General features: G+C 46.7%; 1 protein-coding gene across 1 annotated transcript; it reads left to right on the top strand.

Annotated features, from left to right (window-relative positions):
• Window positions 1-30850: 30850 nt before the first annotated feature.
• LOC137536243 (oocyte zinc finger protein XlCOF22-like) lies at window positions 30851-58964 on the top strand. Its single transcript, XM_068258367.1, has 3 exons — window positions 30851-30943; window positions 42191-42311; window positions 57438-58964. Exons 2-3 carry the CDS (start codon window positions 42200-42202, stop codon window positions 58553-58555), a joined length of 1230 nt encoding a protein of 409 aa, XP_068114468.1. The 5' UTR covers window positions 30851-30943; window positions 42191-42199; the 3' UTR covers window positions 58556-58964.
• The last annotated feature ends 13125 nt before the right edge of the window (window positions 58965-72089 follow it).

The following is a 72089-nucleotide window of genomic DNA, read 5'->3' on the forward strand; positions in this document are numbered from 1 at the left end:
ACACGGGGCAAATTAGGGCCTGATCAGATGGGTAGGTGTGCTAGGGGGTGACATGAGGTGATTGATGGGTGTCTCAAGGTGTGATTAGTGGGGGGAATAGATGCAAGTAATGCACTGGCGAGGTGATCAGGGCTGGGGTCTGAGGGTGTGGGCGGGTGATTGGGTGCCCTAGGGGCAGATAGGAGTCTAATCTGATGGGTAGCAGTGACAGGGGGTGATTGATGGGTAATTAGTGGGTGTTTAGAGGAGAGAACAGATGCAATGCACTTGGGAGGTGATCTGACTGCGGGTCTGCAGGCGATCGGATGGTGTGGGTGGGTGATCAGATTGCCCGCAAGGGGTAGGTTAGGGACTGATTGATGGGTGGCAGTGACAGGGGGTGATTGATGGGTGGCAGTGACAGGGGCTGATTGATGGGTGATAGGTGATTGGCAGGTGATTGACAGGTGATCAGTGGGTTATTACAGGGAAGAACAGATGTAATTAATGCACTGGTGAATTGATAAGGGGGGGTCAGAGGGCAATCTGAGCGTGTGGGCGGGTGATTGGGTGCCTGCAAGGGGCAGATTAGGGTCTGATCTGATAGGTAAAAGTGACAGGTGGTGATAGGGGGTGATTGATGGGTAATTAGTTGGTGTTTAGGGTAGAGAACAGATGTAAACACTGCACTTGGGAGGTGATCTGATGTCGGATCTGCGGGCGATCTATTGGTGTGGGTGGGTGATCAGATTGCCCGCAAGGGGCAGGTTAGGGGCTGATTGTTGGGTGGCAGTGACAGGGGGTGACAAGGGGGGGATTGATGGGTGATAGGTGATTGACAGGTGATCAGTGGGTTATTACAGGGAAGAACAGATGTAATTAATGCACTGGTGAATTGATAAGGGAGGGTCAGAGGGCAATATGAGCGTGTGGGCGGGTGATTGGGTGCCCGCAAGGGGCAGATTAGGGTCTGATCTGATAGGTAAAAGTGACAGGTGGTGATAGGGGGTGATTGATGGGTGATTGATGGGTAATTAGTGGGTGTTTAGAGGAGAGAATAGATGTAAACACTGCACTTGGGAGGTGAGCTGATGTCGGATCTGCGGGCGATCTATTGGTGTGGGTGGGTGATCAGATTGCCCGCAAGGGGTAGGTTAGGGGCTGATTGTTGGGTGGCAGTGACAGGGGGTGATTGATGGGTGACTGATGGGTGATTGACAGGTGATCAGGTGGGATAGATGCATACAGTACACAGGGGGGGGGGGTCTGGGGAGAATCTGAGGGGTGGGGGGTGATAAAAAAAAATAGCGTTGACAGATAGTGACAGGGAGTGATTGGTGGGTTATTAGGGGGGTGATTGGGTGCAAACAGTGGTCTGGGGGCTGGGCAGGGGGGGTCTGAGGGGTGCTGTGGGCGATCAGGGGGCAGGGGGGGGGCAGATCAGTGTGTTTGGGTGCAGACTAGGGTGGCTGCAGCCTGCCCTGGTGGTCCCTCGGACACTGGGACCACCAGGGCAGGAGGCAGCTTGTATAATACACTTTGTATACATTACAAAGTGTATTATACACTTTGTAGCGGCGATCACGGGGTTAACATCCCGCCGGCGCTTCCGTATGGCCGGCGGGGTGTTACGGCGGGTGGGTGGAGCCAGTTGCCGGGGGAAGCGCACGTCATCAATGACGCGATCGCTCCCCCGGCATGCGAAAAGGACGCACCACCCTTGGGCGTAGTGCGGTCCTTTAGGGATCCACTTTGCCGCCGCCCATGGGCTGTGGGTGGTCGGCAAGTGGTTAAAGAAAGAAAAAGCTTTCTGCTACTAAGCCTTCTTCTTGTATACTTGTTGTTGTTGTTGTTTGCTACTTACCTGTTCTCTGTTTTGTATTGGCTGCTGTGCAAATTCAGTCAGAAGTGCAGAATTACAGGGAGCATGAGTGGATGGAGCATGCTCTGCTTCTTTGTTGATTAAAGGGCAGAGCTGCACAATGGAAAATACCCCATTCAAATCAGTGGTTACTAGTAAGGTTTTTGGACAGTATGGTAAGGGGGGGGACGGGGGGGGGGGGGGGACTGGTGAGGCTGGTGACACCTGGCCTTGGGTGCTGGAAAGTACAAATTCGGCCCTGATAGTAAACTATAATATGAAATACTGTCGCTGAATAGTCGAGCAATCAATTGCTACTGAATGTCTAAGCAACCAATTGAGAGGGGCTGATGACATTGTTGATTGACACTGGGGCCAGTGAATGATGTTATTAGGAGTGAGCAACATTTTCTGGAGCAGCGGCTGATGCTGCTAGGTAATCACGCTTACGGGGGAGGAGATTTTAGTTTATATGGATGGTATGGTATGCATGCATGTCCCTGTGCCTCTGATAAGTACTGTGGTATGAAACGCATAGTGGGGGGAGGGAACTAATGTGTGAAGGAGGAGCTACGAGCAAGCCATGAATGAGAGTGTACAGCACACCACACCATGGGAGGTCTTGCTATCTACATGGAGCACTGATCTGAAGCAGTGTTCGGGGGAGAGCCCGGGCAAAACTCTAAGCTGTGAAACAAGCACCATACGAGTGTTTTTACCTTTTAAACGTTTTATTAAACTTAATTGCACTATGAGGGGCTGCATTATTTTAATTTGAGGAAACGGAACCTTGCAGCAGCACAGTGTTCCTCTGTAGTGGGGGAATACTCTAAGGTTGGAACCAGTAGCCGGATATCATCTGTACGGGGGACCCTTGTGGATGGGAGTGCCTGAGCAGCAGCTGAGAGCCACATAGCCTGGGAAGGGGGCTGAGACCCTGCAAAGACTGACTCCTGTAATTAAAGTGAACCTAAACCGAATCAAATAAAAAAAGTTTCACTTACCTGGTGCTTCTTCCAGCCCCCTGCAGCTGCCCTGTGCCTGCGCCGTCACTCAACCATCTTTTGGTCCTTCACCACGGTGCGCGCCCTTGTTCACACTCCTGTTGCCTAGAGCTTCCTGCACGTGCACAGTACTAAAAAATCTCATACTGCGCATGCACAGGAAGGTCCCGGTGATGGGAGCATGAATAAGGACGTGCATGGCCAAAGCAGCGCAGGCACACTGGCCATCCTCTGTAGAGATATCACGAACCTCCGATTTTCGGTTCGCGAACCGGGTTCGCGAACTTCCGCGGAAGGTTCGGTTCGCGGAAAAGTTTGCGAACCGCAATAGACTTCAATGGGGAGGCGAACTTTGAAAAATAGAAAAAATTATGCTGGCCACAAAAGTGATGGAAAAGATGTTTTAAGGGGTCTAACACCTGGAGGAGGGCATGGCGGAGTGGGATACATGCCAAAAGTCCCGGGGAAAAATCTGGATGTGACGCAAAACAGCGTTTTAAGGGCAGAAATCACATTTAATGCTAAATTGCAGGCTTAACGTGCTTTCAAACATCTTGCATGTGTATACATCAATCAGGGAGTGTAATTAGAGTTCTGCTTCACACTGACACACCAAACTCACTGTGTAACGCACCGCAAACAGCTGTTTGTGTAGTGACGGCCATGCTGGACTACTGCGCAACATGGCGAGATTGCTCTTCCTCACTCAGTGATGTCAGGTAATGTGTGACTTCCTTCTCAACTTTCCATGGCATTGTTAAAAAGCTTATGCTTTGTTTTTAAATTACATTTTCTACTTGCTGTGTACTTGTTCAGTACCGCTAGAATGAGAATCCTGTGGAGGCGGGCAAGTCTGCCATTGTGACCCCGGGTAATGGCCGGGGAATGAGGGGTTTGAATCCGGTGTGGAGCCTGAACAACGGCTACCACTGCACATCCAAGGAGGGCAGCAGGCAGGCATGCAATACAGGACTTTGAGGCCCTAATTGTAATGAATCAACTTTAAATCCTTTTAACGGGAATCCCTTATGGAGGGCAAGTCTGCCATTGTCACCGCGGGGAATGAAGGTTGTATTCCGGCCCGAAGTGGGAGCCTGCTGAGACCCATGCTGTAGCTGCCCTGACCGTGCTTTGCAGACCAGGCATCTGTGGTCAGATGGACCCTTGACCCAGCGGAAGACAAACCAAGTCGAAAGGCCACATCTGGAATATGGAATTCAGTTCTGGGCACCACATTACAAAAAAAGATATTGCAGTTTTACAGCAGGTGCAGAGACGAGCTACAAAATTGATACGTGGGATGGAAGGTCTCGCTTACCAAGAAAGGTTAGATAAACTGGGTTTATTTAGTCTAGAGAAAAGACGCCTTAGAGGAGATCTAATTAACATGTATAAATACATCAGAGGGCAACATAATAGCTTGGCGGATGAGCTTTTTGTCCCTAGGCCTTCTCAAAGGACTAGAGGACATGAGCTGCGCATGGAGGAAAAACGTTTTAGCCATTTATTTAGGAAAGGGTTCTTTACAGTAAGAGTGATTAAGATGTGGAATGCATTGCCACAGGAAGTCGTTATGGCAAACTCTATACCTGCATTTAAAGGGGACTTAGATGCTATCCTTGCGTTGAAAGACATCCATGGCTACAATTACTAGGTTATGCCTAATGATGTTGATCCAGGGATTTTATCTGATTGCCATCTGGAGTCAGGAAGGAATTTTTCCCTTTTTGGGGCTAATTGGACCATGCCTTGTGGGTTTTTTTTCGCCTTCCTCTGGATCAACAGGGGTATGTGGGGGACGGGCTGGAGTTGTACTTTGTACTGGTTGAACTCGATGGACGTATGTCTTTTTTCAACCAAAATAACTATGTAACTATGAAAGCATTTTCCAAGAATGTTTTACGGAGGGCAAGTTTTTTTGCCTTTTTTTTAATTGTTTGAAAATGATAGATGGTTGTATTTTTAAATTGTTTGAAAGTTTAGATGGTTGTATTTTTAAATTGTTTGAAAGTTTAGATGGTTGTATTTTTAAATTGTTTAAAAGTGTATCCATTCAAGTGCAAGTTATGCACTGACTGCCAGGTATAATGTGCAGTCACAGATGCAGTGAAAGGTATACAGTGACTGCAAACAGCCGTTTGTGTAGTGACGGCCGTGCTGGACTGGTGCGCACCATGACGAGAGTGCAGGTGATGGTGGCTTTTCAGCCCATATGCTCGCCCGGCTGATGTAGCTGAATGACAGAACAGTGACTGTCTAGCTGATCAAATTTGGTCTGACCACAATGAAGCAACGACCTTATTATCTTTTGTGTGCCACCCCCACCCGAGACACTCAAATAGCCGGTGGTCATTGCTTCATTGTGATGCGCAAGCCCCTTCACCGCGGCAAGGTAATGATCACGAAGGGGGATGGGCACATGTACACGCACCAGAAAAATTAGTATAGCGGCCGCTGCTAACAGCGGCCTTAAAAATTCAGGAATCCGCCTAGAGTCCTGGACCCTGTTGGTGGTGGCGGAGAAGGCAGTCAAGCGACCTGCAGGCAGAGATGCTGTGTGTGGGGACTGACTTAGTCTTCGGTCGTGCAGTAGCCCTCCGTGATCCATTCCTCATTCATTTTGATAAAGGTCAGGTACTGAACACTGTCGTGACTTAGGCGACTTCTCTTCTCAGTAACTATGCCTCCAGCTGCACTGAAGGTCCTTTCTGACAGGACGCTCGCGGCAGGGCAAGAGAGAAGTTGTATGGCAAATTGGGACAGCTCTGGCCACAGGTCAAGCCTGCGCAACCAGTAGTCCAAGGGTTCATCGTCGCTTTTCGCAGAGTCTACATCCACACTCAAGGCCAGGTAGTCGGCTACCTGCCGCTCCAGGCGTTGTTGGAGGGTGGATCCGGAAGGATTATGGCGAGGAGTTGGACTAAAGAACGTCCGCATGTCCGACATCACCCTGAGATCGCTGGAGCATCCTGTCCTTGCCTGCATGGACTTGGGAGGAGGAGGGTTACTGCCAGTGGTACCTTGATTGCGTTTTGCAGCCACATCACCCTTAAATGCATTGTAAAGCATCATCGACAGCTTGTTCTGCAAGTGCTGCATCCTTTCCGGCTTTTGTTGAGTTAGTAACAGGTCCGCCACTTTGTGCCTGTACCGACGGTCTAGTATCGTGGCCACCCAGTACAGGTCATTCGTCTTGAGTTTTTTGATACGGGGGTCCCTCAACAGGCTGGACAACATGAAAGAGGACATCTGCACAAAGCTGGATGCAGATGTACTCTCCATCTCCTCTTGCTCTTCCTCAGTGATGGGACGCAACTCCTCTTCCTCCCCCCAGCCACGAACAATACCACGGGAACGTGGAGCAGCAGAAGCCCCCTGTGATGGCTGCCGCGGTTGTTCTCCTTCCGCCGCCTCTTCCTCCTCCACACCATCATCAGAGTCTGACTTCTCTCCTTCCCCACATGACTCCTTTTCTTCCTCCTCCTCCCCCTTCTGTGCTGCCGCCTGTGTTGTGGAAACATCGGGTTCGGGTGTAAATGGCTCCCACGACTCCTGCTGCCGTAACTCTTCTTGTTCACGCTCCTCCACAGCTGTATCCACCACTTTACGCACGGCACGCTCCAGGAAGTAGGCGTAGGGGATCAAGTCGCTGATGGTGCCCTCATCGCGACTCACCAGTTTGGTCACCTCCTCAAGGGGCTCCATGACCCTGCATGCATTTCGCATCAGTGTCCAGTTGTTGGGCCACAACATCCCCATCCTTCCAGATTGTGTCCTTGTACTGTAATTATACAGGTACTGGGTGATGGCTGTTTCCTGGTCTAGCAGGCGAGAGAACATCAGCAGGGTGGAATTCCAGCGAGTCGGGCTATCGCAAATCAGGCGTCTCACCGGCAAGTTCATTCTACGCTGAATCTCCGCAAAGCGTGCCATGGCTGTGAGGAAACGTGGAGAAACAGCCGCCTCTACTCAGCGTGAGGCGGCTGTTTCCATGAAGGGCATGGCGGAACGCGGAGAAACCGCCGCGTCGGATGCAGCGGTTAGCGCGCATGGCCCTGTTGCGGACACGTTTAACCCAGCACGGGGAGGCCGCCGCCTGCGCTGATGGCAGTGCGACCAACCCCGCGCATGGGTCAGCAGAAACATTGCAAGACAGTACTGGTGTGGCTGGGACTGATAGTCCACCAAGGTTCAGAATGACACGCGTGCGCGCGGAGAGGCAGAACTTATATGGCAGCCAGAAAAGGGTCAGCTGACCAAGCTGATCAGCTGACAACTTTGCTCCTTCTCATTGGTCCAGCACTTAGGGAGGGGCTGGAGAGTGTTTTAGTATATATACTGCTGGCTGTTTAGTTGCTGGTTGCCTGGCGTTGCGATCACTACGTGGTAGCACTCAGACCTGAGTCAGATCCTAAAGTGTGCCGGGACCAGCAGGAGCTGTAATCCTACACTTAGCTAGATTCTGTTGATAGTCTAAAGTACTAGTTTGATTGTGATTATCTGTTATGACCTTCTGCTTGCCTGACTATTCTTCTGAACTCTGATCCTGTACCTTGCTATTCTGATACTCTGTTGCCGAACCCCGGCTCGCCCTTAGACTCTGCATCTGCCTCCTGATTCTGTACCTCGATATTTCTGATACCCTGTTGCCGAACCCTGCTTGTTTATTAAACCCCGCATCTGCCTCCTGAATCTGTACTTTATCTGTCTGTGTGGTAACGACCTGGCTTGTCCGACCTCGAGAACCGACCTTACTGTTAGAGGTGGTTCCCAGTCCTGGTAGTGACACTCCCTCCTGAGTGTCACTCTCGTTTTGTCCTTCCTACTCTCAGCCTGACTCCTCCCCCCGGGAGAGTCCAGGTCTTCGGAAGGAATTTGTGCAGTACTCCTTACTGCTCTGAGGCTTAGTCCTCTACGTATTACTGTTGCACCAATCACTCTTACTCTACTCGGGTGTCCAGAGGTTAGCAAATATATCGGATTATCGGTGATACTGCAGATCATCAATAATCTGGTATATATCTGTATTCCCAGTGATACTGCAGATCACCGGTAATCAGATCCTCTCTGTGTTACACCGATCGTTACAATGGCCTTGTCCACACAACTTCCTGGCCTGCTTCAGGACGTCCTCTAAGCCTGGGTACTTGGACACAAATCTTTGCACGACCAGATTAAGCACATGTGCCATGCAGGGTATGTGTGTCAGCTTTCCCAAATTCAACGCAGCAATGAGATTGCTGTCGTTGTCACACACCACGTTGCCGATCTCAAGCTTGTGCGGGGTCAGCCATTGCTCCACCTGTTTGTTAAGAGCAGGCAGGAGAGCTGCTCCAGTGTGACTCTCCGCTTTCAGGCAAGACATGTCTAACACTGCTTGACACCGTCGCACCTGGCATGCAGCATAGGCCCTGGGGTGCTGGGGCTGTGTAGCTGGAGAGGAGATGGCGGCACCAGCCAAGGAGGAGGAGGATGACAACAGCGAAGCGGTGATAGCAGGTGGAGAGGAGGTGGCTGGAGGCCTGCCTGCAAGCCGTGGAGGTGTGACAAGTTGGTCCTCTGCGCAGCCACGTACTCCCTGCTTGCTGCCATCGGTCACCAGGTTGACCCAATGGGCTGTGTATGTAATGTAGTGGCCCTGCCCGTGCTTGGCAGACCAGGCATCCGTGGTCAGGTGGACCCTTGACCCAACGCTGTGTGCCAGAGATGACACCACTTGCCTCTCAACTGCACGGTAGAGTTTGGGTATGGCCTTTTGTGAAAAATAATTGCGGCCTGGTATCTTCCACTGCGGTGTACCAATGGCCACAAACTTACGGAAAGCCTCCGACTCCACAAGCTTGTATGGTAATAGCTGGCGAGCTAATAGTTCCGCCACACCAGCTGTCAGAAGCCGGGCAAGAGGGTGACTGGCAGACATTTGCTTCTTCCGCTCAAATACTTACTTCACGGACAGCTGGGTACTGCTGTGGGCAGAGGAGAAGGAACCGCTGAAGGGAAGAGGCGGTGTGGAGGAGGGTGGCTGTGAAGGTACAAGAGAGAAAGTGGATGAAGACGATGCACCTGAAGGAGGAAGAGGAGGAGGGTGGCTTGTCTTTTGAGGAGTGCTGCTTTTCCTCAGGTGTTCTTGCCATAGCTGTTTGTGCCTTCTCTCCAGGTGCCTTCGTGAGGCACTTGTCCCTACGTGAGAGTTGGCCTTTCCACGGCTCAATTTTTGCTGGCAGAGACAACAGATGGCTTTGCTCCGATCGGAGACACACACGTTAAAAAATTTCCAAACCGCTGAGCCCCCCTGGGCTGATGGCGCTACGGTGGCATCAGCAGCTGACGTTGAAGGGCATGTTGGCTGTCTGGCCATAGCTGGCGATACATGGCGCTGGACACTGCCCCCAGCTGTTTCTGAGGACGAGCTCTCTCTGCTTCTATCATGGAGTCGTCTCCTCCTAGTCCTCTCTGACTCCTCCTCTGAACTGTCCCCCTGGTCATCTCCTCTACCGGGAACATATGTGGTATCCGTATAATCGTCATCATAATCCTCCTGGTCAACTGCGCTTTCCTCAGAAACCTCCTCAACTGCACCAACTTCAGGTGGTCCATCATCCAAATCCACACACGCTACGTCCATACTATCGCCACCTAACTCAGACGTAGGAGGTGGTGTACCTGCGCCTTCTTCTTGTTATTGCAGTAGTGGCTGTGAATCGGTGATTTCACCACCACAACCACCAAATAACTCCTGCGAAGTGTCAAATGCAGCGGATGTGGTGCTTGTTGTAGCGCTGGTGGCTGCGGGAGATGAGGTGTTCTGTGTTAAATACTCAATCACCTCCTCACGATTTTGGGAAGTGATGGCACGTGCCTTCTTCTGAGCACTGTATTTAGGGGCAGGTCCGCACGAAATCACAGCAACACCACCTCGCACAGACCTGCCAGTGCCTGGGTCTGCCTCTACCTCTTCCTCTACCTGGTTTGTCCATTTTGTCCATCTCGGGGGGATGCTAGGTATATGCAGTGAGCTGGGTTCACTGAACAGTAAAGGTACTAGGATGCAGTGAGGTGGGTTTACTCAACACAACAGGTAGTAGGATGCAGTGAGCTGGGTTCACTGAACAGTAAAGGTACTTGGATGCAGTGAGGTGGGTTCACTCAACACAACAGGTAGTAGGTATATGCAGTGAGCTGGGTTCACTCAACACAACAGGTAGTAGGTATATGCAGTGAGCTGGGTTCACTCAACACAACAGGTAGTAGGTATATGCAGTGAGCTGGGTTTACTCAACACAACAGGTAGTTATGTGCAGTGATGAAGTGGGTTAAGTAAACACAACAGGTTGTGGGTATATGCAGTGAGCTGGGTTCACTCAACACAACAGGTAGTAGGTATATGCAGTGAGCTGGGTTCACTCAACACAAAGCTAGGTATATGCAGTGATGAGGTGGGTTAAGTAAACACAACAGGTAGTAGGTATATGCAGTGAGCTGGGTTCACTCAACACAACAGGTAGTAGGTATATGCAGTGAGCTGGGTTCACTCAACACAACAGCTAGTAGGTATATGCAGTGAGCTGGGTTCACTCAACACTACAGGTAGTTATGCGCAGTGATGAGGTGGGTTAAGTAAACACAACAGGTAGTAGGTATATGCAGTGAGCTGGGTTCACTCAACACAAAGCTAGGTATATGCAGTGATGAGGTGGGTTAAGTAAACACAACAGGTAGTAGGTATATGCAGTGAGCTGGGTTCACTCAACACAACAGGTAGTAGGTATATGCAGTGAGCTGGGTTCACTCAACACAACAGGTAGTAGGTATATGCAGTGAGCTGGGTTCACTCAACACAACAGGTAGTAGGTATATGCAGTGAGCTGGGTTCACTCAATACTACAGGTAGTTATGTGCAGTGATGAGGTGGGTTAAGTAAACACAACAGGTAGTAGGTATATGCAGTGAGCTGGGTTCACTCAACACAACAGGTAGTAGGTATATGCAGTGAGCTGGGTTCACTCAACACAACAGGTAGTAGGTATATGCAGTGAGCTGGGTTCACTCAACACAACAGGTAGTAGGTATATGCAGTGAGCTGGGTTTACTCAACACTACAGGTAGTTATGTGCAGTGATGAGGTGGGTTAAGTAAACACAACAGGTAGTAGGTATATGCAGTGAGCTGGGTTCACTCAACACAACAGGTAGTAGGTATATGCAGTGAGCTGGGTTCACTCAACACAACAGGTAGTAGGTATATGCAGTGAGCTGGGTTTACTCAACACTACAGGTAGTTATGTGCAGTGATGAGGTGGGTTAAGTAAACACAACAGGTAGTAGGTATATGCAGTGAGCTGGGTTCACTCAACACTACAGGTAGTTATGTGCAGTGATGAGGTGGGTTAAGTAAACACAACAGGTAGTAGTAGGATGCAGTGAGCTGGGTTCACTCAACACAAAGCTAGGTATATGCAGTGATGAGGTGGGTTAAGTAAACACAACAGGTACTGGGTATATGCAGTACTGGGTAGTACAATGTGCAGCTCCCTGTCACACACACAGGTAGTCAGTCACTGAATGTGCTGGCCCTGGGCTGCTGGCAGTGGCACACACACACTATCAATTAGCAAGGCTGTGCATGCAACAAAAGTGTCAGTTTGACACACAGTAAAAAAAAAAAAAGTACAGGATGAGCTCTGAAAAGAGCTAGGGTGCTATAAAAGCAATAACAATCAGCCAGGAGCAAACTAAGCAGCCAAGAACCTAACTAATCTGTCCCTAGAAGAACAAGTCTGCAGCAGCTGTCCCTTTCCTCACTCTAGCAGGCACACGAGTGAGTGTAATGGCCGCCGGACCCTGCCTTATATAAGGGGGGGTGGGGCTCCAGGGCTTACTGTAGCCTGAATGGCTACAATGTGCCTGCTGACTGTGATGCAGAGGGTCAAAGTTGACACTCATAGTGCATTATGGGGCGAATCGAACTTCCGGAAAAGTTCGCCTGGCGCAGGCGAACGCGAACCCCCAATGTTCGCCTGCGAACCGTTCGCTACATCTCTAATCCTCTGGCCGGTCGCTCTGAAACTGAACTGAGCCATGGCGGGGGAGCGGAGAATTGTTGAGTGACGGCGCGTGCACAGGGCAGCAGCAGGGGGCTGATAGAAGCCCCAGGAAAGTGAAACTTTTTTTATTTGATTTTGTTTAGGTTCACTTTAAGAGACAGAGGAGCTGGTGAGTTTGTTGCCTTATCATTTATATCAGAAGCAACCAACAGTTAGGCCTCTTTCACAGTGGGGGTTGCGGTTTGATGGGACGTTAACCAGTTCACCCCCAAGGGTTTTTACTCTAACGAACCAGAGCAATTTTCACTTGTCAGTGCTCCTCCCTTTTATTCCCTAATAACTTTATTACTACTTATCACAAAAAAATGATCTATACCTCGTTTTTTTCGCCACCAATTAGGCTTTCTGTGGGTAGTACATTTTGCTAAGAATTTTTTTATCCTAAATGCGTTTTAATGGGAAAAAAACAAAAAAAATGGAAAAAAATAATTATTTCTCCGTTTTCAGCCATTATAGTTTTAAAATTAAACATTCTCGTGTGGTTAAAACAAACACCGTTTATTTGCCCAGTTGTCCCGATTATTAAACCGTTTAAATTATGTCCCTATCACAATGTATGGCGACAATATATTATTTTGAATTATAGGTGTTATTTTTCTGTTTTGTTTTTTTTGTTCTGGCCATAATTACCAGCCCCTATATAATAAATTAAAATTAATTTTCACCCATAAAATATAGATTAAAAAAAGCTGAGTCCCTAAGGCAACTATTTATTTATTTATTTTAAGCTGATTTTTATTTACAAGTGTTTTTTTTTTGGGGGGGGGGGGGGGGTTGGAAGTGTTATTTTACCCGCTGTTTGCGGTCGCGTCCATTCACTCCAGGCAGTGCGATTGGGTAGAGGACCGCTCGGTCCTCTTTCCCAATCACTCAGCACGGGATCCCGACGGTAATGGCGGCGGTAGCGGCGCGCACACGTGCGGAGCGGCGGCGGGAACGCGCGACGCATTAAAACGTCATGTTGCCATTAACAGGCAAAAGCATGACGTTTTAATACGATACATTGCCATTAAATGGTTAAACGCAAACTAACAACACAACGTCCCAAAAATGTCACAACGCAACTCTATGCCCAGTTATCGTCGCATACAGTAGGCATACAGGCAATGAAAAGTATGCTTTCAGGTCATTACTGAGCATGTGCAAACAGTCCAACGCAGCTAATAACTAGTGTTGGGCGAACAGTGTTCGCCACTGTTCGGGTTCTGCAGAACATCACCCTGTTCGGGTGATGTTCGAGTTCGGCCGAACACCTGATGGTGCTCGGCCAAACCGTTCGGCCACATGGCCGAACTAAAAGCGCATGGCCGAACGTTCGGCTAGCGCTGTGATTGGCCGAACGGGTCACGTGGTTCGGACCCTGAACGCGCTCTGATTGGCCGAACGGGTCACGTGGTTCGGCCCGAACGCGCTCTGATTGGCCGAACGGTCACGTGGTTCGGGTAAATAAATACCCGAACCACGTCATATCTCCGCCATTTGTCTGTGGGTTTAGCTTTGGGTATGCAGGCAGGGTAGTTCGCGCTCCAGCCACGCTAGCCAGGGTCCCCCCAGTCATTGTGTGTCGCTGCTGGGAACAGTAGTACACCGCTCGCTCAGCCACACTATATAGCATTGTGTGTACTGCCACTGTGTACCTCGCTCAGCCACGCTATATATAGCATTGTTTACTGCCACTGTGTGTACACGGCTCAGCCAGACTATATAGCATTGTGTGTACTGCCACTCTGTGGACACCGCTCAGCCAGACTATATAGCATTGTTTACTGCCACTCTGTGTACACCGCTCAGCCAGACTATATAGCATTGTTTACTGCCACTCTGTGTACACCGCTCAGCCAGACTATATAGCATTGTTTACTGGCACTGCCACTGTGTGTACACGGCTCAGCCAGACTATATAGCATTGTTTACTGCCACTCTGTGTACACCGCTCAGCCAGACTATATAGCATTGTGTGTACTGCCACTTTGTGTACACCGCTCAGCCAGACTATATAGCATTGTTTACTGCCACTCTGTGTACACCGCTCAGCCAGACTATATAGCATTGTGTGTACTGCCACTCTGTGTACACCGCTCAGCCAGACTATATAGCATTGTTTACTGCCACTGTGTGTACACGGCTCAGCCAGACTATATAGCATTGTTTACTGCCACTGTGTGTACACGGCTCAGCCAGACTATATAGCATTGTGTGTACTGCCACTCTGTGTACACCGCTCAGCCAGACTATATAGCATTGTGTGTACTGCCACTGTGTGTACACCGCTCAGCCAGACTATATAGCATTGTTTACTGCTACTCTGTGTACACGGCTCAGCCAGACTATATAGCATTGTGTGTACTGCCACTCTGTGTACACCGCTCAGCCAGACTATATAGCATTGTTTACTGCCACTCTGTGTACACCGCTCAGCCAGACTATATAGCATTGTGTGTACTGCCACTCTGTGTACACCGCTCAGCCAGACTATATAGCATTGTGTGTACACCGCTCAGCCAGACTATATAGCATTGTGTGTACTGCCACTGTGTGTACACCGCTCAGCCAGACTATATAGCATTGTTTACTGCCACTCTGTGTACACCGCTCAGCCAGACTATATAGCATTGTGTGTACTGCCACTGTGTGTACACCGCTCAGCCAGACTATATAGCATTGTGTGTACTGCCACTGTGTGTACACTGCTCAGCCAGACTATATAGCATTGTTTACTGCCACTGTGTGTACACGGCTCAGCCAGACTATATAGCATTGTTTACTGCCACTGTGTGTACACGGCTCAGCCAGACAATATAGCATTGTGTGTACTGCCACTCTGTGTACACCGCTCAGCCAGACTATATAGCATTGTTTACTGCCACTGTGTGTACACGGCTCAGCCACACTATATAGCATTGTGTTTACTGCCACTCTGTGTCTGCTGGGAACAGTAGTACACCGCTTACCCGCCACTGTATAGCATTGTGCTCTGTTTCGCTGCTGGCAATAGTGGTACACCGCTCACCCACCACTGTATAGCATTTCTGTACTGCCACTGTACTGCTGCCAGTCAGCGTGTACTTTAAGGATAAGTGAAATGAGGAAGAAATCCGGTGAAAGAGGGAGGGGCAAGGGAAGAGGTGTTTCCCCTGACGGTTCACGTACAGGCCACAGGGGAGCACCCAAGAAAACCCACTCAATACTGCCCATGTTGTCCAGGACAACAACCCTCACAGATCCAAAAGAACAGGACCAGATAATTACTTGGATGACCTCTCAAGCGTCCAGCAGTGGGTTAAGCAGCACCAGCACATCACGCACGAGGTCCGAGTCCTCAGCCAGTTACAAGGAGCCAGTGGGCACAAAGCTGACACAACCGGCAGCGACACCACGCACACAACTGCCAGATAACCAGTCCGATGAATTACCTCAGGACACAATGGGGTATTCGCAGGAGCTATTCCCAGGCCAACAAACTTCCACCTTTGAAAGGTCAATGGAGGAACAGCCAGAAATATTGTGCCCGGATTCACAACCATTAACTGTGGGAAATGCACCGGGCACTGAAATACATCAAGGCGAGTCCGAGGACTTTGAAACCCAAATCCCAGAGCAAGTTGGGCAGGAGGGGTTGCAATTGCAGGAGGTCGGCCGAGAAGCTCTGGAAGACGACGTTGGAGTGAGCTGCGCAGAGGTTGTTCTGGGGAGCTCTACTCCACGGCGGCGGCCCCCCACAATGACATATGACGAGTTTGAGGAGATGGAAGAGGAGGGTATGGACAATGTGGACAGAGACCCAGATTTTGTTTGTGAACGAGAACATCGCCGTCGTAGCAGCAGTACAGATGAGTCTGTTGAAGAACCCACTGCTGCACGAGTTCGCCTTGTGCCACAAGGTAGGCGGCGCGAAATTTCAGGCACCACAAGCGTGGAAGTTCCTTTGAGAGGCAAAAGAGGCGCAAACAGAAATCGCCAGCAAGGCAGGTGCTCCAAAGTCTGGGCTTTCTTTGAAGACTGCACTGAGGATGTTACCATGGCGATTTGCAAGGTGTGCAAGACCCGCCTGAGCAGGGGGAAAAGTATTAACAACCTCTCCACCACCAGCATGAGCCGCCACATGCTATCCAAACATCCCACTCTGTGGGCAAACTCGACAGGACAGGGTACCAGCAACACTGCCTCCCTTGGGTTCACCAGACTCAGCACCAGACCCGCCTCAGCAGCAGCAGTAGCCCAGCCATTGCGTGGTTCACAACATTCACAAACATCAGACGACGCTGACACTGTCACTTTCCGGAGTAGTGCTCTTGAGGTCTCCCAGTCTTCATCAAACACAACAACCAACAGCCCTTCAGTGTGAAGCCCTACGGTTCAGTTGTCTGTCTCGGAGATGTTTGAGCGCAAGAGAAAATTGCCAGCAAATGACCCCCGGGCCGTGGCAGTAACAGCCAGCATAGCCAAGCTTCTGGCCTGCGAAATGCTGCCATATCGAGTGGTGGAGACAAACAGCTTCAAGGGCATGATGTCAGTGGCCATCCCACGTTACGTGGTTCCCAGCCGCTACCACTTTGCGCGCTCTGCAGTGCCTGAGTTGCATGAGCATGTGGTCAGCAAAATAACCCGAAGCTTGAAGAATGCCGTTGCCTGCAAGGTTCACCTCACCACTGACACCTGGGCGAGTGCGTTCGGCCAGGGTCGATACATCTCCCTTACCACGCACTGGGTGAACCTTGTGGAGCCTGGCAGCGATTCCTCACCTGCTACGGCGCGGGTGTTGCCCACGCCGCAAACAGCTGCACCGCCGTCCCTCCCACTGGATAACAACAGCAGCAGCTACCTCTCTGACTCCTTCTCCTCCAACGCATCTCAAAGCTGTACCTCATCCGGAAACGCGAACCCAGCACCAGCAGCAGTAGGATCATGGAAGCAGTGCAGCACAGCTGTTGGCATGCGTCAGCAAGCGTTGCTGAAGCTGATCTGCCTTGGGGATAAGCAGCACACAGGGGAGGAAATTTGGAGGGGAATAAAGGAACAGACGGATTTGTGGCTGGCACCGCTGGACCTGAAACCGGGCATGGTTGTGTGTGATAATGGGAGTAATCTCATTTGCGCTTTAAGGTTGGCTAAGCTGACACACATCCCTTGCCTGGCGCACGTGATGAACCTAGTAGTTCAGCGGTTCCTGAAGACATACCCAGGCGTGGCCGATCTTCTGTTGAAGGTGCGACGAGTGGCCAAACATTGTAGAAATTCAAGTACTGCTTCGGGGGCACTCGCCAAGATGCAGGAGCGCTTCAATCTCCCCCACCATCGCTTGCTGTGTGATGTCCCTACACGCTGGAATTCTACGCTGCACATGCTAGCCCGCTTTTGCGAGCAGAAGAGTGCAGTGGTCCAGTACATGACGGCGCAGTACCGAGGCGCATCCGGCCAGCTGCCAAGCTTCTGTGGATCCGATTGGGCCAACATGTTGGACCTCTGCCAAGTCCTCCAAAATTTTGAGCAATCCACGTTGCTTGTGAGCAGTGACAACTCTTCAGTCAGCATTACCATACCACTGCTGTGTTTACTGAAGAGGTCAATGTTGAAAATCAAGGAAACAGCTGTCATGATGCAACTGGGGGAATCTGAAGGAGAAAACGATCAGCGTGATGGTACCAACATCAGGCCATCCGCCTCAGGAAACGCTGGCCCCAGCAGCTATGACGAAGAAGAGGAGGAGGAACAGCTGGAGTTGGAGTAGGAATTTCCTGCCACCACTGACGAGGGCTAGAGCGGTGCACGTTGGACTTCCACAATTCAGCGCGAATGGTCAGCAGAAGCAGACCAGGAAGAAGGTGACGACTATGATGCATCACAACAACTATCACAACGCTCACAAGAGGATGATGAGGATTCTGGTAGGACTCTGGCACACATGGCTCAATTCATGCTAGACTGCATTAAACGCGACAGACGCATTGTGCGCATTCTGGACAACACCAATTACTGGGTTTATACCCTTCTGGATCCACGGTACAAACACAATGTTCCAAAACTGCTTGAAGAAAGAGTCAGACAGGTCAAAATGGAAGAATACCAGCAGGCCCTTGTGGAGACTTTAGAGAGGAGATTGACATCCTCCCCCTCCTCTAGCCAGTTGTACGCCGACAGACTGACTTCCGCAAACCCAGGACGACCAGGAGGGCAGCAAACAACACAAGCCGCAGCTAGTGCCCAAAAGGAAATGGTATCGGCAGTGTCCTTGGAGTGGGAAACATTTTTGACACCCATGCAGCAGCAGCCCACTGAACAGCAAGCGTGCAGATCCACCTCCAACACCGATCGCCTGGAGAAGATGGTCAAGGACTACATGTCAGATGGCGTAGCTGTGTCTAACAATCCATCTGCACCCTTCAACTATTGGGTATCTAAGCTAGACACCTGGCACGAACTGGCAATGTACGCAATAGAGGTTCTGGCTTGCCCGGCAGCCAGCGTTATGTCGGAACGCTGTTTCAGTGCTGCCGGAGGCATCGTCACAGATCGGCGTATCCGCCTCTCCACAGAAAATGCAGACCGTCTGACTCAAATTAAAATGAATCAATCCTGGATTGGAAACGACTACGCAACACTCCAGGACCCCAACCAAGTAACATGACCAATGAACATCTGGGATGGTTTAGCGTTTCCGGTCCCTGTTTATTGAACCTCTCATCTGTATTACATTTATGACTGCATGGCGGCAAAAAGCATTGCTGCTATATCCGCACGCTTTTTGTCCTCATGCAAGGCCTGGGTTGTTGTGTCTCAAAAAGCATGGCCTTCTCCTCCTGCGCCTGCTCCTGTTCCATCACGTGTGCTGCTGCTGCTGGGTTAGCGTTACCGGTCCCTGTTTATGGAACCTCTTCTCTTTATTACATTTATGACTGCATGGCGGTAAAAAGCATGCTATCCGCACGCTTCTTGTCCTCATGCAAGGCCTGGGTTGTTGTGTCTCAAAGCGTGGCCTTCTCCTCCTGCGCCTCCTCCTGTTCCATCACGTGTGCTGCTGCTGCTGCTGGGTTAGCGTTACCGGTCCCTGTTTATGGAACCTCTTCTCTTTATTTCATTTATGACTGCAGGGCGGTAAAAAGCATGCTATCCGCACGCTTCTTGTCCTCATGCAAGGCCTGGGTTGTTGTGTCTCAAAAAGCGTGGCCTTCTCCTCCTGCGCCTCCTCCTGTTCCATCACGTGTGCTGCTGCTGCTGCTGGGTTAGCGTTACCGGTCCCTGTTTATGGAACCTCTTCTCTTTATTACATTTATGACTGCATGGCGGTAAAAAGCATGCTATCCGCACGCTTCTTGTCCTCATGCAAGGCCTGGGTTGTTGTGTCTCAAGAGGCGTGGCCTTCTCCTCCTGCGCCTCCTCCTGTTCCATCACGTGTGCTGCTGCTGCTGCTGGGTTAGCGTTACCGGTCCCTGTTTATGGAACCTCTTCTCTTTATTACATTTATGACTGCATGGCGGTAAAAAGCATGCTATCCGCACGCTTCTTGTCCTCATGCAAGGCCTGGGTTGTTGTGTCTCAAAAAGCGTGGCCTTCTCCTCCTGCGCCTCCTCCTGTTCCATCACGTGTGCTGCTGCTGCTGCTGGGTTAGCGTTACCGGTCCCTGTTTATGGAACCTCTTCTCTTTATTACATTTATGACTGCATGGCGGTAAAAAGCATGCTATCCGCACGCTTCTTGTCCTCATGCAAGGCCTGGGTTGTTGTGTCTCAAAAAGCGTGGCCTTCTCCTCCTGCGCCTCCTCCTGTTCCATCACGTGTGCTGCTGCTGCTGCTGGGTTAGCGTTACCGGTCCCTGTTTATGGAACCTCTTCTCTTTATTACATTTATGACTGCATGGCGGTAAAAAGCATGTTACCTGTGCAAAGAAACATGACATTTTCAGCATTTAAAAGACAGTTTTTCCTTTGAAACTTTACAATCAATTTTCTCAAAAACTATAAGCTCTTTTTCAAATATTTTTTTTCCTCTTGTACCCAATCCCAAGGTGCACATACCCTGCTAATTTGGGGTATGTAGCATGTAAGGAAGCTTTACAAAGCACGAAAGTTCGGGTCCCCATTGACTTCCATTATGTTCGGAGTTCGGCGCGAACACCCGAACATCGCGGCGATGTTCGGCGAACGTTCTCGAACCCGAACACACTACTAATAATGTGTATAACGCACAGCATGCAGCACTTTCTAATAATGCTACACGTTACACACAAATGCAACGTGTGCACTGTGAATGTCGCACACACTTAGGCCTCGATTCATAAAGCATTACCTCATGCGGTAATGCTGAAAACAGCAGACTTTACCGACCACTTAGCAAAATGTCAATTCATAAAGGCTGTTACCGCATGAAAAGCTGACATTACCGACGAGGGAGCTAAATTACCGACTTGGCTGCAGTTACCGACAACACATGTCAGTAAATTGTCAGCAAATGTCAATTCATAAAGCCTGCAACATGCGGTAAGCCTGGCGGTAGTTACCGACACCTCTGGTGAGGTCTTAACAAGTTACCGACAGCTCTGACAGCTCTGATTAATGCAAAGTGCAGAGATCCGAAAGTCTGTTTGATTCATCTGTGGAGAGAGCCGGAGAGACGTCTGTGTGAATCATTTCAGCAGGCAGGGAAAGACTGTGTGACTCATCTGTCTGAGTCATCAGTGGAAAGAGTCGGCTGTGTGAGTCATTTCTGCAGGCAGGGAAAGAGTCATTTCTGCAGGCAGGGAAAGACTGTGTGACTCATCTGTCTGAGTCATCAGTGGGAGAGCCAGAGAGAGCCGTCTGTGTGATTCATTTCTGCAGGGCAAAGAGGGAATCGGCACACTGCTCTACTCTACCGCTCAATGGGCTGCGGTAATTTACCGACCTCCAAGGGCAGCTGGGGAAATGTTTATGAATTAGCACACAGACCGGGAAAATACCGAGTGCGGTATTTTCCCGACAAGATTTTTGTTATCGCACTGCTGTTTATGAATCGAGGCCTTAGTATTGCTGTGCGTTAGTACACGGTAAAACTTTTTCTAATGTGTGACTTTAACGTCGCACTGTGAAAGAGGCCTTATGGCCCATACTCACGAGGGACTTTTGTCGCCTCAACACGCGGCGCGCGCGTGTTGCGGCGACAGGTCGCCCGTGAGTATGGGCCGTCGCACACGCGCGCACCCCGAACTGTCGCCCGCCGCTCATGTCGCCATGCGATTGAAACTTTCAATCGCATGGCGACAGTCGCCGCTGCCCCCCCGCCGCAACTGTCGCTAGTCCGCGTGAGTACGCGGACTAGCAACAGCAACCTCCATGTAGGTACATGGAGCTTCCGGCGGGGGGAGGAGGAACGTCAGCGACAGCTTCCGCCTTGCCGCTGGTCCCTCTTCCGCGTGTGTACGCGGAGGGACCTGGCGAGAAGCTGTCGCCAGCCTGTCGCCCACACGCTCACGTGTGCTGGCGACAGGCCACATTTCTCGCCCGTGAGTATGGGCCATTACAGTACAGTGGAGATACTGAGAACAGCTGATTGTGAATTGAGAACTGTGGGCGGACTTAGGTTATTTGAGACTCTCTTGTGGGTGCATATTGGCAGTGAGCGCTGTTGTAACTATTTTCCAACATACAGACAGCCTGTTTCGAACTGTTTGTCCTCCTCGGTGCATGGCAGGGATTCTGGTGGTAATGCTACCATATTACGAATGATTCTGGAGGTAACACCGTAATATTAAGTGTGGTTTTGGTGGTAATGTTGCAATATTATATGTGGTTCTGGAAGTAACGCAGCAATATTACGCGTGGTTCTAGAGGTAACGCTGCAATATTATGTGTGGGTCTGGAGGTAATGCTGCAATATTACATGTGGTTCTGGAGGTAATGCTGCAATATTACATATGGTTCTGGTGGTAACGCTGCAATATTACGTGTGGTTTTGGTGATAACGCTGCAATATTAGGTGTGGTTCTGGAGGTAACGCTGCAATATTATGTGTAGTTGTGGTGGTAACGCTGCAATATTATGTGTAGTTGTGGTGGTAATGCTTCAATATTATGTGTAGTTGTGGTGGTAACGCTTCAATATTATGTGTGGTTCTGCAGGTACCGCTGTAATATTATGTGTGGTTCTGGAGGTAATGCTGCAATATTATGTGTGGTTCTGGAGGTAACGCTGCAATATTATGTGTGGTTCTGGAGGTAACGCTGCAATATTACATGTAGTTCTGGAGGTAACGTTGCAATATTACGTGTGGTTCTGGAGGTAACGCTGCAATATTACGTATGGTTCTGGAGGTAACGCTGCAATATTATGTGTGGTTCTGGAGGTACCGTTGTAATATTACGTGTAGTTCTAGTGGTAACACTGCAATATTACTTGTGGTTCTGGAGGTAACGCTGCAATATTACATGTGGTTCTGGAGGTAATGCTGGAACACTACGTGTGGTTCTGGAGGTAACGTTACAATATTATGTATGATTCTGGAGGTAACGCTGCAATATTACGTGTGGTTCTGGAGGTAACAGTACAATATTATGTATTTTTCTGGAGGTAACGCTGCAATATTACAGATGGCTCGGGAGGTAACGCTGCAATATTATGTGTGGTTTTGTGAATGTATAGGCGTTTCAGTGTCACTTTGCTTATTAATGTTTGGCGAGAAAATGTGGGACTGTTATTTTACAGTTGGCTATGCCCACACCTGTCATGAATAAACCCATTTATCATCAGTTTGCAAAAGTACGGGTGTGATTTAATGCCTTGAAGGGGTGTGACTTAGGTGTCCCTCTTTCTCATCAAAAGTTGGGAGGTATAGCAATGGAGCACCAGACTGTGCTGTATACTGTATTCCACAAATCTGCTCACAGCAAACCGGAAGTTACATGTGTATTGTGGGATACCCAGGCAAGTGGGTGAGGTTGGAGTGGAGGGGCAGCAGCTCCAAACAGCTAACTGCTGTCTTGCTGATAAACAATGCTTGCTTGCAGCTTTTGCCACTTTGGGCAGGAAGGGCAAAGATGCCATTATTATTTTTATTATTTATATAGCGCCAACATCTTCCACAGCGCTGTACAGAGTTTATAGACTTATCAGTCACTGTCCCTCGGAGGAGCTCACAATCTTATTCTTACCATAGTCATATGTAATGACCATCGTTCTGCCCATGCTTTTAAATGCGTGCCTTGAATGTTGAATGTGCGTAAACAGTAAACTCATATGATAAATCACACAAACAGGTGATGGGGAGGGGGCATGTATTCACTTCAATACATTGTCACTCTACCAGAACATTAACCACTTGCCGACCGCCCACAGCCGATTGGCGGCGGCAAAGTGGACGCCGAAAGGACCGCAATACGCCATTCGGCGGCGGCTCCTTTCGGCTCTGCGGGGCAGCGATCGCGTCACTGGTGACGCACGCTGCCCCTGGCAACAGGCTTCGTCCACCCGCGACGTCATCCCGCCGGCCGGTGGTAAGCGTCGGCGGGATGTAAACACTGTGATCACCGCCATACAAGCGTATAATACGCTTTGTAATGTATACAAAGCGTATTATACAGGCTGCCTCCTGCCCTGGTGGTCCCAGTGATCGAGGGATCACCAGGGCAGGCTGCAGCCCTCCCTATGTGCACCCAAACACACTGATCTGACCCCCCTGCCCTCTGATCGCCCACAGCACCCCTCAGACCCCCCCGCCCACCCCCCAGACCCATGTTTTCACCCAATCACCCCCCTAATCACCCCCTGTCACTATCTGTCAACGCAATTTTTTAGTTTAGGTCCTAAACTGCCCCTGGGGGCTCCTGATCACCCCCCACACCCTCAGATCCTCCCCAGACCCTCACCCCTGTGTACTGTATACATCTATTCTCCCCTGTAATCATAGCTCCCAACAGTCCCTTTTTCGGAGGGACAGTCCCTTTTTGGGAGCCCTGTCCCTCTGTCCCTCTTTCACCCTCATTTGTCCCTCTTTCAGGACTTTGTCCCTCTTTCTATATAAATATATACATTTCTATACTAAAAATGTGTTTGACTCTAAACTTTATTCCCATCCTTTAAATTGATATATTACTAATTGTAAAATGTTACTATGAAGGAAAATTAACCAGGATAGAAAGGACCAGTGTGGTTTGAATTATAAAACAACATATTTTTTTATGAAATTTTTATGGTATGAAAGACTAGAGACGTGGTGGGGGCGTGGCCAGGGGTGTGGCTTAAGTGTCCCTTTTTCTCATCTCAAAAAGTTGGGAGGTATGCCTGTAATCACCTGTCAATCACCCCCTGTCACTAACACCTATCAGATCAGACCCTAACCTGCCCCTTGGGGGCACCTGATCACCCCCCCACACCCTCAGATCGCCCGCACACCCGCCCTCAGATCGCCTCCGAAGTGCATTGTTTACATCTGTTCTCCCTTCTAATCACCCATCAATCACTCCCTGTCACTATCTGTCAACGCTATTTTTTAGGTTAGGTCCTAAACTGCCCCCTGGGGACTCCTGATCACCCCCCCCCACACCCTCAGATCCTCCCCAGACCCCCCCCCCCCCCCTGTGTACTGTATACATCTATTCTTCCCTGTAATCACGCACTGATCACCTGTCAATCACCTGTCAATCACCCATCAATCACCCCCTGTCACCACCTGTCACTAACATCCATCAGATAAGACCCCAACCTGCCCCTTGCGGGCACCTGATCACCCGCCCGCACCCTCAGTTTGCCCGCAGACCGCCCTCAGATCGCCTCCGAAGTGCATTGTTTACATCTGTTCTTCCCTCTAATCACCCACTGAACACCCATCAACCACCCCGTCACTACCTGTCACTGCTACCCATCAGATCAGGGCCTAAACTGCCCCTTGCGGGCACCCATTCACCCGCCCAGACCCTCGGATCGCCCTCAGACACCCCCCCCCCATCACCTCCCCAGTGCATTGCTTGCATCTATTTCCCCCTCTAATTACACCTTGAGACACCCATCAATCACCTCCTGTCACCACCTGTCACCCCCTAGCATACCTACCCATCAGATCAGGCCCTAATTTGCCCCGTGTGGGTTCCTGATCACTCGGCCAAACCCTCGGATCCCCCTCAGACCTCCTCCCGATCACCTCCCCAGTGCATTGATTGCATCTATTCTCCCCTCTAATCACCCACTGAGACACCCATCAATCACCTCCTGTCACCACCTGTCACCCCCTAGCACTCCTATCGATCAGATCAGGCCCTAATCTGCCCCCTGCGGGCTTCTGATCACCCGGCCAAACCCTCACCCGCCCCACCGCAGTGCCAGAATTGTTTTTTCTGATCACTGCTGGTCAGTAGTAGAGACTTAATTGTCGCTGAGACCAACCGTTATGCCACACAATACGCAACCGCCAATCCAAGAAGCTACCATGCCAGCCATTTCGGTGGAAACCACTCCAAGTTTCCGAAAGTAACATTTTTTGGGGCCTTCTCCTTAACATGGGTCTAGTAAAAAAGAATGTATTGCGGTCTTATTGGTCTACACACCCAATACATCAAATGCCCATGTTCTCTGCTGCCATGTCTAGGTCACGATTTGAGAACATCCTGCGCTTCCTGCACTTCAGTGCCAATACAACCTGTCATCTAAGAGGCCACCCTGCTTATGACCGGTTCCACAAAATTCGGCCCCTCATAGACCACCTGTCATCAAAATTTGCAGATGCTTATACCCCTGAACAGGCATTTTGAGGCATTTGGTTTCCAGACTACTCCTCACGGTTTTGGGCCCCTAAAATGCCAGGGCAGTATAGGAACCCCACCAAGTGACCCCATTTTAGAAAGAAGACACCCTAAGGTATTCCGTTAGGTGTATGATGAGTTCATAGAAGATTTTATTTTTTGTCACAAGTTAGTGGAAAATGACACTTTGTGAAAAAAAAAAAAAAAAAATAAAAACCAATTTCCGCTAACTTGTGACAAAAAATAAAATCTTCTATGAACTCACCATACTCCTAACAGAATACTTTGGGTGTCTTCTTTCTAAAATGGGGTCACTTGTCGGGTTCCAATACTGCCCTGGCATTTTAGGGGCTCTAAAGCGTGAGGAGTAGTCTAGAAACCAAATGCTTCAAAATGACCTGTGAAATCCTAAAGGTACTCATAGGACGTTGGGCCCCTTAGCGCACCTAGGCTGCAAAAAGGGATCACACATGTGGTATCGCCATACTCAGGAGAAGTAGTATAATGTGTTTTGCGGTGTATTTTTACACATAACCATGCTGGGTGGGAGAAATATCTCTGTAAATGGACAATTGTGTGTTAAAAAATCAAAAAATTGTAATTTACAGAGATATTTCTCCCACTCAGCATGGGTATATGTAAAAATACACCACAAAAAACATTATACTACTTCTCCTGAGTACGGCGATACCACATGTGTGACACTTTTTTTGCAGCCTAGGTGCGCTAAGGGGCCCAACATCCTATGAGTACCTTTAGGACAGGGGTCGGGAACCTATGGCTCGCGAGCCATATATGGCTCTTTTCATGCCTGCGTATGGCTCTCTGGCTCGCTAAAAGACGGGTGACAGAGCGGCCAGAGAGCCTGTGTTTAGTAATCTGCCCCGCTGTAATCTGCGCCGCCGCCCCGCCCCCCTCCTCCATGCCGGTAATCTGCGCCGCCGCCCCGCCCCCCTCCTCCATGCCGGGTGTTTGTAATTGCGCTGATGCTGGCGCTGCCTGTGTGATGTCACACGTTACGTGTGACACATCGGCGCAGCCGGCGGGAACTGAGGCAGCTTGGTGGGGGGAGGAGCCGACCCCACGACGTGCGACCCGGAGGCAGCCGCACCCATAGGTACTGCTCCGGAGCGCACAAGCCAGCAGCAGCCGTCGCCGCCGCCGCAGGAGCCGCCGCAGTCACTCCAGGACAGGTCCAGGAGGTCACTCCAGTCTGGTAAATTCATTTGTGGGGAAATCGTCTGCCAATGAGATAGGATAGGCATTTGTGGGGAAATCGTCTGCCAATGAGATTGCATTTGTAGGGAAATTGTCTGCCAATGAGATTGCATTTGTGGGGAAATAGTCTGCCAATTGAGATTGCATTTGTGGGGAAAGCGTCTGCCAATGAGATTGCATTTGTGGGGAAATCGTCTGCCAATGAGATTACACTTGTGGGGAAATTGTCTGCTAATGAGATTGTACTTGTGGGGAAATCGTCTGCCAATGAGATTGCACTTGTGGGGAAATTGTCTGCCAATGAGATTGCATTTGTGGGGAAATCGTCTGCCAATGAGATTGCATCTGCCAATGAAATTGCATTTGTGGGGAAATAGTTTGCCAATGAGATTGCATTTGTGGGGAAATTGTCTGTCAATGAGATTGCACTTGTGGGGAAATCATCTGCCAATGAGATTGCACTTGTGGGGAAATTGTCTGCCAATGAGATTGCATTTGTGGGGAAATCGTCTGCCAATGAGATTGCACTTGTGGGGAAATCGTCTGCCAATGAGATTGCACTTGTGGGGAAAACGTCTGCCAATGAGATTGCACTTGTGGGGAAATAGTCTGCCAATGAGATTGCACTTGTGGGGAAATTGTCTGCCAATGAGATTGCATTTGTGGGGAAATTGTCTGCCAATGAGATTGCATTTGTGGGGAAATTGTCTGCCAATGAGATTGCACTTGTGGGGAAAACGTCTGCCAATGAGATTGCACTTGTGGGGAAAACGTCTGCCAATGAGATTGCACTTGTGGGGAAATAGTCTGCCAATGAGATTGCACTTGTGGGGAAATTGTCTGCCAATGAGATTGCATTTGTGGGGAAATTGTCTGCCAATGAGATTGCATTTGTGGGGAAATCGTCTGCCAATGAGATTGCATTTTGTGGCCAGCCGGCCCTCCACCATGTGGACTATTGTGCACCTCATCTGTCCACCCACCAAGCAATATCACCTGCCCACCCAGCACCTTGACCTACCTCTCCGCACCCTGACCTGCCGCTCCCATTATTTACTGGTGAATGCTGGCCAGTGTACGATTATTTTATGGTGAAATGCTCCCCACTTTACGATTAATTTCTGGTGAAACATTGCTGCATTAGAATTACTTTATGGCGAACCGCTGCCCCATTATGATTATTTGGCACCTATGGGGGAGCCCCATCCACATTTTCGCAGGGGGGGCCCAGTGATTTCTAGTTTCGCCCCTGTCCCCTGACCGGCCTTCCCAACCCACCACCCCTAGCCATCTCCCCCTGCCCAGGAGTTCACAACCTAATCCTAACCATTAGCAACTGCATAACAACGTTATTAAAGAATGCAGACACTTATTGTACTTTAAAAAGTGTTTGTTTTGCATAAAATGTACACATTACCTTGTATTTAGTTTTAAACATATTGTATGGCTCTCACAGAATTTCATTTTAAAATATGTCGTGTTTATGGCTCTCTCGGCCAAAAAGGTTCCCTACCCCTGCTTTAGGATTTTACAGGCCATTTTGAGACATTTGATTTCAAGACTACTCCTCACGGTTTAGGGCCCCTAAAATGCCAGGGCAGTATAGGAACCCCACAAATGACCCCATTTTAGAAAGAAGACACCCCAAGGTATTCCGTTAGGAGTATGGTGAGTTCATAGAAGATTTTATTTTTTATCACAAGTTAGCAGAAAATGACACTTTGTGAAAAAAAAACAGTAAGAATCAGGGTTGCTCGTAAACTACGCCTGCCCTTTTATACGCATACAATTCCGCATTGGAAGGTGGAATGTACGCTTATATTAGTTTATATATGCACATATGTAGGAGATTATTGCGGAAATTTTTCCGCATAAAGGCATAAGCGGTCGCATCAACTACGCTTCGCACGATGCGAAGCTTGTGTATTTTAACGCGTAGTATACGGGATGCAAACGTAACAAAGTTTCTGATTTCGTAGCCGTATTTTACGAAGCGTATTTGCGTAAAAATACGCGTAGTTCCAGCGTAGCGAAGTTGGCTGACTACGACCATCCCTGGTAAAAATCTATTTCCGCTAACTTGTGACAAAAAATAAAATCTTCTTTGAACTCACCATACTCCTAACAGAGTACCTTGGGGTGTCTTCTTTCTGAAATAGGTTCACTCGTGGGGTTCCTATACTACCCTGGCATTTTAGGAGTAGTCTAGAAACCAAATGCCTCAAAATGACCTGTGAAATCCTAAAGGTACTCATAGGACGTTGGGCCCCTTAGAGCACCTAGGCTGCAAAAAGGGGGTCACACATGTGGTATCGCCGTACTCAGGAGAAGTAGTATAACGTGTTTTGGGGTGTATTTTTACACATGCCCATGCTGGGTGGGAGAAATCAAAGACATGTAGCACAATAAATTTGGACAAAAATGTATATAGAAATTTTACTTTATTTGAAAAATGTCAGCACAGAAAGTAAAAAAAAATCATTTTTTTGACAAAATTCATGTCTTTTTTGATGAATATAATAAAAACTAAAAATCACAGCAGCAATCAAATAGCACCAAATGAAAGCTGTATTAGTGACAAGAAAAGGAGGGAAAACTCATTTAGATGGTAGGTTGTATGACCGAGCAATAAACCGTGAAAGCTGCAGTGGTCTGAATGGAAAAAAGGCTCTGGTCCTTAAAGAAAACCTGTACTGAAAATTAAAAGTCAAAATAACCATACACAAGTCATACTTACCTGCAGTGTAGTCTACTCCTCAATCTCTTTCTCCTCTCCTGTGTCCTGTTTGTCCACTGTGATCAATGGAATTCTCCGTCCTCCATTTTGAAAATGGCCATTACCCCATAACAGCTTCCTGGTCAGCACACAGTTAAACTGTAATATCGCCCACTTGAGCCATAGGGAAGCATGGACACATCAGTTCTCCTCTCAGCTGTAACTGACAGCAACTGATATATTTCAGTTCTGACAAAATGTTGTCAGAACTGGAAGTGATCATTGTCAGAAGAAAATGGTGAGCTTCTGAGAGGAGCTGATGGCAAGGTAACTATGTAATGTTCATTTGAAGTTACCTCATGTGTTTATTTTAAATAATTTTACTCAGTACAGGTTCTCTTTAAGGCAGGCTTTTTCAACCAGGGTTCCATGGAACCCCAGGGTTCCTTGAGTACTCTGCAGGGGTTCCTTGGCATTTCCCCCCATCGTGGGGGAAGTATATTAGAGCACACTATAATAGGTGGTACTGTAACAAGAAGCACTAAATTGGGGCCTCAGGAGACAATAGAAAGAGTGACAGTGTAATAGGGGTAGTGAAATAAACAGCCACACATATTTTCAAAGACCATGCCTCCTGCAAAATATATGCAGGGGTTCCTCAAGATCAAAAAAATGTTTGCAGGGGTTCCTTGAGATCCAAAGGTTATTTGCAGGGTTCCTCCAGGGTAGAAAGGTTGAGAAAGGCTGCTTTAAGGGGTAGAAAGACTGTGGTCCTCAAGTGGTTAATGGAAAAAGATAAAATGGCACACATGTGCACAAGCCAAAATATCATGTGCACCACATGTACATACATCTGCAATGGCCTGCCGTCTACATGCAAATGTCAGAGACCATGGTAAGAGCATAAGTATACTGCATATGGATTCATTTCTTTCTTACTGAATTCAATCATACAGGTTTCCAGTTCTTGAGGGCAATGTCATTCTGAGTACAAATGCTAGAGGGCGCCAACTCCAAACCCCTCATACAGGAGCCAGTCAGGTACCTGAAAGGCAAACTAACAGAATATCTGCTAATGTAATATAATAATACATAAGCATGCAAGCATTTTTAGCACGTTTTATGATGTTCATGCAACTTATATATATTGCATATTTCATTGAAATGAACATGATATAGAATGTGTCCTCAGCGCAGGAGGCGGCCATTTTGCTGTAGACTAGAGGAAGCCAGGGAGGGCTTCTGATACTCTAAGCTGAACAGGAAGTTCTGGCAGGGTATGAAACTGGTGGTCAATAGGAGAGCTGCTGCATAGGTGACTGCAGGGTTCTGGATTGATACTCGCTCCAGATCACATCCAGGTGAGCAGTGAGTGTGGGAGATGGGTAAACTGCATTTTACATTACATATACATACATAATATATAATAAAAAAAATCATGCTGCAATTGTGGAAGGATAATAGATGATAGACTTTAGGGAACCCAGCAGGAAACCTCATAGGGAATACTTGTCCACTCACAGCACACTCTACAGCACAGCTGTTTTTGACTGAATAGTGGGGTGTATTTTACTACAACCTATTGTAAACCTAGCAGAGAGGGTGCTGTCTACACAATCAAGTTGGCTGAATTTCTCTATAAAGTTTCCTGCTGGGTCCCCTAAAGTAGACTAGTGCTGATTTAACACTTGCCGACCGCCTTAAGCCACTGGGCCCAAACGACCGCAATACGCCCATCGGCAGTGGCGGCGGCAGGCGTGGTTATGCGGCGATCGCGTCATTCATGACGCGATCAGCCGCCGGCGACTGGCTCCGCCCCCCTCGCGCTGTAATCAGCCGGCCGTTCGGAAGCGCCGGCGGGTTACTAGCACCCGGATCGCCGCACGTAAAGTGTATAATAGGCTTTGTAATGTATACAAAGCCTATTATACAGGCTGCCTCCTGCCCTGGTGGTCCCAGTGTCCGAGGGACCACCAGGGCAGGCTGCAGCCACCCTAGTCTGCACCCAAGCACACTGATTTCCCCCCCCCGCCCCCTGATCGCCCACAGCACCCCTCAGACCCAACCCCCTCCCCACCCCCAGACCACTGTTTGCACCCAATCACCCCCCTAATCACCCATCAATCACTCCCTGTCACTATCTGTCAACGCTATTTTTTTTTTTTAGTCCCTAAACTGCCCCCTGCTCCCTCCTGATCACCCCCCCACCCCTCAGATTCTCCCCAGACCCCCCCCCCCCCTGTGTACTGTATGCATCTATCCCCCCCTGATCACCTGTCAGACACCCATCAATCAGCCCCTGTCACTGCCACCCATCAATCAGCCCCTAACCTGCCCCTTGCGGGCAATCTGATCACCCACCCACACCATTAGATCGCCCGCAGATCCGACGTCAGATCACCTCCCAAGTGCATTGTTTACATCTATTCTCTCCTCTAAACACCCACTAATTACCCATCAATCACCCCGTATCACCACCTGTCACTGTTACCCATCAGATTAGAACCTAATCTGCCCCTTGCGGGCACCCAATCACCTGCCCACACGCTCAGATTGCCCTCAGACCCCCCCTTATCAATTCGCCAGTGCATTATTTACAACTGTTCTTCCCTGTAATAACCCACTGATCACCTGTCAATAACCTATCAATCACTCCCTGTCACTGCCACCCATCAATCACCCCCTGTCACTGCCACCCATCAATCAGCCCCTAACCTGCCCCTTGTGGGCAATCTGATCACCCACCCACACCAATAGATCGCCCGCAGATCCGACATCAGATCACCTCCCAAGTGCAGTGTTTATATCTGTTCTCTACCCTAAACACCCACTAATTACCCATCAATCACCCCCTATCACCACCTGTCACTGTTACCCATCAGATTAGACCCTAATCTGCCCCTTGCGGGCACCCAATCACCCACCCACACGCTCAGATTGCCCTCAGACCCCCCCCCCCCTTATCAATTTGCCAGTGCATTATTTACATCTGTTCTTTCCTGTAATAACCCACTGATCACCTGTCAAAATCACCTGTCAATCACCCATCAATCACCCCCTGTCACTGCCACCCATCAATCAGCCCCTAACCTGCCCCTTGTGGGCAATCTGATCACCCACCCACACCAATAGATCGCCCACAGATCCGACATCAGATCACCTCCCAAGTGCAGTGTTTACATCTGTTCTCTACCCTAAACACCCACTAATTACCCATCAATCACCCCCTATCACCACCTGTCACTGTTACCCATCAGATTAGACCCTAATCTGCCCCTAGGGCACCCAATCACCCGCCCACACCCTCAGAACGCCCTCAGACCCCAGCCCTGATCACCTCGCCAGTGCATTGCTTGCATCTATTTCCCCCCTCTAATCACACCTTGAGACATCCATCAATCACCTCCTGTCACCCCCTAGCACACCTACCCATCAGATCAGGCCCTAATTTGCCCCGTGTGGGCTCCTGATCACTCGGCCAAACCCTCAGATCCCCCCAGACCCCCATCCGATCACCTCCCCAGTGCATTGATTGCATCTATTTTCCCCTCTAACCACCCCCTGAGACACCCATCAATCACCTCCTGTCACCCCCCTAGCACTCCTATCCATCAGATCAGGCCCAATACAACCTGTCATCTAAGAGGCCACCCTGCTTATGACCGGTTCCACAAAATTTGCCCTTTCATAGACCACCTGTCATCAAAATTTGCAGATGCTTATACCCCTGAACAGTCATTTTGAGAAATTTGGTTTCCAGACTACTCACGGTTTTGGGCCCGTAAAATGCCAGGGCAGTATAGAAACCCCACAAGTGACCCCATTTTAGAAAAAAGACACCCCAAGGTATTCTGTTAGGTGTATGACGAGTTCATAGAAGATTTTATTTTTTGTCAAAAGTTAGCGGAAATTGGATTTTTATTGTTTTTTTTCACAAAGTGTCATTTTTCACTAACTTGTGACAAAAAATAAAATCATCTATGAACTCACCATACACCTAACAGAATACTTTGGGGTGTCTTCTTTCTAAAATGGGGTCACTTGTGGGGTTCCTATACTGCCCTGGCATTTTAGGGGCCCTAAACCGTGAGGAGTAGTCTAGAAAACAAATGCCTCAAAATGACCTGTGAATAGGACGTTGGGCCCCTTAGCACAGTTAGGCTGCAAAAAAGTGTCACACATGTGGTACCGCCGTACTCAGGAGAAGTAGTATAATGTGTTTTGTGGTGTATTTTTACACATACAGATGCTGGGTGGGAGAAATATCTCTGTAAATGACAGTTATTTGATTTTTTTTTTTACACACAATTGTCAATTTACAGAGAGATTTCTCCCACCCAGCATGGGTATGTATAAAAATACACCCCAAAACACATTATACTACTTCTTCTGAGTACGGCGATACCACATGTGTGACACTTTTTTGCAACCTTGGTGCGCTAAGGGGCCTAACGTCCTATTCACAGGTCATTTTGAGGCATTTGGATTCTAGACTACTCATCACGGTTTAGGGCCCCTAAAATGCCAGGGCAGTATAGGAACCCCACCAAGTGACCCCATTTTAGAAAGAAGACACCCCAAGGTATTCTGTTAGGAGTATGGTGAGTTCATAGAAGATTTTTTTTTTTGTCACAAGTTAGCGGAAAATTACACTTTGTGAAAAAGAAAACAATACAAATCAATTTCCGCTAACTTGTGACAAAAAAAAAAATCTTCTATGAACTCACCATACACCTAACAGAATACCTTGGGGTGTCTTCTTTCTAAAATGGGGTCACTTGTGGGGTTCCTATACTGCCCTGGCATTTTAGGGGCCCTAAACCGTGAGGAGTAGTCTAGAAAACAAATGCCTCAAAATGACCTGTGAATAGGACGTTGGGCCCCTTAGCGCACCTAGGCTGCAAAAAAGTGTCACACATTTGGTATCGCCGTACTCAGGAGAAGTAGTATAATGTGTTTTGTGGTGTATTTTTACACATACCCATGCTGGGTGGGAGAAGTCTATCTGTAAATGGATAATTGTGTGTAAAAAAAAATCAAAAATGTGTAATTTACAGAGATATTTCTCCCACCCAGCATGGTTATATGTAAAAATACACCACAAAACACATCATACTACTTCTCCTGAGTACAGCGATACCACATGTGTGACACTTTTTTGCAGCCTAACTGTGCTAAGGGGCCCAACGTCCAATGAGTACCTTTGGGATTTCACAGGTCATTTTGAGACATTTGGGTTCAAGACTACTCCTCACGGTTTAGGGCCCCTAAAATGCCAGGGCAGTATAGGAACCCCACAAGTGACCCCATTTTAGAAAGAAGACACCCAAGGTATTCTGTTAGGTGTATGATGAGTTCATAGAAGATTTTATTTTTTTGTCACAAGTTAGCGGAAATTGATTTGTATTGCTTTCTTTTTCACAAAGTGTAATTTTCCGCTAACTTGTGACAAAAAAAAAAAATCTTCTATGAACTCACCATACTCCTAACAGAATACCTTGGGGTGTCTTCTTTCTAAAATGGGGTCACTTGGTGGGGTTCCTATACTGCCCTGGCATTTTAGGGGCCCTAAACCGTGATGAGTAGTCTAGAATCCAAATGCCTCAAAATGACCTGTGAATAGGACGTTAGGCCCCTTAGCGCACCTAGGTTGCAAAAAAGTGTCACACATGTGGTATCGCCGTACTCAGAAGAAGTAGTATAATGTGTTTTGGGGTGTATTTTTATACATACCCATGCTGGGTGGGAGAAATCTCTCTGTAAATTGACAATTGTGTGTAAAAAAAAATCAAATAATTGTCATTTACAGAGATATTTCTCCCACCCAGCATCTGTATGTGTAAAAATACACCACAAAACACATTATACTACTTCTCCTGAGTACGGCGGTACCACATGTGTGGCACTTTTTTGCACCCCAAGTGCGCTAAGGGGCCCAAAGTCCAATGAGTACCTTTAGGATTTCACAGGTCATTTTGCAGCATTTGGTTTCAAGACTACTCCTCATGGTGTAGGGCCCCTAAAATGCCAGGGCAGTATAAGAACCCCACAAATGAGCCCATTTTAGAAAGAAGACACCCAAAAGTATTCCGTTACGAGTATGGTGAGTTCATAGAAGATTTTATTTTTTGTCACAAGTTAGCGGAAAATGACACTTTCTGAAAAAAAAACAATTAAAATCAAATTCTGCTAACTTGTGACAAAAAATAAAATCTTCTATGAACTCACCATACTCCTAACGGAATACCTTGGGGTGTCTTCTTTCTAAAATGGAGTCATTTGTGGGGTTCCTATACTGCCCTGGCATTTCAGGGGCCCTAAACCGTGAGGAGTAGTCTTGAAACCAAATGTCGCAAAATGACCTGTGAAATCCTAAAGGTACTCATTGGACTTTGGGCCCCTTAACGAACCTAGGCTGCAAAAAAAGTGCCACACATGTGGTATCGCCGTACTCAGGAGAAGTAGTATAATGTGTTTTGGGGTGTATTTTTACACATACCCATGCTGAGTGGGAGAAATATCTCTGTAAATAGACAATTGTGTGTAAAAATAATCAAAAAATTGTCATTTACGGAGATATTTCTCCCACCCAGCATGGGTATGTGTAAAAATATACCCCAAAACACATTATACTACTTCTCCTGAGTACGGCAATACCACATGTGTGGCACTTTTTTGCAGCCTAACGGCGCTAAGGGGCCCAAAGTCCAATGAGCACATTTAGGTTTTACAGGGGTGCTTACAATTTAGCACCCCCCAAAATGCCAGGACAGTAAACACACCCCACAAATGACCCCATTTTTGGAAAGTAGACCCTTCAAAGTATTTAGAGAGGAGCATAGTGAGTCCGTGGCAGATTTCATTTTTTTTTGTCGCAAGTTAGAAGAAATGGAAACTTTTTTTTTGTTGTCACAAAGTGTCATTTTCCGCTAACTTGTGACAAAAAATAAAATCTTCTATGAACTCACCATGCCTCTCAGTGAATACTTTGGGATGTCTTCTTTCCAAAATGGGGTCATTTGGGGGGTATTTATACTATCCTGAAATTTTAGCACCTCATGAAACATGACAGGTGGGCAGAAAAGTCAGAGATGCTTCCAAATGGGAAAATTCACTTTTGGCATCATAGTTTGTAAACGCTATAACTTTTACCCAATCCAATAAATATACACTGAATGTTTTTTTTTTTATCAAAGACATGTAGCAGAATAACTTTCGCGCTCAAATGTATAGGAAATTTTCCTTTATTTGAAAAATGTCAGCACAGAAAGTTAAAAAAGACATTTTTTTGCCAAAATTCATGTCTTTTTTGATGAATATAATAAAAACTAAAACTCGCAGCAGCAATCAAATAGCACCAAAAGTAAGCTGTATTAGTGACAAGAAAAGGAGGTAAAATTCATTTAGGTGGTAGGTTGTATGACCGAGCAATAAACCGTGAAAGCTGCAGTGGTCTGAATGGAGAAAAAGGCTCTGGTCTTTAAGGGGCGAAAAGACTGTGGTCCTCAAGTGGTTAAAGAGCTTCTGTTGTTATTATTGTTTAATACAGTGCCAGCATATTCTGTGAGTTGCTACATATCTGCTTAACCTCTTCACATTCTGTTTTTTTCCCCCTTTAAGATTCCTCACAATTTTGTCATTTCAATAACTTTATGATTACTTATGCCATCAAAATCCTATACATGTAGTTTTTTTTCAGGACAATCTAGGATTTCTTTGGGTAATATTTGTTTTCAAGAATGATTTAATTTTACAGGCATTTGATATGGAAAAAATAGGCGTAAGTGCAGAAAATGCAAATGTTTTCATACTTTACCCTTCACAAATTTTACATGACACGTGCCACAGTTATAAAACATATCAAAATAGGTTAGTTGTCTTTTCCCGGTTAAATTGATACCCTACATGCCATATTTCATTACCAGTTGGGAATGTTGCGTACAATTATCGCCAGCTTGCACGTTTGTAGCGATTGGACCCGATCGCTCTTGCGCACAGTTTGGATACCCCAGTGCTTTGCAGATACATCGCTAGGCAACAGCACAGCAATGCATATGTACAGTGTTGGGTGCTGGAGCTGTCGCCCTATCAATCATGTGCGATCGCTACTGGCGGCAGCCATTACAGGTGTCCGCTAATATTAGGGCTAAGTATAGGTGACACAATTAGGTAGGAGTTAATATTTTACTTGGGGAGGGAAGAGAAACACTTCATTATTTAATGGGGACACTGTCACTTTAATATATATATTTTTTACTTCTTTATTCTTGGTTTCGAGAATGAGTGTTGCTGTTAGCAGCACTCATTCACATCTCCAACTGAAAAACATAGCACGTATCCGACCTTTTCTCTCCCATGACACAACCAAAATGTTAGTACATGCTCTTATTATATCTCAATTGGACTATTGCAATATATTGCTTGGTGGACTTCCAACTAACAGACTAGCATCTCTCAGTTCTGTACTGAACTCTGCTGCTCGACTTATTCATCTCTCCTCTCGCTCTTCCTCTGCTGCTCCTCTTTGTCAAGCTCTTCACTGGCTACCAATTAACAAGAGGATTCAGTTCAAACTCTTAACCCTAACCTACAAAGCTCTCCACAATCTCTCTCCCCTGTACATCTCCTCACTAGTTTCCAGATACCAACCCAACCGCAATCTCAGATCTGCACATGAGCTTCTTTTATCCTCTTCTACACTTACCTCCTCACATTCACATATACAAGACTTCTCACGTGCCTCACCCCTGCTCTGGAATGCCCTTCCACAGCACATCCGCCACTCTCCCACCTTTGAAATCTTTAAACACTCCCTCAAAACCCACCATTTCCGACAAGCATATTCTCTAGCTTAGGCCATGCACCCACTAAATAACCTAATTACGCACTGCCTGTACATATATTGTATACTTCCCCACCTCTTGTTTCCACCCCATTCCTTTAGATTGTAAGCTCGCAAGGGCAGGGCTCTCACCCTTTTGTGTCATGGAATGTTATTAATTTAATTGCTTGCACTCGGTTAGACGTTTTAGTCATCATGTTAAATCAAATTGTAATCAGCAGTGCTGTATTGTGTATCAGTGTTCATATTTGATGTATATCATTGTCTGTATCATTATGTATCCCTTGTTTGTTTTCTTACATTGTACAGCGCCACGGAATATGTTGTCGCTGTACTATGTACACACTTTATAAATAAATAATAAATACATAATAATAAAATGAATACACGCTCGTGCACGAGCACAAGCAGGAAGGTGTTATACTTTACTTTCTGGTTGAATTCGATGTATGTATGTCTTTTGTCAACCTAAATAACTATGCAATGCCCTATTGGCTAGCAAGCTTCCTCTGTTCTGCTGCTGCTTGGATGTCTCCGAGAGACAAGAGAGGCAGGCTGTGTCTGTAGCCCAGCAGGGGGACTGTGACCCTAAGGGGGCGTGTTCTTGTTGCGTGGGATCTCCCATGTGTAATGTGCAGGTGAGAGAAGGGGCCACATGTGGACAGGATGAGGAGAGAAGGAGAAAAGAAGGACAACTAGAGTATTGGTGGGGGCATGTGTGTCTCCAGCTGTGAATGTCACCAGGAGCATCCCATGCTTGTGTGTCACCTACTATAACAACAAAACATTTGTAAAACGCTTTTCATCCGGTAGGACCAAAAGCGCATACCGTATATATTCACATACAAGCCGAATTTTTGACCCCCAAAAAGGGGGTCAAAAGTTGGGGGGTCGGCTTGTATGCGAGTCATGTTGGTCCGCAGGTCCCCCCCCCCGCCGCTGGTCCGCGGGTCCCCCGCTCCCCCCACGGCCGCCGCCGCTGTTATTACCTTCTATTCCCCTCTCTGTGCTTGTAAACATTCACAGCAGCGCGCCCGGCGCTGCTACTGTGACGAGGCAGGAAAGAGTGCGGCTTCCTGTTACTATGGGAACCGCTCTTTCCTGGCTCGCCCCTCGTCACAGTAGCAGCGCTGGGCGCGCTGCTGTGAATGTTTACCAGCACGGAGAGGAGAAAAGAAGATGCGGCCAGGTAATAACAGCGGCGGTGGGGGTGGGGGGTGCGGCGGTCCAGCGGAGGGGGGGGGGACACGCGGACCTACACACCTACACTGGGCACTTTACTAGCTATACTGAGCGCTATACGGGGCACTATACTATCTATACTGAGCACTATACTATCTATACTGAGCACTATACTATCTATACTGAGCACTATACTATCTATACTGAGCACTATACTATCTATACTGAGCACTATACTATCTATACTGAGCACTATACTAGCTATACTTAGTATAGATAGTATAGTGCCCCGTATAGCTAGTATAGTGCTAAGTATAGCTAGTATAGTGCTCAGTATAGATAGTATAGTGCTCAGTATAGATAGTATAGTGCCCCGTATAGCGCTCAGTATAGCTAGTAAAGTGCCCCAGTTTAGCTAGTATAGTGCTCAGTATAGATAGTATAGTGCCCCAGTTTAGCTAGTATAGTGCTCAGTATAGCTAGTATAGTGCTCAGTATATAGTATAGTGCCCCAGTTTAGCTATTATAGTGCTCAGTATAGCTAGTATAGTGCTTAGTATAGATAGTATAGTTCCCCAGTTTAGCTAGTATAGTGCTCAGTATAGTGCTCAGTATAAATAGTATAGTGCCCCAGTTTAGCTAGTATAGTGCTCAGTATAGCTAGTATAGTGCTTAGTATAGATAGTATAGTGCCCCGTATAGCTAGTATAGTGCTAAGCACTATACTAGCTATACTGAGCACTATACTAGCTAAACTGGGGCACTATACTATCTATACTGAGCACTATACTAGCTAAACTGGGGAACTATACTATCTATACTAAGCACTATACTAGCTATACTGAGCACTATACTAGCTAAACTGGGGCACTATACTATATACTGAGCACTATACTAGCTAAACTGGGGCACTATACTATCTATACTGAGCACTATACTAGCTAAACTGGGGCACTATACTAGCTATACTGAGCACTATACTAGCTATACTGAGCACTATACTAGCTATACTGAGCACTATACTAGCTAAACTGGAGCACTTTACTAGCTATACTGAGCACTATACTAGCTATACTGAGCACTATACTAGCTAAACTGGGGCACTTTACTAGCTATACTGAGCACTATACTGAGCACTATACTAGCTAAACTGGGGCACGTTACTAGCTATACTGAGCACTATACTAGCTATACTGGGGCACTACCTACCCATACTGGGCACTTTACTAGCTATACTGGGACACACTAGGGGAATAAGGCGGCCAGCATTTCCTACCCCCGGCTTATATGGGGCTCAATCATTTTCCCCTGGTTTTTCAGGTAAAAGTTTGGGGGTCGGCTTATATGCGAGTCGGCTTATATGCGAGTATATACGGGTAAGCTTGTCTCAGGGCTAGTATCGAGGGGGCTTGGCCTGCACATTTTACTGCATGGCTAATTGTCAGTTACTGACAGCTCCAGGTTGGTCTTAAAATACTGAACAGCTCGCTTGTTTTATGGAATGCTGTAATCTTAGTGTTGTGACATTTGGTAATTTCCCTCATTAGTGTGGTGACAGCCTGTGACTTGACATTTGACTATTGCCAGTGTCCCCAAGTGACCCTCCTTCCCTGGTTATATGCAGAGTAAGTGGTCAGCAGAGCTGCTGTCTTGGCGCTGTCGGGAACATCTTCACCCCGTTGCACAGTCCCTCCGTTTCTGCTTGATGATGCCTCCTAGTGGCGACTCTCAGTATGTGCACCACTGGAGGAGTCGGAGAGGAGACTGTGACAGGGTGATGATCCTGACGTCGCTGAGACAGGTAGCTATTCCAGCTCGCTCCACTCCCTGATTACTCTGCATATGTTGGGAGGCTACCTTTACTGGGGGCACACACCTGGCTATACTGGGGAGGTGGGGCTAGCTAATACAGGGGGCACACCTGGGTATACTGGGGAGGTGGGGCTAGCTAATACTGGGGGCACACCTGGCTATACTGGGGAGAGGGCTAGCTAATACAGGGGGCACACCTGGCTATACTGGGGAGAGGGCTAGCTAATACTGGGGAAACACCTGGCTATACTGGGGAGAGGGCAACCTAATACTGGGGAAACACCTGGCTATACTGGGGAGAGGGCAACCTAATACTGGGGAAACACCTGGCTATACTGGGGAGAGGGCTAGCTAATACTGGGGGCACACCTGGCTATACTGGGGAGAGGGCTAGCTAATACTGGGGGCACACCTGGCTATACTGGGGAGAGGGCTAGCTAATACTGGGGGGCACACCTGGCTATACTGGGGAGGTGAGACAAATTAATTCAGGGTGTACTTCTGGCTGTACTGTAGAGAGGGCTACCTAATACTGGGAGTATATTTGCTACCTGTACTGGGGTAGGCACAATTTGGTGAAGGGATGGGGCACTTTCGAATCTCTTCCTCCGGTGCTGAAAAACCTTGTACTGTTCCTGCCAAATGCAGTAATGTTTAGTGAGGCATTATCTCTGTATTCCTAGGATTCCACACTGGAATGTACTGCGCCATTATCAGGTCATCATAAGCTCAATTCTCAAAAATGTCTTTTGTGCATTGTATCTTTTTTTAGTTTGAAAGGATGATTCATATAAAAACTGAAAAAGAAGAAGAAGAAGAAGAAGAAGAAGAGGTGTTTGTGAGGGGAGATGAGCCATGTAAGGAGGAGGAAATTCCTGTACAGATCAGCTCAGGTGAGGGATAAGCACTAAATAGAGGAAAACCTCATACTTTCCTCTTGTTAACTCACTGCAACCATCTCTACTTAGCTGTTCTCTGTCAGTAAAGAAAAGTAATCAAGAGACCATATGTGCCCACAGAGCGGAAGCAGAAGCCATCAGCCCCTATTAGAAGTAATGGGGAGACAGTATGTGGCCAGTGGGGGGAGTCTGGAGACATCAGCCCCTATTAGAAGTAATGAGGAGACAGTATGTGTCCAGTGGGGGAGTCAGGAGACATCAGCCCCTATTAGAAGTTATGGGGAGACAGTATGTGCCCAGTGGGGAGGGGGGGGGGGGGGGGGGGTTGGTGGTCAGGAGCCATCAGCCCCTATTAGAAGTAATGGGGAGACAGTATGTGGCCAGTGGGGTGAGTCAGGAGACATCAGCCCCTATTAGAAGTAATGGGGAGACACTATGTGCCCAGTGGGGGAGTCAGGAGACATCAGCCCCTATTAGAGGTAATGGGGAGACAGTATGTGTCCAGTGGGGGAGTCAGGAGACATCAGCCCCTATTAGAGGTAATGAGGAGACAGTATGTGACCAGTGGGGGAGTCAGGAGACATCAGCCCCTATTAGATGTAATGGGGAGACAGTGGGGGAGTCAGAAATCTTCAGCCCCTATTAGAAGTAATGTGGAGACAGTATGTGCCTAGGAAGGGGGGGGGAGTCATGAGACAACAGCCCCTATTAGAAGTAATGGGGAGACAGTATGTGCCCAGTGGGGGAGTCAGGAGACATCAGCCCCTATTAGAAGTAATGTGGAGACAGTATGTGCCCACTGTGGGAGTCAGGAGACATCAGCCCCTATTAGAAGTAATGAGGAGACAGTATGTGCCCAGTGGGGGGAGTCATGAGACAACAGCCCCTATTAGAAGTAATGGGGAGACAGTATGTGGCCAGTGGGGGAGTCAGGAGACATCAGCCCCTATTAGAAGTAATGAGGAGACAGTATGTGCCCAGTGGGGGGAGTCATGAGACAACAGCCCCTGTTAGAAGTAATGGGGAGACAGTATATGTCCAGTGGGGGAGTCAGGAGCTATCATCCCCTATTAGAAGTAATAAGGAGACAGTATGTGCCCAGTGGGGGAGCCAGGAGATATCAGCCCCTATTAGAAGTAATGAGGAGACAGTATGTGTCCAGTGGGGGGAGTCATGAGACAACAGCCCCTATTAGAAGTAATGGGGAAACAGTATGTGGCCAGTGGGGGAGTCAGGAGACATCAGCCCCTATTAGAAGTAATGGGGAGACAGTATGTGCCCAGTGGGGGAGTCAGGAGACCTCAGCCCCTATTAGAAGTAATGGGGAGACAGTATGTGGCCAGTGGGGGAGTCAAAAACCTTCAGCCCCTATTAGAAGTAATGTGAAGACAGTATGTGCCCAGGGGGGGAAGCATGAGCCATCAGCCCCTAATAGAATTAATGAGGAGACAGTATGTGCCCAGTGGGGTTGTCAGGATACATCAGTCCCTATTAGAAGTAATGGGGAGACAGTATGCCCAGTGTGGGAGTCAGGAGACCTCAGCCCCTATTAGAAGTTATGGGGAGATGATATGTGCCCAGTGTGGGAGTCAGGAGACATAAGCCCCTATTAGAAATAATGGGGGACAGTGTGTACCCAGTGGGGGAGTTAGGAGACATCAGCCCCTACGGTATTAGAAGTAATGGGGAGACAATATGTGCCCAGTCAGTGAAGTAGTTTGTTAGTAGTGGTGAGCAAAAAGGAAAAAAAAAAAAACTACTCGCATTGAAATTGTCACTGACTCAGGCAGGGTATCACATGTAACCAATCCACTAATCCAAGCCTCTATCTGCTAGTTAAAGGACCGTTGTAGTGCGAACAATACCAGTTGCCTGGCAGCCCAGCCAATCTATTTGGCTGCAATAGTGTCTGAGTAACTCCAGAAACCTCCAGCCCCCTTCATCTTAATTGTTCCCTCTCTGCCATCCTCCGCCCCCTGGATCCTCCATTATTGCTTCCGGTAACTTTGGCCAGTCGGCACAGTGCAGCCTCGCGCACTCCCATAGTACTGCGCAGAAGGGGGTGTGCCGTGCCACGCATGCACAGTAAGCCCCGACTCCCGAAGTTACCAGGATCAATAACTGAGGACGCAGGAGGCGAAGGACGCCGGTGAGGTACGGATAAGGCTGAAGGGGGCTGGAGGAAGCCCCAGGTATGTATGAATTTTTATTTAATCTCAGGTTTTCTTTAAGCCTCCTATTTTTTGTAAATGCATGAAATAGTAAATTTGCATTTATCATCAATGATCAGTGTTTTATGCATTGCACCTCTGTGTGTGTTGTAATAAATGTATTGAAAGTACATGACTGGCTGGGTGCTGCGATTCCTTTCCATATTAAAATGTGTGTAATCTGACAGAACCCCCATCGCTGGATGTTGTCCACTCATCCCTTTATTCCTTCAGCAGTCATATGAGGTATTGGGGAGTAACGGTCAGAATTGTCACCATCACTAGCCTACGCCTGACACTACCCGTCGCCCCCTCCTGCAGCATTACTTTCCTATTGGCTAAGCTCTGGCACCCAAATTATTCACTGGGTTCTGCTATGGCCGCATTTAACATTGCAGTCTATGACAATGCCAAGATTACCAGGCACCGCACGGCACAAAAATTATGTGCCTGGATCCATGCAGCGAATAGCTGTACATTGTACAAGTAATAGCCTAGTGACATAATGGTCTCTATTCAGCTGTACTAACCTTAAAAACTCTGGAAAAGTAATCTCAGAGCACACAGGGAAAAAATTAATTTCAAGATATACTGTAGATATAAATTCCCAGTAATAAATACCACCTAGAGACTTGACACCACCAGCTGTATAATATGCCTGCCCTCTAATCTTGTCCTAGAATTGTTATATCTGAGAGACCACTAAGCCAAGATCATAATCCTGAGGAAGTGAACGATTCCTTTTCTAAGGTTCATGAAATGGGTTGAGTCCTAAAAAAGCTCCTGTCACACTGACATTTATATAAAATAATGTTTGTGTACTATATGGGACTACGTCTCCTGCTTATAAATGTAGAGGAGGTGTACTTTTTGTGTGTATTCCCTTCAAAAATAAGGGAGAAAGTGCTCTGTCCCCTCCCCTCCCTATACTAAGGGAGGTGTTTGGGGGATCCGTGAAGAAAGGGAACCTTAAAGAAACTCTAACAAATTTTTCAGCCTTATTTCTTCCATCCTATAAGTTTCTATACTTGTTCTAATGTGGTCTGGCTTACTGCAGCCTTTTCTAGTTGCACTGTCTCTGTAATATATCTAATCTTCTTTTCTTTGTCGACCCAGGGGGGAATGGGCTGCCTCTGTTGTAAAGAATACAAGTTATGCACGCCCCCTGCAGGCTCTGTGTGCTTTGTTTACTCTCAACTCTCTGCTCTCAGTTTCAGCTGGTCTGATGCAGTTTGTGAGGCATGCTACATGCTGAGAAACTGTGAAAATCCCAGACTGGAGTGCAGATAATTCACTATATAATAAAAACTTGTATACTGTAACAGTGTGTGTATGTATATACAGTACAGACCAAAAGTTTGGACACACCTCATTCAAAGAGTTTTCTTTATTTTTATGACTATGAACATTGTAGATTCACACTGAAGGCATCCAAACTATGAATTAACACATGTGGAAGTATAGTACATAACCAAAAAGTGTGAAACAACTGAAAATATGTCATAGTCTAGGTCAGAGGTTCCCAACTGGTGTGCCGCGACACATTTATGTGTCGCGGCAGCACCAGCTATGTGTCGCCGCTCTCTGCTCCCCCTGCTTGTCTCCCCCGCAGATCGTCCTTCTCAGGGCTACAAGAAAATGGCCGCCGTCCACATTTGCAGACATGCGGCGGCCATTTTCTTGTAGATGTGCACTATCTACAGGCAGAGGGCGGAGGCAGCTCTTCGAGGACGGAGCCACGGAGGAGAAGAAGGGGCGGAGTGGTGGCTATGGTGGGGTGAGTTAGGGCGGGGATCGCCATCCTGTGGTCCGTGGGACGCTCCCAGTTGGGCCGCAGGACTGTCCTCTTCCCTTTCTGGGGCACTATACTGGCTATCCTGGGGCACTATACTGGGGCTCTATCCTGGGGCAATATACTGGCTATACTGGGGCACTATACTGGCTATCCTGGGGCACTATACTGGCTATCCTGGGACACTATACTGGGGCGCTATCCTGGGGCAATATACTGGCTATACTGGGGCACTATACTAGCTATCCTGGGGCACTATACTGGGGCGCTATCCTGGGGCAATATACTGGCTATACTGGGGCACTATACTAGCTATCCTGGGGCACTATACTGGGGCGCTATCCTGGGGCAATATACTGGCTATACTGGGGCACTATACTAGCTATACTGGGGCACTATACTGGCTATACTGGGGCACTATACTGGGGCGCTATCCTGGGGCACTATACTGGCTATACTGGGGCACTATACTGGCTATACTGGGGCACTATACTAGCTATACTGGGGCACTATACTGGCTATACTGGGGCACTATACTGGCTATACTGGGGCACTATACTGGCTATACTGGGGCACTATACTGGCTATCCTGGGGCACTATACTGGCTATCCTGGGACACTATACTGGGGCGCTATCCTGGGGCACTATACTGGCTATACTGGGGCACTATACTGGCTATACTGGGGCACTATACTAGCTATACTGGGGCACTATACTGGCTATCCTGGGGCACTATACTGGGGCACTATACTGGCTATCCTGGGGCACTATACTGGCTATACTGGGGCACTATACTGGCTATACTGGGGCACTATACTGGGGCACTATACTAGCTATACTGGGGCACTATACTGGCTATCCTGGGGCACTATACTGGGGCACTATACTGGCTATACTTGGGCACTATACTAGCTATACTGGGGCACTATACTAGCTATACTGGGGCACTGCAGCATCAGCAGATTGTTTCTGAGCCCCTCATTGTGCCTGCAGCATCAGCAGATTGTTACTGAGCCCCTCATTGTGCCTGCAGCATCAGCATATTGTCACTGAGCCCCTTATTGTGCCTGCAGCATCAGCACATTGTTACTGAGCCCCTCATTGTGCCTGCAGCATCAGCACATTGTTACTGAGCCCCTCATTGTGCCTGCAGCACCAGCAGATTGTTACTGAGCCCCTCATTGTGCCTGCAGCATCAGCAGATTGTCGCTGAGCCCCTCATTGTGCCTGCAGCACCAGCAGATTGTCACTGAGCCCCTCATTGTGCCTGCAGCACCAGCAGATTGTTTCTGAGCCCCTCATTGTGCCTGCAGCATCAGCAGATTGTTACTGAGCCCCTCATTGTGCCTACAGCATCAGCATATTGTCACTTAGCCCCTTATTGTGCCTGCAGCATCAGCACATTGTTACTGAGCCCCTCATTGTGCCTACAGCATCAGCACATTGTTACTGAGCCCCTCATTGTGCCTGCAGCACCAGCAGATTGTTACTGAGCCCCTCATTGTGCCTGCAGCATCAGCAGATTGTCGCTGAGCCCCTCATTGTGCCTGCAGCACCAGCAGATTGTCACTGAGCCCCTCATTGTGCCTGCAGCACCAGCAGATTGTTGCTGAGCCCCTCATTGTGCCTGCAGCATCAGCATATTGTCACTGAGCCCCTTATTGTGCCTGCAGCATCAGCACATTGTTACTGAGCCCCTCATTGTGCCTGCAGCATCAGCGGATTGTTACTGAGCCCCTCATTGATTGTTACTGAGCCCCTCATTGTGCCTGCAGCATCAGCAGATTGTCACTGAGCCCCTCATTGTGCCTGCAGCATCAGCAGATTGTCACTGAGCCCCTCATTGTGCCTGCAGCACCAGCAGATTGTTACTGAGCTCCTCATTGTGCCTGCAGCATCAGCAGATTGTCATTGAGCCCCTCATTGTGCCTGCAGCACCAGCACATTGTTACTGAGCCCCTCATTGTGCCTGCAGCATCAGCAGATTGTCACTGAGCCCCTCATTGTGCCTGCAGCATCAGCAGATTGTTACTGAGTACCTCATTGTGCCTGCAGCACCAGCAGATTGTTACTGAGCCCCTCATTGTGCCTGCAGCACCAGCAGATTGTTATTGAGCCCCTCATTGTGCCTGCAGCACCAGCAGATTGTCACTGAGCCCCTCATTGTGCCTGCAGCATCATCAGATTGTTACTGAGCCCCTCATTGTGCCTGCAGCATCAGCAGATGGTTACTGAGCCCCTCATTGTGCCTGCAGCACCAGCAGATTGTTATTGAGCCCCTCATTGTGCCTGCAGCACCAGCAGATTGTCACTGAGCCCCTCATTGTGCCTGCAGCATCATCAGATTGTTACTGAGCCCCTCTTTTCTATCATACGGGATGTGTCATGTATATCTGAATGTTTGGCATGATGTGACGTGTCACGGATATCTGAATGTTTGTCGTGATGTGTCACGACCTGGAAAAGGTTGGGAACCACTGGTCTAGGTTCTTCAAAGTAGCCACTTTTTGCTTTGATTACTGCTTTGCACACTCTTTGCATTCTGTTGATGAGATTCAAGAGTTAGTCACCTGAAATGGTTTTCACTTCACAGGTGTGCCCTGTCAGGTTTAATAAGTGGGATTTCTTGCCTTATAAATGGAGTTGGGACCATCAGTTGCGCTGTGGAGAAGTCAGGTGGATACACAGCTGATAGTCCTACTGAATAGACTGTTCGAATTTGTATTATGCCAAGAAAAAAAGCAGCTAAGTAAAGAAAAATGAGTGGCCATCATAACTTTAAGAAATGAAGGTCAGTCAGTCCGAAAAATTGGGAAAACTTTGAAAGTGTTCCTAAGTGCAGTCTCAAAAACCATCAAACGCTACAAAGAAACTGGCTCACATGCGGACCGCCCCAGGAAAGGAAGACCAAGAGTCACCTCTGCTGCGGAGGATAAGTTTATCCGAGTCACTAGCCTCAGAAATCGCAGGTTAACAGCAGCTCAGATTAGAGACCAGGTCAATGCCACACAGAGTTCTAGCAGCAGACACATCTCTAGAACAACTGTTAAGAGGAGACTTTGTGAATCAGGCCTTCATGGTAGAATATCTGCTAGGAAACCACTGCTAAGGACAGGCAACAAGCAGAAGAGACTTGTTTGGTCTAAAGAACACAATTAATGGACATTAGACCAGTGGTAATCTGTGCTGTGGTCTGATGATTCCAAATTTGAGATTTTTGGTTCCAACCACCGTGTCTTTGTGCGACACAGAAGAGGTGAATGTATGGTCTCTACATGCCTGGTTCCCACCGTGAGGCATGGAGGAGGAGGTGTGGGGGTGCTTTGCTGGTGATACTGTTGGGGATTTATTCAAAATTGAAGGCATACTGATCCAGCATGGCTACCACAGCATCTTGCAGTGGCATGCTATTCCATCCGGCTTGCGTTTAGTTGGACCATCATTTATTTTTCAACAGGACAATGACCCCAAACACACCTCCAGGTTTTTTACGGGCTATTTGACCATGAAAGAGAGTGATGGGGTGCTACGCCAGATGACCTGGCCTCCACAGTCACCAGAATTGAACCCAATCGAGATGGTTTGGGGTGAGCTGGAGCGCAGAGTGAAGGCAAAAGGGCCAACAAGTGCTAAGCATCTCTGGGAACTCCTTCAAGACTGTTGGAAGACCATTTCAGGTGACTACCTCTTGAAGCTCATCAAGAGAATGCCAAGAGTGTACAAAGCAGTAATCAAAGCAAAAGGTGGCTACTTTGAAGAACCTAGAATATGACATATTTTCAGTTGTTTCACTTTTTGGTTATGTACTATACACTTCCACATGTGTTAATTCATAGTTTGGATGCCTTCAGTGTGAATCTACAATGTTCATAGTCATGAAAATAAAGAAAACTCTTTGAATGAGAAGGTGTGTCCAAACTTTTGGTCTGTACTGTGTGTGTGTATATATATATATATATATATATATATATATATATATATATATATATATATATATATATATATATATATATATATACACATACATGCATGCATACATACATACATACAGTGGTTTGCAAAAGTATTCGGCCCCCTTGAAGTTTTCCACATTTTGTCATATTACTGCCACAAACATGAATCAATTTTATTGGAATTCCACGTGAAAGACCAATACAAAGTGGTGTACACGTGAGAAGTGGAACGAAAATCATACATTATTCCAAACATTTAAAAAAAGAATACTGCAAAGTGGGGTGTGCGTAATTATTCATCCCCCTGAGTCAATACTTTGTAGAACCACCTTTTGCTGCAATTACAGCTGCCAGTCTTTTAGGGTATGTCTCTACCAGCTTTGCACATCTAGAGACTAAAATCCTTGTCCATTCTTCTTTGCAAAACAGCTCCAGCTCAGTCAGACTAGATGGACAGCGTTTGTGAACAGCAGTTTTCAGATCTTGCCACAGATTCTCGATTGGATTTAGATCTGGACTTTGCGCCATTTTAACACATGGATATGTTTTGTTTTAAACCATTCCATTGTTGCCCTGGCTTTATGTTTAAGGTCGTTGTCCTGCTGGAAGGTGAACCTCCGCCCCAGTCTCAAGTCTTTTGCAGACTCCAAGAGGTTTTCTTCCAAAACTGCCCTGTATTTGGCTCCATCCATCTTCCCATCAACTCTGACCAGCTTCCCTGTCCCTGCTGGAGAAATGCAACCCCCCAGCATGATGCTGCCACCACCATTACTGACAGTGGGGATGGTGTGTTCAGAGTGATGTGTAGTGTTAGTTTTCCGCCACACATAGCGTTTTGCATTTTGGACAAAAAGTTCCATTTTGGTCTCATCTGACCAGAGCACCTTCTTCTACGTTTGCTGTGTCTCCCATATGGCTTGTTGCAAACTGCAAATGGGACTTCTTATGCTTTTCTGTTAACAATGCCTTTCTTCTTGCCACTCTTCCATAAAGACCAACTTTGTGCAGTGCACGACTAATAGTTGTCCTATGGACAGATTCCCCCCAACCTGAGCTGTAGATCTCTGCAGCTCGTCCAGAGTCACCATGGGCCTCTTGACTGCATTTCTGATCAGCGCTCTCCTTGTTCGGCCTGTGAGTTTAGGTGGACGGCCTTGTCTTGGTAGGTTTACAGTTGTGCCATACTCCTTCCATTTATGAATGATCACTTGAACAGTGCTCCATGGGATGTTCAAGGTTTTGGAAATTTTGTAGCCTAAGCCTGCTTTAAATTTCTAAAATAAATAACTTTATCCCTGACCTGTCTGGTGTGTTCTTTGGACTTCATGGTGTTGTTGCTCCCAATATTCTCTTAGACCATAGGTTCTCAACGTGTGGTACGCGTACCCCAGGGGGTACTTCTGAGGGTTCTAGGGGGTACTCGGGCTTGATTATACTTAACCAAAAATAACAAATTTAGAGTTTTAGAAAATGATAAATCTTATTTAAACAGCACCAAATTAGTATTTTAGCTAAATTAAAAGCAACAGTAAATGCTTGGAAATGGTTTAGAACCAATTATAATGTACTACGATTAAATATATATTTGTCAAGGGGTACGTGTGATAATGTTTACCATGCTAGGGGGTACTTGGTGAGTACAGGGTTTTAAAAGGGGTACATACCAATAAAATGTTGAGAAACACTGTCTTAGACAACCTCTGAGGCCGTCACAGAGCAGCTGTATTTGTACTGACATTAGATTACACACAGGTGCACTCTAGTCATTAGCACTCATCAGGCAATGTCTATGGGTAACTGACTGCACTCAGACCAAAGGGGGCTGAATAATTACACACACCCCACTTTGCAGTTATTTATTTGTTAAAAATGTTTGGAATCATGTATGATTTTCCTTCCACTTCTCACGTGTACACCACTTTGTATTGGTCTTTCACGTGGAATTCCAATAAAATTGATTCATGTTTGTGGCAGTAATATAACAAAATGTGGAAAACTTCAAGGGCACACACACACACACACACACTTGAAAATAAACAAAATATATTTTAATATGGTGTAGGTCCACCTTTTGCAGCAATTACAGCCTCAATTCTCCGAGGTATTGATTCATACAAATTGTGAATTGTTTCCAAAGAAATTTTAGCCCATTCTTCAGTTAAAACACACTCCAGTTCTTTTAGAGACTGTGGCGGCGGAAATCAACTTCTTACTTGAATCTCTAATAACGACCATAAATGCTCAATAATGTTGAGGTCTGGGGATTGTGGTGGCCGGTTGAGATGCTTAAAGCGGATCCGAGATGAAAAACTAACTAACAAGTAACTTGTCTATATATCTTATCTAAAGTTTCTTTATATATATATATATATATATATATATATATATATATATATATATATATATATATATATATATATATATATATATATATATATATATATATATATATATATAGAACAACAAGGAGTTGCAGCACACTGCTCTTTTATTTGAGCTTCACACGAATTTATACAGGCAAACAGTTTCGGCTGTCCCCAGCCTTTTTCAATGCCAAATGCAAATTGTAACTCATTACATTTATATACCCGCCCAAAAAGACAGATAGGAAATGACATCACAATGTGAACCACCCCCAATGGGATTAACCCTCACAGTCTCAGTAGTGTTATTATCACACTTATCTGGAAAAAGTCCATTAGTCCACAAATCTTTGTCTGTATATCCATTCTTCATCCAGTTATGGTGTGAACCAAGTATCACAAACAAATAATGTACCTAGGAAGGGAAAAGTTACAGAAATAAATGCAAGTCAAAATCTTTATTAAGACCTTTAGGGAACAAAGTTCCCAGTTTATCGATCCACATAACCTCACGTCTTTTTAGGAGGAGAATGCGATCTCCCCCACGTCTTTGTTTAGGTATATGGTCTATGACCATGAATTTAAGGTCACTATCCCTGTGCCCCATTTGTCTCCAATGTTTGGAGACCGGTAAATCAGATGTCACTGATCTGACAGAGCTCCTATGCTGTGCTATACGATCACAAACTTTTTGTGTGGTTTCACCCACATAAGTACCTTATCCAATAGTGTGGCACTGGGCGCCCAGTGCCACACTATTGGATAAGGTACTTATGTGGGTGAAACCACACAAAAAGTTTGTGATCGTATAGCACAGCATAGGAGCTCTGTCAGATCAGTGACATCTGATTTACCGGTCTCCAAACATTGGAGACAAATGGGGCACAGGGATAGTGACCTTAAATTCATGGTCATAGACCATATACCTAAACAAAGACGTGGGGGAGATCGCATTCTCCTCCTAAAAAGACGTGAGGTTATGTGGATCGATAAACTGGGAACTTTGTTCCCTAAAGGTCTTAATAAAGATTTTGACTTGCATTTATTTCTGTAACTTTTCCCTTCCTAGGTACATTATTTGTTTGATACTTGGTTCACACCATAACTGGATGAAGAATGGATATACAGACAAAGATTTGTGGACTAATGGACTTTTTCCAGATAAGTGTGATAATAACACTACTGGGACTGTGAGGGTTAATCCCATTGGGGGTGGTTCACATTGTGATGTCATTTCCTATCTCTTTTTGGGCGGGTATATAAATGTAATGAGTTACAATTTGCATTTGGCATTGAAAAAGGCTGGGGACAGCCGAAACTGTTTGCCTGTATAAATTCGTGTGAAGCTCAAATAAAAGAGCAGTGTGCTGCAACTCCTTGTTGTTCTTTATATACTCTTGTGGGAATTGGGCCACCCCAGTTGCGTACACACAAAGAACGTTCTGTGTGTATATATATATATATATACCCACACATCACTTCCTGGTTAGCGGCCATGTTTTTGTTTGTAAACACTGCCTAAAACTGGCGATTAAAAGCCAGGATCGCAGTGGAAATGGCAAAGAGGTATCCGGGAGATCACAGTGACTCGATTGGTATGTTTTTTATTGTACAAATCAGACAGTACAGATTCTCTTTAACGGAGAAGCATATAGATTTTTCCTTTTAAATAATACCAGTTGCCTGACTCTCCTGCTGATCTTGTGTCTCTAATAGTTTTAGCCACAGCCCTTCAACAAGCATGTAGATCAGGTGCTCTGACTGAAGTCAGACTGAATTAGGTGCATGCTTGTTAGGTGCATGGCTTGTGATTTAGCCACTGCTGCAATAGATCAGCAGGACTGACAAGCAACTGGTATTGTTTAAAAGGAAACATCCATATCCCTCTCATTTAAGGTTTCCTGTAAGTTCTCAAGAGAAAAGAAAAATCTGTATTCTTTTTTTTCTTGTAATAGCAGGTTTGTACACTTTGGGCATGGTGAGATTCGGAGGACAACAGAATATAGCAGAATGTGTTAGCAAATTGAGGGGCTTATACACACCATGCAATTTCCCAGCAGATCAACTGATCGATTGACAATGTTCAGCATGTCTGATCTGCTTCCGGTGGAAAAAGTGATGGATTTTGAGATCCGTACTGCACAAAATTGGTCTATTTCAGGATCGGTAGTGTCAGGAACTGGCCCACGGCATGCCTGCATATACGGTTCCCGACTGCGGGTTTGACCAGATCGAGAGGGGAAGCAGCCTTAGTCAAGCTAAAACAAGGCTGTGACCCCTCAGAACACTTCTCACTGCCACCACTAGCTGTTGCTAGACACTTCCACTCTGCTGTCGAGTTCTCATGCAATCCACGTTTTCGTATTCGGGTCAGCTTTGCGCTTTAGGCCGAATACGGGAACGCCACGCACGCACAATTGCAATCTTACACTGTAGTGAAGCAAAACCCCTAACAGTCGTTCCGAACGATACTGTTAGCCACTCTGCTTTCGAGCTACTTGCACTGGCGTTTTCGTACGTTGGGTCAGCTGCGCGCTTTAGGCCAACGTATGACAAACGCCCCACACACAATGCAATTACAATCTCATACGGTAGGGTTGCTCAAACATACAATCAGGCATGGACTTATACACCGTTACACTTCAGTCTCTTCTAGGCTATGAGTGTTAGTTTAGAACAGCAGAAGTCAAACTTATTAAATAACGATTTAATATTCCAGGAAAAAAGTGGAACAATGCAGAAAATAATATATACAAAAGCAAAGTAAAAATTACAATGATGCAAGTTACAAAGATACACACAAGGATATTTGCATAAAAATAAAAACGGGGATCAAAACGTTACCAACTTGAAGGTCTAAACGTTGTTTGCGGGAGAACGCGGTTCCGGGCAGTAGCTGGGGAAGTTCTAGCGTTGTTGCTATCTCTTGGAACTACGAGTTGTGTAGGACCTGTGCAGGCTCTTATAGGCCCATTTGGTGCCTGAGGGTACCAGTCCCACAACTAACGCAATTTCCCAGACTGTGACATCAGTCTGCCGAGCCCCTTGTCACACTTTGCAGGCTTCAAAGCCATTCTGTGTTAGTTTTGGATCGTTCAGAGATTTCAAAACACTTCCATAACATCCAATTTTCACAGGTAAAAATTGTATCAAAAGGACTTCAACCCTTCACCCATTTCCAGTAGGCTGTCATGTAAATTCCAGAGTTTCCCGATAGCCTATGAAGTTGGCAGAATCAATTAGTCCAATTGTCTTTTGGGACAATTGGGTGTCTACATGTCACAGAGTTCAAAGCTATGCAGACAATCCAATTAGCAGGGACCCACTCTGAGGAACTGCATACAGCAACTCAAAAGTACTTCCTATTGTCATACAATCACACATGAGACAGCAGATTAGAGCTGAGGGTCTAGAGGCCTAATGAGCCATTTCCTTGCCCCAAGCAACTCAAGGCAACAGCTCCCTTCTAGCAGATATACACGGGACACAGGCAGAAAAATGAATTTGTTTCGGTATTATCCCAGCATCATAACTAGCTGCTATATTCCTGACAGCAGATTAGACATGCTGGAGATTATAGATTGATCAGGTGATCTGAGTTGAAAATTACATGGTGTGTATAAAGGTGGGCACACGCCATATAATTAAGTGCCAATTTTACAGTAATTCGATAATTACGAGCAAGTGTCCCAAAAAATTGAAAGCTTTTTTTTTTTCAGTCGATCGAGAAATCTGATTTCCCCTTTTTTGTTTGATAAAAGAAGATCAGGAGTGTTGGATTTTTCTGATCAATTGTTATCAAAATTGTATGGTGTGTGGTAGATTTTCAATTACTTGATGTAAGGACCCGAGCAATTTTTTTCTGAGTTTTCAATCATTTTCTTTTCATAATTGGGAAAAAATGTAACGTATGTGTGTGGTACATTGATCCGATTGTATGTGTGTGGTGCATTGATCCGATTGTATGTGTGTGGTGCATTGATCGAAATGTATGTGTGTGGTACATTGATCAGATTTACAGTCCTCTTTAAAGGGAACTTACTTTTAAACAATACCCGTTGCCTGGCAGTGCTCCTGATCCTGTGTCTGATACTTTTAGCCATAGACTCTGAACAAGCATGGAGCAGATCAGGTGCTCTGACTTAGGTTTTACTGGATTAGCCATATGCTTGTTCCATGGTTTTGAGTTAGACACTAGTTATGCCAGAAGATCAACAGGGCTGCCAGGCATCTGGCATTGTTTGCAAGCAAATAAATATGGCAGCCTCCATATCCGTCTCACCTTGGGTTCCCTTTAAAGTCCTAACTAGTCTATTTTAACTAATTCTTATATGTCACTCATTTCCTTTTACAGAATACTAGTTGCCTGGCACCCTGCTCATCTGCCAGTGTCTGAATCACACACCTGAAATAAGCATGCAGCAAATGCAGTCACACCTAAGTCAAACATCTGATCTGCATGCTTATTCTGGGTCTATGACTAAAAGTATTAGAGGTAGCCAGGCAATGTACATGGTTAAAAAGGAAATAAATATGGTAGCCTCCATCTCCCTCTCAGGTCAGTGGTCCTTTAAGACCAGCATATATTTCAGTGTTTTAGGGGGATTTTTATAGATGCTTGTTTGTTTATATTGTTATAACGCTTTAATAAATTTGTAATACTCTTTGCTCTGAGCTCCCTTATCCCTTTATTGTGATATATTTCAGTGTGTCATAGGGTTGCCTCTTTTTTCATTTTAGAATTGTTCATACATTACCAATGTACCCATCCCTATTACTACATATTTTATATTCTCACCAGATGGACGGTATATCCGCAATAACACTGGTGAGCATCCTGGTGACTCTCCAAATAGTGACAGTGATGGTGACACAACAGAAGAGGATGACACATCCAGTGATGGTGAGACAACAGAAGAGGATGAATCGCCCAGTTCTTCAAACATAAACTCCACAACCCCATCAACCCCATTATCATGTTCTGAGTGTGGGAAATGCTTTGATTCAAAACTCTATCTCTACAGACACCAAACATGGCACTTCCGTGATGACAAGTGGTTTACGTGTTTTATATGTTGGAGAAGTTTTGCGCTGGAATCTGAATGTGTCCTTCATGTGAGGCAGCACATACAGGAAAAGCCATTTTCATGCTCTGAATGTGGAAATTGTTTTCCCAACAGGAGCAATTTAAATAAACATCAGAAAATTCACACCAGAGAGAAAAGATCTTTTTCATGTTCTGAATGTGGGGAATGTTTTGACAGCAGGAGCATTTTAAAACAACATCGGAAAATTCACACCATAGAGACGGGACCATTTTCATGTTCTGAATGTAGGAAGTGTTTTGCCTATGAGAGCGTTTTGAATCAACATCAGAAAATTCATATAGTAAAGAAGCCATTTTCATGTTCCACGTGCGATAAGCGTTTTTCTAGAAGAAATCATCTTGTTATACATGAAAGAGTGCACACCGGGGAGAAGCCATTTTCATGTTCCACGTGTGATAAGCGTTTTTCTAGTAGAAATCATCATGTTATACATGAAAGAGTGCACACCGGGGAGAAGCCATTTTCATGTTCCACGTGTGACAAGCGTTTTTCTAGAAGAAATCATCTTGTTATACATGAAAGAGTGCACACCGGGGAGAAGCCATTTTCATGTTCCAGCTGTGATAAGCGGTTCCCTACAAGAGCACATCTTGTTATACACGAAAGAGTGCACACCGGGGAGAAGCCATATTCATGTTCTGAATGTGGGAAATGCTTTTCCCAGAAGAGCATTCTAAATACCCATCGGCGTGTTCACACAAGGATAAGGCCAACAAAGCCATATAACTGCTCTGAATGTGGAAAGGGTTTTATCACAGAAAGTTACTTTGTCAAGCATGAAAAGGATCATATCAAGGAGAAGCAATGTTAGTGGCAACAAATGTTTTAGCCACTGAGGCCATCTTACTGCACACCAACAAAATCATATGAGGAAAAGCCATGCTGATTACATGCGGTGAAAGAAAGACGTGTTACTCGGCTCCAACAAGGGAAAACAGGTGTCCAGAAATCCCAAATGATGTAGAGGAAGGCATAAATTCTTCTAAATTATTGTTTAACTTGCTTTAACCTCCTGAGTGGTATGCCTGACACTGTGTTGGGCATGCCGCTCAGGAGGTTTTAGAAGGCACAAGTGTCCCCCAGTATGTTTTCTAGGTGTACAAGCTCCAGTACTATGCAGTCAGCAATAGATTAGCTAGTATAGGTGCCCCCTCGATCCAGCCGCTCTTACTCACCAAGCCTCGTTCCAGCGATAGTTGCAGCCTCTCCGCCCAGCTCCGGTATTCTCTGGTATGGGGCGGATCAAGACTGCTCAGTCCCGATCCTCCCCATAGAGCACACAGTAGCTGTGCGGGGAGGCTGGGGCGATCGCTGGACAGAGGCTTGGCGAGTAATGGTGGCTGGATCGGGGGGGAGGGGGGGCGGTGTGGGGGCAGGCAGGCACCTATACCTGATACTCTGGTGTTTAACTACAACAAATGTGTGTCCTCCACCTTTGAGACCATTGCTCCTCTGCGCACCAAATATCTTACTCCACATCATCATGCACAGTGGTTTGATAACTCTGTAAAAGCTAAAAAAGACAAGGCTGAAAGCTTGAAAGACTGTGGCGCAAAGCTCAGTCCCCAGAAGACAAACTTGCGTTAATCCTCCACTTGAAGAACTACCAAAAGGTAATCGCTGAGAAAAAGTCATCCTTTTTATCACATGAGATAGCAAATGCAGTCAACAAACCAGCCCAACTGTTCCGCACAGTGGAAAAACTCTGCAACCCGGCATGTCAAAGGACCTCTGTGACCAATTTGCCTATTTCTTCTCAGACAAAGTCTCCGCTATAAGGTCTGCCATCCAACTTACAGCATCTGAGCGTAATATAGCGCCAAAGACTATTAGCAGAGACAACGTAACACCTTGGTCAAACTTCAAAGGAATTGATGAAGAAGCCACATCAAGTTTCCTCCTTCACCTCTGCCAAACTACCTGTGACCTGGATCCTGGCCCAACACAGTTCATGTTGAACTGCCCAGACCTGTTTGTACCGGTATTCCTCAAACTTGTAAACTGTTCCTTACAATCAGGGATATTTCCTGCTTTACTGAAGGAAGCAATCATCAGGCCTCTCCCCAAAAACCCTCCCTGGACCCAGATGCAATGACCAGCTACAGACCTGTCTCTAACCTTCCCTTTCTGGGTAAGCTAATTGAAAAAGCTGTATGCCTCCAGCTAGAAGCCAAAATCCTACAAAACAACAGTTATGACCCATTCCAGTCTGGCTTCAGGAAACATCACAGCACTAACACTGCCCTCAACTGCCCTCATCCAAATATGCAACCACCTGCTCATGGAGGAGAGTGCTCCATCCTGATACTGCTAGCCTTTGATACAGTTGACCATGACATCTCGATAAACAGGCTACAGGAATACTGCGGCATTGATGGCATAGTTCTTTAGTGGTTCCAATCCTTCTTGAGTGGCAGAACTTAAAGAGAACCTGTACTGAGTAAAATTATTTAAAATAAACACATGAGGTAACTTCAAATAAACATTACATAGTTACCTTGCCATCAGTTCCTCTCAGAAGCTCACCATTTTCTTCTTACAGTGTTCCCTTCCAGTTCTGACAACATTTTGTCAGAACTGAAATATATCAGTTGCTGTCAGTTATATATCAGTTGCCGTCAGTTACAGCTGAGAGGAGAACTGATGTGTCCATGTTTCCCTATGGCTCAAGTGGGCGATGTTACAGTTTAACTGTGTGCTGACCAGGAAGCTGTTATGGGGTAATTGCTATTTTCAAAATGGAGGACGGAGAATTCCATTGATCACAGTGGACAAACAGGACGCAGGAGAGGAAAAATAGATTGAAGAGTAGACTACACAGGAGGTAAGTATGACTTGTGTATGTTTATTTTGACTTTTAATTTTCAGTTCAGGTTTTCTTTAAGTATGGGGTGCCCCAGGGCTCAATCCTTTCTCCCCTGCTTTTCGTGATTTACATGTTACCGCTTGGAAAACGAATCCAAAAACATGGCCTGACATACCACTGCTATGCGGACGACACCCAACTATATATTTCCTTCAAGCCTGGTGTGACAGAGCCAACTCCAACTATAAATGCCTGCTTATGCGAACTACAGCAATGGATGAGTGACAATGGCTGAAACTAAATGCAGACAAAACTGAAGTCCTTCTGATCGGAGGGCAGAGCATGATAACAAAACAACTTAACTTGCAGTCTTCACCACTGGAAATAGGAGGCACGGATCTACACAGCTCTGAGTATGTGCTTAGCCTGGGAGTTCTAATTGATGGGGATTTAAAACTTCAGAACTCACATCTCTGCTGTGGTAAAATCATCCTATTTTCACATGAAAAACATCGTAAAAATCAAGCACCTCTTCCCCACAGAAAATCTACCAGCCTTTGTTCATGCCTTCATTACCTCCCGACTGGGCTACTGCAATGCTCTCTACACTGGCCTTCCAAAAAAGGACTTGTACCGCCTACAGCTGATACAGAATACTGCTGCCAGACAATTAACCAACCAACCCTGTCACTGCCACATAACACCAGTCCTGCACACCCTTCACTGGCTACCTATAGAATGGAGGGTCCTATTCAAGATTGGTCTACTGACATTTAAATCACTAAATAATCTGGGCCCTGGATACATGAAAGAAATGTTGCAGCTGCGTAGCAATCCCTGCAATCTCAGATCCACAGGTTCTAATAATTTAGTCATACCCAGAGTCCACCTGGAAACTTTTGGTCCCAGAGCCTTCTGTCATGCTGCTCCTACGTTTTGGAACTCCTTACCTCAACAGATCAGGACAGCTCCATCCCTGGACGTGTTTAAATCCAGACTGAAAACCCACCTGTTCAGTTTGGCATTTGCAGAAATATAACTTTTGTTGTGTGAATACTTCACCCTAATACCAACTAATGAATCTGAGAAAGCATAAGCACTTTGAGTCCTATGGGAGAAAAGCGCTATAGAAATGTTATTGTTTTGTATTATTGTATTATACTAGCTAGCCAATTGCTGGCTGCATGGTACTGGAGTCCATACACCTACAAAACGTATTCTGGGAAACACGTGTGCCTTGCTCACCTATACTGGGGGACACCTGTACCTACCTAGCCTACACTGAGGTACACCTGTACCTACCTAGCCTATACTGGGGGACATATGTACCTAGCTAGCCTATGCTGGGGACACTTGTGCCTACATAGCCTATGCTGGTAGACACCTGTACCTACGTAGCCTATGCTGGGGGACACCTGTACCTACCTATTCTATACTGGGGGACACCTGTACCTACCTATTCTATACTGGGAGACACCTGTACCTACCTAGCCTATATTGGGGGACACCTCTTATTACCTAGCCTATACCGGGGGAGACCTGTACCTACCTAGCCTATACTAGGGGACACTTGTACCTATCTAGCCTATACTGGGGGACACCTGTACTTACCTAACTTATACTGGGGGACACCTGTACCTACCTAGCTTATGCTGAGGTACACCTGTACCTACCTAGCCTATACTGGGGGACATATGTCAACAATCCAAAGTTAATCCACTGCGCTCAGCGAGGTAGTGTCACCTTAAGTACTTGTTAAGCAACCAATGAGTGCTGGTCCTTGTTTACTTTGTGATTGTAGTAAATGATGCTGGTAAAAAACAGAAAAAAGAAAAGGAGAGGAGCGCTCTCTGGTGCATTAACTCTTTTAATTTTGCTTCTTGCGCAAGTATAATAAATAAAACTCACAATGTTAAAATAGGATTAAAAGCTCATCACAATGTTTTATATCACCGTGTCCAAGATGTTATGTCGCCGATCTGGTCGCTTCCACACTATGGCCAGTAGTAATGGTGATCTAGAGGATCCAAACACGCCAGCGGGATTTGGTACACAGGAGTATGCGGCAGCTGCCCTGTGCCTAGGACGTCATGACGCGTTTCGGCGTTCCACGCCTTCGTCAGAACTGATCTGACGAAGGCGTGGAACGCCGAGCTTTTAATCCTATTTTTACATTGTGAGTTTTATTTATTATACTTGCGCAAGAAGCAAAACTGGGGGACATATGTACCTACCTAGCCTATGCTGGGGACACCTGTGCCTACATAGCCTATGCTGGTAGACACCTGTACCTACGTAGCCTATGCTGGGGGACACCTGTACCTACCTATTCTATACTGGGGGACACCTGTACCTACCTATTCTATACTGGGAGACACCTGTACCTACCTAGCCTATATTGGGGGACACCTCTTATTACCTAGCCTATACCGGGGGAGACCTGTACCTACCTAGCCTATACTAGGGGACACTTGTACCTATCTAGCCTATACTGGGGGACACCTGTACTTACCTAACTTTTACTGGGGGACACCTGTACCTACCTAGCTTATGCTGAGGGACACCTGTACCTACCTAGTCTATACTGGGGGACACCTGTACCTACCTAGCTTATACTGGGAGACACATGTACCTACCTAGCCTATACTAGGGGACACCTGTACCTACCTAGCCTATACTAGGGGACACCTGTACCTACCTAGCCTATACCGGGGGACACCTGTACCTACCTAGCCTCTACTGGGGGCACCTAGACCTGTCTACCTACCTACAATAATCTGCGGGGCTATTCCGAAGACAGATGGGCACCACATGGTAGGCGACATAGGACAGGAAATGTATAAATGCACACATTGAGGGTACATTTATCCACTGGGGGGCAGCGGCAAGGCAACGGATGCGTCCGATTCCCGAGTTATGTCAAGTTGAAATCGAGCGGAAATCGGCCTGTGGAGTATGGGCAGCCGACAGATCTCTCTCTAATCCGATTTAATCAGAGAGAGATTTGTCTCTTGGTCCAATCTTCCCATAATCTCTAGATGTATGGCCACCTTTACATTCCTGTTGGTGCAGGTTGAGCATCTGCAGCTTGGAAGTATAAATAATCCGAGATTTTGGGAATAATTTTGAAATTTAGTTTAGATTTTGTGTTTCAAGCTTTTATTAAACTCAAATGTATACTAGACCCTTGCTTGACGCATTTTGGTAAGTTACAGGAAAAAAGGTTATTAAAATTAATTGGATCACGGTTTGCACAGAAGTCCAGCAGAAACTGAACCCCAGGGAGGTTAAAGTGTACCCGAGCCAAAGCTCGGGTACAAAATCACCCGAGCCAAAGCTCGGGTACAAAATCAGATACTTACCTTAAAGCGGAATATAACCCTGCATTTCAACTTTGCTCTAAAACATTATTTATAGCATATTATATGCAACCAACATTTTTTTTTTTTACTAGACCAGCATTGGAAGGGTTACACATAGAGTTTTAAAGTTCCGTGGAGAGATATGCAGACGCATCCGAAGTTCAGATAGATACATTTAACTAAACAGAATATAACAAGTGGTGAATGTTACACACTCTTTGGCTGTCTTCCAGCTCCTGCACAGTCAGAGAGAGTGAGTCACATTCCACACTTAGATACATTTAAGTAAACAAAATGTATCTATCTGAACTTCGAATGCGTCTGCATTTCTCTCCAGGAACTTTAAAGCTCTGTGTGTAACCCTTCCAATGCTGGTCTAGTAAAAAAAAAAATGCTGGTTGCATATAATATACTGTAAATAATGTTTTAGAGCAAAGTTGAAATGCAGGGTTATATTCCGCTTTAAAGGAATCATCAGGCTGTAAGGCCCCCTCCCCGATCTACTTATCAATGGCTTCCTCCAGCTCACTCCTGGTGACATGTCCCATGATGCAGCTCCGCGCGCAGCCCGCGGCCCGGTATCCCCGCCGGTACTGAGGGAAGCCTCAGGATCCTATTGAGGCTTCCCTCTCTATTCTGCTGTCCCCCATCGCTGAGCACCCCCCCCCCCCCCCTTTCCCCAGAAGATTAGCGGCATCATACTGATGTGTGATGCATGTGCCCACCCACTTTCCACTATAGCCGGATACAGAATACCGAAGAGGTCAAAAAAAAAAAAAAAAAAAAAAAGGTTTACTATAAAATAAGGTTTACTAATGTTCTATTATATAAAATTTTTCTTTAACAGGCGTTACTCGCATATGCTTATAATGGGACTTGGACACTTAATTACATCGAAGTTTATTATAATGAGATTATTATGTATTTGTTTTTTTTAAAGGTAACTAATCTGAAGTGAGAGGGATATATAAGCTTCCATATTTATTTTCCTTTAACAGTACCAGATGCCTGACTGTCCTGCTGATCTTGTCAGATTTTTTGTCAAACACCTGCTTGGCGTGCTTGTTCTGGGTCTATGGCTAAACATATTAGAGCCAGGGGATTGGCAGGACAGCCAGGCAGTGTGTATTGCATTCCTCCCAACTTTTTCAGTTCAGAAAGAGGGACATTTAAGCCACATCCCTAATCACACCCCTAGTCACACATACTATAAAGATTTCATTAAAAAAATTATGCTTTATAATTCAAACCACACTGGTCCTTTCTATCCTGGTTAATTGTCCTTCATATTAACATTTGAAAATAAGAAATATATCATTTTAAAGGATCAGATATAATTTTAGAGTCAATTACACACATTTTCAGTAAAAAAAAATTCATTTATTTACATAGGTATGTACAGACCTGTATCTTCAGAAGATTGATTACGTTTATGAAACTGAGAAATTAATGAGGCCCACTAAAATGGATACATTTGTTATCAGCTGGGCACAGTGGGCTGAATTTAAGAGTGAAAAGTAATACAAATATATTATGGAGGAAGGTTGATTTAAAGGGACTCCGAGCTCTAAATAAAAACAAAATTGCTACTCACCTGAGGCTTTCTGCAGCCCAGTGTAGGTCGGGAGGTCCCACGGCGGCGTCCTGGCTCTTCTCCTTGGCCCCGCTCAGAAATGGCTGCCCGGCGGCTCCCGGCGACACTGGGCCCGAGTGTCGGGCTCCTTCTTCCTCATACGTCACGGCTGTCGTCACCACGCCGGCCGCCTCGCGTCATCACGGTGGTTGGCGTGACAGTACTGCGCATGCACGATTAATGCGCACATGCGCAGTACTGTCACGCCGGCCGCCGTGATGACGCGAGGCGGCCGGCGTGGTGACGACAGCCGCGACGTATGAGGAAGAGGGAGCCCGACACTCGGGCCCAGTGTCGCCGGGAGCCATTTCTGAGTGGGGCCTAGGAGAAGAGCCAGGACGGTGATGTGGGACCTCCCGACTTACACTGGGCTGCAGAAAGCCCCAGGTGAGTAGCAATTTCATTTTATTTAGAACTCGGAGTCCCTTTAAACATTCAAGATATTGTAAGTGGTCTCAGTGAAACATTAGCTGGCTACGTCTTACTACCCGACAGCTATGAGAAACTCCTGTGATTTGCACTGAGGGAAATCCTAGGAGGGAAATGGTCAAAATTTGGACTATGTTGGGTAGATGTGTATAAAACTGAATGCAAATCTTGGAACTTTTGATATATACCGGTCATTCATAAGTTCCTGTTTGCAGAATGACTGATCGAAACAATATGTGGAGTAAGGATAATAATGTGTTTTCTATCCTGATAACTAGGACACTTTTCTTAAAAGACCAGTATCGCGAAAATCGTGCAATTCAACATACATGTAAACACATACAAATATGAAGTATGTTTCTTCCAGAGTAAAATGAGCCATAAATTACTTTTCTTCCATTTTGCTTTCACTTACAGTAGGTAGTAGAAATCTGACTGAACGGATAGGTTTTTAACTAGCCCATCTCCTCATAAGGGATTCTCAGGGTTTTGTTTATTTTCAAAAGCACTTAGCAAACGACAGTTGCTCAGTGCAACTGCCAGAATAGTGTACAGCAAGCAAGGAATCCTGCTAGCATCATTGTATAAAATCCTTTTCAGGGAATGGCTTTATAAAGAATAAGAGCCTTGCTGAGAATCCCCCATGAAGAGATTGACTAGTCCAAAACCTGTCAGTTCTGTCAGATTGCTACAACCTACTGTAAGTAACAGCAACATAGGAAAAAAGTAATTGATGGCTCATTTTACTCTGGAAAAGAAATACTTCTTATTTGTATATGTTTACACACATTTTAAATTTCTCACCTTTTCGCGATAGTGGGTCCTATAAAGTTGTTCTGTGTAATGTTTTGTGTGCTATTCATGTTATTTGATATGATGCATTACTGTTAATGTTGATTCTGGCTTTCCTCAATGTAAGCTGTAAAGTAGTCTGCTTTTTCAATAAACATTTCTTTTGAAACAGAAAAAAAGATTCCTTCACATATAAGCAGCTTCAGGCGGTGCATTCAGGTGGCTGCTTGCAAGCTCTCGCCACGAGCAGTGCGGAGGTGTTTGACCTATGGCTGCACATTTGAGCATGGCTGTAGAGACGTGAGGCTTTTTTGCTGCTGTGTAACTGCACCATAAGTACTGACATGCATGTGGCCATTTCATTCCTTTACAGCTGGTAGGTCTGCACTGACCAGCAGGATGGAGGCAGAGCACTGCGGCAAGCACACACTTCAGCTGTCCATGCAAAATATACCTAATACAGCAGAAGTGTGTAAATGTCTTAACCCATCTTGCTTAAAGCAGATCTGAACTCAGAACTTCCTCTCTGCTCTAAAAGCTACACAACAGCATAATAAGCTTGAAAGCAGTAGGATTAGCCATACTATGCCAGGGGAAAAACACATATATAAGTAGATAAATACTTGATCTACTTACATAACACATGTATTGTACTGTCCATGTTTTGATTTCAGTGAATTTTATAAAGTAAATGAAGAGAATTCTGTTCCATGTCTTTTGCCCACAGTTTAGGCTAAATCCTGATGTCATTTCTGCCCTTTACTTTTTTTTTCTTTTCTCCTCCAATCGCTGAGTCACCTCAACCTTGCTTGTAAACAAAAAGTGAGCAGGGGATCGTGTTTCAGATAAGCTGCTAGACAGTGAAATAAATGGTAGAGGAGGAATATATTATAAATAAAAAGAACCCCCAGCATGCAACTGTTTGGCGCTGACTACTAAAAGGCCAGTGCTCCTTAAAATAATAACAGCAGAAAAAAGTTTTGAATGCAGGATTAGTATCTTTATCACTCAATACACTCAGGCCAGTTGCTGTTGAAATGTGATTTTTATGGTGACAATCTTGATTTAAACAAAAAATATTTCTTTGTTACAGCTGATCCAAATCCTAAAATAAATCTGCACTGTTTCTACTTCCTGATTCATGGAAGAAGACATATTGTTAACATCCTGTGCTTTTAAATTGGCTTATCTTCCATCTCTGCCATGGCAGTCAGGTGACACAGGGGAGAGATCAAATTACAACTTGGGACTAGACACAAATTAAGACACATTAGACACAGGCTAAACTCTCTAACTACTTATAAGGTGTATTCTCTGTTTTCCTTCTGTCCTGTGCAAGAGTTCAGGTCCGCTTTAACCACTTTGCATCCAAACTTTGTCTCCCTCTTATGGGCCAGAGCAGTTATGATGTTTTAGCTATGTCCCTATTTAACCACTTGCCGACTGCCTTAAGCCGACGGGCGGCGGCAACGGCTGGGCCCAAATGACGGCAATACGCCCATCGGCGGTGGCGGCGGCGGGCGTGGTTATGCGGCGATCGCGTCATTCGTGACATGATCAGCCGCCGGCGACTGGCTCCGCCCCCCTTGTGCTGTAACCCACCGGCCGTTCGGAAGCGCCGGCGGGTTACTAGCACCCGGATCGCCGCACGCAATATGTATAATAGACTTTGTAATGTATACAAAGCCTATTATACAGGCTGCCTCCTGCCCTGGTGGTCCCAGTGCCTGAGGGACCACCAGGGCAGGCTGCAGCCACCCTAGTCTGCACCCAAGCACACTGATTTCCCCCCCTGCCCCCTGATCGCCCACAGCACCCCTCAGACCCCCCCCCCCCCCTACCCACCCCCCAGACCACTGTTTGCACCCAGTCACCCCCCTAATCACCCATCAATCACTCCCTGTCACTATTTGTCAAACTGCCCCCTGCTCCCTACTGATCACCCCCCCACCCCTCAGATTCTCCCCAGACCCCCCCCCCCCCCCGTGTACTGTATGCCCCTATCCCTCCTGTAATAACCCACTGATCACCTGTCAATCACCCATCAATCACCCCCTGTCACTGCCACCCATCAATCAGCCCCTAACCTGCCCCTTGCGGGCAATCTGATCATCCACCCACACCAATAGATCACCCGCAGATCCGACATCAGATTACCTCCCAAGTGCAGTGTTTACATCTGTTCTCTCCTCTAAACACCCATCAATCACCCCCTATCACCACCTGTCACTGTTACCCATCAGATTAGACCCTAATCTGCCCCTTGCGGGCACCCAATCACCCGCTCACACGCTCAGATTGCCCTCAGACCCCCCCTTATCAATTCGCCAGTGCATTATTTACATCTGTTCTTCCCTGTAATAACCCACTGATCACCTGTCAATCACCCATCAATCACCCCCTGTCACTGCCACCCATCAATCAGCCCCTAACCTGCCCCTTGCGGGCAATCTGATCACCCACCCACACCATCAGATCGCCTGCAGACCCGCCATCAGATCACCTCCCAAGTGCATTGTTTACATCTGTTCTCTCCTCTAAACACCCATGTAACGATCGGTGTCAGCAACCAGAGAGAATCTGATCCTTGGTGATCCGCAGTATCCCCAAGAATGCAGATATACCTGATTATTGAGGATCTGCGGAATCGCCAATAATCAGATATGTCTAACCTCTAGACACCTGAGTGTGTGAGTGTTTGGTGCAACAGTAATAACTTCGAGTAGAGACCACCAGAGGAGCTGGCGGCCTAAGACACTTGAGGAACGCACCCCTGACTGTGGGTGATATTCCTGTAGCCTGTGGATAACTAGGAGAGGGACCCAGGCTGGATTGCAGGAAGCCCTGCTGCTAATATGAAAGGTCTTGCCCTGAACTGGGCTAACGTAACACAAATACAATTCCTTAGTCTTGGGTGCGAGGTCCGTAGTCTCAGCACCCTGGAACTAGTCTGGAATATAACACAAAGATCATACAAGTTCCTTAGTCTGGGTGTGAGGTCCGTAGTCATCAACACCCTGGAACTAGTCTGAAGTATAACAGAACAATAGCACAAGTCCCTAGTCTGGGTGTGAGGGCCGTGATCTCAACACCCTGGAACTATGCTAGAGAATAACACAGATGATATACAGTATTCCTAGTCTGGGGTGTGAGGTCCGTGGTCATCAACACCCTGGAACTATGCTAGAGAATAACACAGCAATAAGAATACAAAAGTAATCTGGCTCAGTGTGAATTCCCAGGTCCACCCGGTTCTAACACACTGTGGGATCTGACTAAGGTCTGAGTGCCTTCACGTAAGTGTTAGCAATGGCAGACAACCAGCAACTGACAAGCAACAGAATATATAGTTGCTGGACTCTGCCGCCCCGCCCGAGCCACTCAGCCAATCATGAGTCCTGCAGGAATCACCTGATCTTCCTGATCAGCTGACACTTCCCCTGCTGGTATAAAGGTCCTGAGTTCAGGCCCACGTGCGCATAGCTCTCCATCTGCCTATGTGCACTAACAGACCCAGCCACACCAAGCGCACGCTGCTGCATGCAAACCGCCGCGTTGGACGCGGAAACAGCCGCTTTGCTGTCAGGACATGCGGCGGCTTTTCCGCATTCCACCACACTACCAGACGCGTGTCTATGCGTGCAAACCGCCACGTTGGACGCGGAGTCAGCCGCCTGGCTCTTGCGGCTTTTCCGCATTTTCTCACAGTTCTCTCTGAGGAGTGGACTCCGGACATCTCCTTCCTGGCTTTCCAGGATGTAAGTTAGAGAATTTCCTTTTTATCTCATACTCAGGCCGGCCATCAATTAATTCAGGGAGGGAGGGAGTGGAATACAGCGCTGAGCCAGGCAGGGACACAGGAAATGATTTCTTATCAGCCTGTTTTTTCGGTGGTAGAATGGTTTTGGGCCCAAAACCCCTGTCTAAAGCGTCTGCTTTGGGGCTTTTGCTATCTGATTTATGCATGAGAGGTAACCGTGAAGAACAGAAACCATTAGAAATATCTGTATACTGTCCTGCCTTTCCTGCGACCTGTATCTTGGTATTATCCACCTCACCCTTCTTCAAACAGTGCTCATGACAATGAGCTGACCAGTTTAGTAGCTGTTCTGAAGCCCAGTCAATCAGCAGAGAGTGAAGCTGTAACCAGGGCATACCGAGAACAACAGCAGAGCCTTTCATCGGTAGGACCAGGAACTGTAAACTCTCTTCATGCAATGCCCCTAAACAACATGACAGTAGAGGGGTTTGGGAAAGAGACTGGGCACTGCGCAATGGAGAGTCATCCACTGCAGTGACCGAAATCTGCCGGTCGGGTACAGATAACGGTATCCCCAAACTTTTGGAAAAATCGTAATCTATGAGGTTCGCTGACGAACCCGAGTCCACCATGGCTTCTGCAGACTTGGTCCGACCTTCCCATGTAACCGAACAAGGAAGGATCAGCCGACCATCGTTCAGGGATGAACCCTGCTCACCTATGGTTTTGACTAATCCTAGGTGATAACATTTGTCTGGCCTAGTGGACCCATGTAAAGCGTTCTTCTTTGGACTCCTGCGACTCTTTTCCCCCAGACTCAACCTTGTGTACCCAATTTGCATAGGTTCGCCTGGGGGTGAGGGAGACCGAGAAGAGTCGTGTAAGATAGACCTTCTGGCCACTCTACCACGAACCTGTCTCTGGTGGCGCAAATGGCGATCTATCTGTATGGCCAAAGAGATTGCCTCATCCAATGATTCGGGCTCAGGATGACCTATCATTACCTCATGAATAGTATCTGACAATCCGGCCAAAAAACAATCTAGGAGGGCGAATGCGTCCCATCTAGCCGAGACTGCCCACCTCCTGAACTCCGCAGCATAATTCTCTACCGGACCTTTGCCCTGACGTAGAAGCTTGAGCTTCCGTTCAGAAGTCGAGGCGATGTCTGGGTCATCGTAAATCATAGCCATAGCCTTAAAAAATTCATCGACCGAGGTCAGGACCTGATGCCCAATAAGAAGACCATATGCCCACGTCTGGGAATCCCCTGACAATAGAGTCTTAATGAATGTAATTCTCTGTGCCTCGGTTCCAGACGAGTTAGGCCTTAACTCAAAGTATGATAACACTCTATTTCTAAAGTTCCGAAAGTCAGATCTGCCACCAGAAAATTTTTCAGGCACGGACATACGGATGTCCGTAACTAGAGGAGATCGCACTGAGTTCATAGCCGATTGAAGTTCCTGAATAACCCCAAATATCTGACATATCTGGGTCTGTTGGTTCAAAACTGCCGCGGAAAGTTGATTTACCGCGGTGGTCAGGACTTCAACATGGCTA

Source organism: Hyperolius riggenbachi, chromosome 10 (genome assembly GCF_040937935.1).
Source record: "Hyperolius riggenbachi isolate aHypRig1 chromosome 10, aHypRig1.pri, whole genome shotgun sequence".
In the NCBI taxonomy this organism is placed as follows: Eukaryota; Metazoa; Chordata; class Amphibia; order Anura; family Hyperoliidae; genus Hyperolius; species Hyperolius riggenbachi.

What these genes read in the sequence shown, in the direction of transcription:
- LOC137536243 (XM_068258367.1), top strand. Translation starts at nt 42,200, where the DNA reads ATGATTCATATAAAAACTGAAAAAGAAGAAGAAGAAGAAGAAGAAGAA. An exon ending in TCCTGTACAGATCAGCTCAG is followed by an intron (nt 42,312 to 57,437) that starts GTGAGGGATAAG and finishes TATTCTCACCAG; the next exon opens with ATGGACGGTATATCCGCAAT.